Below are 71,451 nucleotides of genomic sequence, written 5' to 3'. Positions count from 1 at the left end.
GCCAAACAACTAATTGATTTATTGAAAAAAAAAAATCAACAGATTAATCGATGATGAAAATAATCGTTAGTTGCAGCCCCACAGTAAACAGACAGTAAACTAAATTCTACAAATCAACAATCACAAATACAGATAATTCTTCAACATCTGTGGCCTAGATAAAAGATGTCTGTCAATATTCGCCTGGTCACAGATCTGACAAAATGATGGATGTAACAATATCAGTTAGCTAAACTGTAGCTGCTATGGATCTGTGCCAGCAGGAGTTGCTAATAGCAACAGAATGTTCAACTGAAACTGCTGGTGGCAGAATACTTGAGAAATGCATTGCTGGACTTTAACCCTGTACGTATATGTGTATGTGAATATTTATGTTTTCTGTTTTATCTAGCTGACCTATTTGACATCCTGCTGCCCATGCTCAACATCTATCAGGAGTTTGTGAGAAACCATCAGTACAGCCTGCAAGTTTTGGCCAACTGCAAGCAGAACAGAGACTTTGACAAGCTGCTCAAACAGTATGAGTCCAACGCCGCCTGTGAGGGAAGGATGCTGGAGACCTTCCTCACATACCCCATGTTCCAGGTAAACTCCAGGGCACCAGCACACACATGTGCTCACAATTGTCAATTCTTGTCTCTATTTGTCTATTTGTCATCAAGCCACCTCTCTTTTACAAATTGTTCACATATGTTAATATTTTTTTTCTTTCACTTTGCGCTCCTCTCCTACAAGATTCCCCGCTACATCATCACTTTGCATGAGTTACTGGCACACACGCCTCATGAGCATGTGGAGCGGAAGAGTCTTGAATTTGCAAAGTCCAAATTAGAGGAACTGTCCAGGTATGTGTCTGATTGTCAGAATAATTACCTCGCCATCATATGCCCTGATATCTTGAACTGAAAATGTATTAATTTGTTTATGTATGTTACCAGAGTAATGCATGATGAGGTGAGTGACACAGAGAACATTCGGAAGAATCTGGCCATCGAGAGGATGATAGTGGAAGGTTGTGATATCCTGCTGGACACCAGCCAGACCTTCGTCAGGCAGGGTGAGTCTTCTTCAGTTCACTGCGCTGCTCACCAGGCAGAAAATTTCTGGAGGTTTTTCTGACAGTAAAACCCTTCTGCCTGTCAACTGGTGATCTGAGTGTACAGATGTGGTACCTTGGTGGAGCTCAGTCACTGAATCATGACATTATCTGCTTTACTAATACTATCTACTCGGGGGAGGTTTGGCTCTCTGTCAGCTTGCCTTAAAAAACTGTGGGAGGGATAGTATCAACTAAGGATGTGTAGAGGGCCCAGTATTTGTATTTGTATCTGTATTTGTTGAGGCAGCAAATTTGTATTTGTATTTGGGCACACCCCTAGTATCAACTAGCATAATTTATAGTAAAAAGACTGAGCTTTCACCAAGAACATTTCTTGGTGAATGACTAATGACTTAGTCCCAATTTTGTACTTGTACTTTGTTTAACACATTTCATGTAAAGTTTCCTATATGAAACCACCAGAATGAACCTGTTTCCCCTTACTAAACAAAAGACTAGTGGCATAACAGTGAACATACTTGCACTTCCAAGTTTTCAATTACATTTAGCTGTCATGGAGTTTAAATACACTTAATGTGAATAGATTTGGATAAAAGCATCTGCTAAATGCTCTCTGCTAAGTCTTAGTATACAGTGTTAAATGATCTGCTGAGACTGCATTGAGAAAACCGAGTCCTTCCTGATCACCTTGACGTGTTCTTGTTCACGAAGAGCGGTGTTAATTAATGCAATGTGCAAAAACCTAATAAGCATAGCTTTCAGCTCTTCCAGATGGATCTCAGATTAATCAAAACCACTTATGCAGATCAGGTCAGAGACAACGTTCCATTTAAAGAAAAGCAAAAATAGTCTTACTGAGTAAATATAAAGTACTTGTTAAGTGAAACGTGTTAAGGAAGCAGCCTTATGACCGTGCAGAAGAGCAGATAGTGACGATAGTGCTGCAGTTGAGTCACAGGTCAGGAGATGAAGAGGACACCGTGATTTTTCCTGATCCAAAGTTCCTGTCTGTTTCCATTCCTTCTAGAGGTAAAATAATGTTATATCTCATATTTTTATCCTTTTTTTGGCCCATTTTAATGATCTCCATTTTTTCTCTTCGGTGCTCTGCCAGGTGCACACACAGAGAGTACATGTATAGAGAAGTGTTCAGAAATACTACTTTTTCTACATGTGTGTTTGTGCTACTGTAAAAGCTTTGTAAACACAGCCCTACAGCTTAGTGTCAGCTTAATGAAATGTAATGTAATCCTGTGCCCCTCCTGCTCTCCAGGCTCTCTGATCCAGTTGCCGTCGGTGGAGCGAGGGAAGCTGAGTAAGGTCCGTCTGGGCTCCCTCTCTCTGAAGAAGGAAGGGGAAAGGCAGTGTTTCCTCTTCACCAAACACTTCCTTGTCTGCACACGCAGCTCTGGAGGAAAACTGCACCTTCTAAAGGTGAGAACACCTTTTTATTCAGTAGTTTAACTAGATCTTGGTGAGGAAATCCACTTTTTGAAATTGATGCCAATAAACTGTTGTGTATATTTTCTCCTAAACTCTTGCAGCAAGGTGGAGTTTTGTCCCTCATTGAATGCACGCTCATAGAGGAACCAGATGCCAGTGACGAGGAGTGTAAGTTTACTACATTGCTGAGGCAGTCTGTCTACATTGGCAGCTCTTATTGGCTCATTTAGGCCCCTCACCACTTATGGAGGTTAATTAGGTGTCAGATGATAAGTATCCAGAAATTACTTCCCTTTAAATATCACATGCTCACCCCTTTAAATGTCAGGTTATGATCTTTTGACATTATAGGTCCATTTTTTTTTTTCAAGGATTCCCCGCACCCCTGAAGCTTAAGCTTCAAGGGTGCGGGGAATGGAGATAGCAGGTCCATTTAATTAACCTGTTTAACTGTGTATGTGTGTGTATGTTTGTGTGTGGATTTTACTATCATCATCATCATGTAGAGGTCTGCCGTACTGTAGAAAATACAAATGCTGTATATTTTTCCTTCATCATACAGCTAAAGCTGGCGGTCAGGTTTTTGGTCAGCTGGACTTCAAGCTTGTAGTGGAGCCATCAGACTCACCTTCATTCACTGTGGTGTTACTGGCACCATCGCGGCAGGAGAAGGCTGCATGGACCAGTGATATCAGCCAGGTAATACACAAAGTGACACACATACACACACCCACACCCAGACAAACACAGAATAACAAGAACCTCCAAATAGCGAGAGCATGTCTCCTCTGGGCATTGAGAGGACTTAGTGATAAGTAAACAGAGACACGGGTGTAGCTCCCCAGGGGTGAGTTCAGCTCACTGCCTCAGTACTCCACAAACAGAGTAGCACCATACAAGCATGTCAGACTGGATTAATTCTTATCAGACAAAAACAAACAATGACAGTTTTAAATGGGGTCTTTTTTCCCCAATCCCTTAACAACCTGACTCCTAAAGTAATTTTAAAACAAGTCTCAGCATCTGTGTGAATCCGATAGAAGCACTCAGATAAGCAAATAAGTAGCAGAAAGATTATGTTAAAGTAAAATATAGAGTATTTTTCTCAAAAGCATGTTTTATGACATTGCAGACTCAACCTGTTATCTGCTTTTTCCCTCTTGCTGCCATTGTTTCACTTCATTCCTTCAATAATAGTCTTGTTTTTCTCTATGTCATTGCAGTGTATAGATAATATCCGCTGTAATGGCTTGATGACCAGTGTATTTGAGGAGAACTCTAAAGTCACCGTGCCTCATATGATCAAGTAAGTGTGTTTGTGTGTGTGTGAAGAGGAACACCATCTCTTCATGCCAATGTTGCAAAATAAGAGTTTAAAGCATATCTGGGCGACAAAGTTGTGTTGATTTACAGTTGATGTTTAGGTTGTATGTTTTGTATTATGCTTTTTTAATGTTTATTTATGCTGTTAAAATCTGACATCTACAGTATTCTTTGGTATGCACCCCTGTTTTAGCATCCTTCTTTGGGATATATGGATTTTTTTTTTTTTTGCTTAATTTTGCTCAGCTACTTTCATAACCTTTTTTCTTGTTTACCAGTCCGGCAGTCACCCATGCTTGGTTATGTGTGTGTATGCGTGTGTATCCATCAGATCCGATGTGCGTCTCCATAAAGATGATGTTGACATTTGCTTCAGCAAGACGCTGAACTCCTGCAAGGTCCCCCAGATCCGCTACGCCAGCGTGGAACGCCTGCTGGAGAGGCTGACCGACCTGCGCTTCCTTTCCATAGACTTCCTCAACACCTTCCTGCACACATACAGGATCTTCACCACGGCAACGGTAGTCATGGACAAACTGGCCGACATCTACAAGAAGCCCTTCTCTTCTATTCCTATCAGGTCATCCACTATATACATGCAAATGTGCACACAAACACAAAAACACAGATGTAGATGCAGGCCACCACAGAGGCAAAGGCACATCATAAACCTTCCCATAATGCACCTTTACCAGTATGGACTCCATAAATGTCTTTAATGTACATGAATGTGAACTTGTGTGTTTGCACATATTTTTATATCAATGTTTGTGTGTGTCTAGCTATATGTGTGTTTGTACAAGTTTATGCAACGTGCAAGAATGTGCATTGGCTTTATGTGAGTGTGCTTGGAGTGTTTTATTAGTTTCCCTGTCTTTTTTTAATTCTGTGAACGATGTAGTCAGACTGGGGTCAGTGTTTTGGACTCGGGAGGCGTCTCCCACCTCTGTGCGCAAGGTTAAATACATACTGGCTGAAATACATACCAGCTTGTGTGTGGACGCCAGCAGAACAGATGCTTCAACAAAGTTTTTGGCACAGTTATAGGAATATATTGCGTGTCAGATGAGGAGTTTCTCTTTCTCTCTCCTTTTACTCATGCACTCTCTCTTTTATTAGCCTTTGGCTGCATCAGAATTGTGTGTTTATAATTCTTCCTTGGCTTTACTTAACGTAGCTTTTCAACTAGAAAAGCTCTGTCTTTTCCTCTGTCCAAGAGCAGGTTTGTATGTAAAGCCTAACTCACCATGGCCTGTGGCCTCAGGGGGGACTCGTCGAGTTACCAGAGGTGTGCAGGAAGACTACCTTTTTTTAAGCCTTAACTTGAACAGGGTCTGCTTTGATTTGGCCCTTAAGGTCACTGCAGAGGGACACATGAGCAGCTCAAGGGTCCTTCTAGCCAACCTTTTTTTTCTTTTTCTTTTTCCTCAGAGTACAATAGGAGGTTTGTAAAGAGGACATGATTTAATACATTCCAAGAGTTATTACTTTGAAGCCTTTTTAACCTTGTGTGTTTATTTTTTTAAGGCACTTTTATACAGTACTTTAGTGGTTCTATGTACATGTTTTATATTGCAGATATTTATTGTAGTTTCTTTTAATTAGCATTTGTTGTCAAAGATTGGATCATGTTTTTACAGATAATTAAATTGAACCTTACTCCTTGAACCTAGAACTGAAATGCACCTCAAATGCCCCCCTTTGGTTGACTCAAATGCCCCTCTGTTTTTCTATTTTTCTAGGAGGTGCCTCCTATTTTATTTTTCATGCCTCTTAGAGAGTCTATGCACATCACTGTTATGTTAAGATACACAGACTTTTACTCAGCTCTGTGCGTCCTTTTTGCACTGGATTTTTCTCCAATGTGGTCATGTGTCAATATCTGGGACACTGAACATATGCTCTTGTGTTCTCTCACTCACACACACTGCCTCCCCTCCTCCTCAAGCACACCTTTCCTCTTCCTGGAGATTCATTTATCACCCTCTCATCATCTCCCCTCGAACCATCCTCCATTTCTGTCACATGTCCCACTTGCATTTCTCATTTTTGTCTAAATCCAGCCATCACAACCATCCATTTAATTGTTTTTTTCTGTGTCATCCATCCCTCTGTCTCTTCGTGTTCCCTCCAACTACAGGGCACAGTACCACTCATATGACCGTCTGTCCATCTCATCCATCTGTCCTGACTACAGTCTGAAGATCAAGAAGATAGCCATGGATCAGTCCAAGTAACCAACTCCTCTCTCTCTTTGTCCTTCCTTTCTGTCTCTTTCCCACATTTTCTTCCTTTTCTTCTTCTCCTCTGGTCTTGGTCACTGATGCATGATATCTACCCGTTATCTATCTCTGTATATGGATGGGCTACAACAACTCATGGGGGTTGCAAGTGGAAATATTTTAGGTTAATGTTAAGCATGAATACAGGAACCTGGAGCCAGTGTGTAGCATGTTCTCTCACTGTAGCATCACTTACTCAAAGCTTTTTTCCTCTCTTTATCCACATTGATCTTTTTTATCATTTCTCTTCTGTTTTATTCCCCTCTCTGCAAGTAGCTGCCTGTCTCTTCTTGTTCCACCGCTTGCTTCTTCTCTTCTAATATATTCCTCTTTGCTTCTCATGCTTCTTTACTTCCTCTGTCCTTTCATTTTTCCTCTTTCAATCTGGGATGCAATTTGTTCTTCTATTTCCTGCTGAATAAAAGGCTTGTGTGAGCAAACGATGGCTGTGTTTATCTATGCATGATTACTCCTCCCTTGATGTAGTTCTCTCTGAGCAGTGTTAATGTCGTTACAGAATTGATAACCAAAATAAATGCTTGTTGATTAAAGCGTTTGCACTTTCATTGCCTAGTAAATAAGGCGTTTAAATGTTGCAAATGTAATCTGCAATAAAACATTAATGCAATTTAGGCATATAATCAGGTACAAAAATCATCAGTAAGGTTGTTTGATGTTCACATCCATGTTGGCTGAACACTTTTAGGTTAATATTAGCCCCTTTTGTACATAGACCCACAATATTAGGACAACCCAGGATTTTTAGGGCTAAACAGTGAACATTTCTTGTCCAAGGCCAAGTCAGTCACTTGTCCTCAATCAAACTGAGTATATGTTTCACTTGCCGAGGACCAGACTTAAGGCAAAAATCCACAAAAAGAAGCAGGTACAGTGAAGACACCTGTTGTTTGCCTGTGCCGGTGCCTGTGGGTCATACACTTTAGACAGTCAAAGATTTGCAACCAGATATTGACTTAATTTAAGTTTATGTTATAGTAACTTTTCCAATTACCTTTCTTACTCTAAAAAAAAAGGGGAACCATGTATAGAAACGGCTACAGTTCCTACACAGTTCATCTAATGTGGATGTGAAAACCCTTAAAATAAAGCTGAGAGAGAACTTTAAAGGCATTTTTTGGTTTCCAGTCCAGTGTGCTGGAGAACGGACACAATACAATGAAACCTGTGTCACTGTAGTAATACTTTCTGCCTGCACTGGATGTGCCCTCTCATTATAAGTCATTCTGGATGTCAGCTAAATGCCCCAAATTTAACTTTGAATGCCATACACATTATGCCCTTTTCTTTTGGCCTTATACCAGACATACTGTATATTTCAAATATAGAAAAACTATATGATGAAATTAATTTGCGAACAAACCTTTTATCGTTCAGGGTATAGAGACAAGCAAGGTCTTATTTTGAGGTACTGCAATTGCACATTTACTTTTCATCCTTTTCCCTGAGCTCTCTCTTTATTGCTTTTTAAATCTCCCATTATTTTGCTAAGATATTGCCTCTTTCCCCCTTTCAGGTCCTTGGAGCTGTTCTTTGCTACGAATCAGAATAACAGGGGTGGTGAGCACATAAACGACAAATCTCCTCGTCTCTGCCGCAAGTTCTCCTCTCCCCCTCCTCTGTCCATCCCGTCCCGCACCTCCTCACCTGTCCGAACACGGAAGCTTTCTCTCCACTCACCCATCACGGCCAGGGTTGGGGGACTCGACCTAACCAGTCCTCTTTCCAACTCTAGCGTAAATCACAACACTTCCCAGTCTGCTGCCAGTAGCCCCACATCTGCACACACCCCCCAAACCCCAACATCTCAGACCCCAACCCCGACGACATCCTCTCCTCCTCCCTCCTCCACCTCCCCCCCGCCCAACAATTCCAAATCACCACAGGACCAAAATCCTCCCATTCCCTCATCCCCGGACCAGAGTCCCTACCAGACTGCAGAGGGTGAGGAGCTGCCGAGGATCGACCCCTTCTGTGGCAAACTGAGACGAAGCATCCGCAGAGGTAAGCTGAAATACACCGTACACAGATGCAAAAACACTTGTTCTGTACATCAGGGCTGCCACTACCTGAGTCATACTGACACCAAAGCGAAACTATTTTTATTCCTTACATGTTTTTCTATAAAACCCCTTTTTATGGGGTTTTATAAAGTTCTCAAATGTTAAATGTCTAAACACAAGCAGCTGCACAAGAACTCGAAAATACACATTTTTTATTTAAATCAAGAATTATCTGTTCCACAGACACGGGATTTCTTTCTGTACTAAAAAAGCAATTATATTCTTTTAACCACAATTATTATTCCTTTAAACCATAATTTAGAAAGCAACAGTGATAAAGATTTAACTCTAAATTGTAACAGTATGTTAACAGGGTTGTGGAACAAATTAAACAAAAATTCAACGATAGTAATTACTTTCTGGGCTGTAACAGTCATTTGGAAAATTGTGAAGCACTGGCCAATGATTTAAATGTGTAAAACGTGTTTATTTTCATCTCCAGCGCTGTGCATAGCCTCTTGCCATGTGCAGCTGGATAACATGTACAGTTTTTTTTCTTTGAGTATATAAGCTATATATCCTCAGTGACTCAACATTAACATACAGAGCCTTATTGGCATACTGAAATAGTTATGAAGAGCTTGGGGTCACTCATCAAATGACACAGCATGAAGTGTTCACTGTAAGAGCAGAACAGGCACCTGGTGGGACATCATTATCTCTTTTCATTTGTGTGCTTGAGTCAGCTAAGCTGCTCAGATCTTCTAATAGTAGTGGTTAAACAGCCCTCTAAGACTGGAGAGAGATAGCGTCAGAGCATCTGAAACAGCACAGCAAGGACAAGCTGCAGTAAGACCCTCATTAGCATGTGCACACACAATATGTGTGTGTGTGTGTGTGTGTGTGTGTGTGTGTGTGTGTGTGTGCACGCGAGCGTGTGCATGTGTGACAGCTGCTAACTGCTCACTAGGAAACAAAGAGCCATCAGTGCTCGTACCAACATGCCACTCTCACCTCCTCTGCATACTGTCTCTCGGTTTCTTAATCAGTCAGAGTATTTATGTGTGTTTATATATATCTATGCACATACAACCATTTGTATATCTTCCCATTTGTCTGTTGATGAAGGCCTTTTCTTGACTTTTCTCTGTAGTTGTGTGTTTGTGAACACTGCATGTGACTTTCATGATGAAGAGAGTCATTAGGTGTAACCTCTTACAGTTTGAAATGGTCTTTCCTTCTCTTTCTTTTAATTTCATATTAGAAGTCTTGTTGGAATGAAACAATGTATTTATTGCTGAAACAAAGCATGCATAACATACAGTACATACATGTTGTTGGAATTCCTAGACAGACTTGAATTATCGACCCTTTTCCTTGTCACTTTGCACATCCAAAGGTGAAATATGTTTGCATTCAAAGACATCAAAGGAATTCTGATTGAACCTTTGCGATGCTAATCAAATATGAAACACAGGCATGTTTGTCTATATGGATGCAGATACACACACAGTACTGTACACATAAATGAATGTGCACACACATACAAAAATGTTCAGGGAACAAATAAAGTCTTGGTGCTGTCCACTGGTTATACTGGTCTCTGCTCTACAGCAAACCTGAGTATGATAAAGTTCTCCCCTCCAGTAAAGCAGCAACAGTAATGGCCACCACCGTGACGGTCATCATCATCATCATTATCATCATCATCATCATCATTATTCTTGTCATTATCCTCTCCTCCAATCTAGCCGTGCTGGAGTCAGTGTCACTGGAGAAAATCATCCCAGAATCTCCTCAGAGCAGTGAAGCAGGTGACATGTCACCATGTCGCTCCCCTTCCACACCTCGACACCTCCGCTACAGACAGCCTGGAGGTAAGACTGTATGTGTGTGTGGTTTATGACTCATGGCTAGACCACTACGCCATAGCCAGAGGTCTCGACAGTGGGCAGTGCTGTGCCCACTGACAGGCTACTCTGCAGAGAGACACAGTCAGGCAAAGATCTCTGACCCTGCAGCCTGACATCTTTAGTACAGAAGCATAATACAAAGCTCAAACACAGCCAGACCATCGCACACTTGGGATGGTCTTCTTTGAGATGTGCCCAGTTAAATAGACTTTCTGGATGATTTAAAGGGACTGTAAAGGGAGTGTCTCCTGCATGTAGGATAGCTGCAGAGCCAATAAACTCTCAGTCAGATTGATTTGGATGATAATGATGATGATGATGATGATGATTTCAGTTAAAAGTGATGACTTGTATGATCACAGAGAGGGTTCCTGTATGACAGTGTTGTTGAAAATATTGTTGTCAACAGTGCAGAAGATATGTATGATCTGTAATCCGTCTGTGACAGTAATGACAATGATGTTGATGATTGATATTGATAATTGAAGGTCTCATCATCAATGATAACTATAATGATGATAAAGATTACAATAATGAAAGCAACACTGATGGTGATCGTTATGATGATGATGACATTTTTATTTTTTTTTTGAAAGTCTGTATATGAGTTTAAAAGGGTAGTTAATTAATTAATAGGTGTAATTGGCTTAGGCTTCAGCCTATACCTTTCTGGTATTTAGAGACTGTTTCTTGAGTTTATTATTATAAGAAATTATGCATTGAATTCATTGTATGTTAAACATAATAATATATGTACAAATGGTATATATATGATTTTATGTTTTCTTATGGACTGGAATATACAAATGAAAATTAAAAAAACACATTTTTTTCACTTTTCTTCTTTTTTTCTTGTTACATATTTAATCCTGCTGTAATAAGTATATGAACTAAATAAACTTGTCAATTTTCCACAAACATTATACTCTCTGCATTAAAAACACTTTTTAAAATTCAATTACAATATAGCCATTAAATGTGTGTATTCTGCCTTATTTTTTCATAGGTTTTTTCCATAGGTCTTACACTCTTTGGTGAATATTCAATCAAGATATTGCCAAGTGAATTATGAATTATATTGTTATTGTGGTTGACACAGGAACATTCAGGAAGCTGTGATTGTCATGAAAATGTATTTTGATTATAATAGCCACTGTGACATTTATGTCACGTAAAAATATATATCTAAATGTGTGACCACTGTAATTATGTTTCATATGTTAGGAGGAAATTAAAGTTCATTTTTATACACTGGTGGTCCCTCCTCTTGATGATAATTGTTGTCGTTGATGATAATTTTGTGTATTTGTGTCTGCAGTCCAGTCAGGGGAGAACTCCCGCTGCTCAGTCTCTCCTGCTTCAGCCTTTGCTATTGCCACAGCAGCAGCAGGACACGGTACACCACCAGGTACACACATACAGACACACACACACACACACACACACACACACACACACACACATACTTTGAATTGACATTCTGTAAAACTTAAAATTAAGACCAGGTGTGTTTTTCGGAGTTAATGTGAATTAAGAACAGTCTGTATAAAGATTTTGTTTTTGTTCCAGTCTGCAATAGTCATAATATATTTTTATCTGATATGTTTTACCTATAGGAGTAATATTTAAAGGCTTTTGGTATGATAATGTACAGAGGTATCAAAAGAAAATATTGGGTTCTTCATCATAATTGTGGTAGTTGCGTTTTCCTTTAAAATACATCGCATTACTATGAACTAGAGTATATGTAGTTAACTCGTAGATGTAGAGCTGCCTGGACCAATGAAAAGTTTGATACAATTAAAACATTAAATAGTCTGTTCACCTAAATTACAAAAAATCTTATTTTTCAGTTTTTTTCTCAGTTTCACAGTTCACAGGACCATCCTTTTACTTTTAATAGTTTATTACACTTTGCTGCCAATACTTTTACTCCACTGTGATACTGCTACACTTTAAGTACAAAATTTGATTACTTTTCCACTACAGATGCTTTTGTTATCTATCCCCAGATAATCACTGGACATTTTATGTTATCACACAATATTAAAATAACACATTCTTTCTCTCTCTGTTTCTCTCTTCCTTTTTTTTTGTTTAAAATTTTCCTTCAGTGTTCACAAACTCTGAAAGAACTTGTGATAAAGAGTTCATCATCCGCCGAGCTGCAACTAACAGAGTTCTCAACGTACTGCGGCACTGGGTCTCCAAACACTCACAGGTCTGTCTGGGTGGGGTGGGGTTCGCCGATTTTGCTTGGTTGATCAAGTCTGTGGTCTCATTAAAGCAGGTGTCTGATGCATTCTCTCTCTGCTCCACTGCTCTCACTTGAGCATGTAAACAACCCAACCATATGCACACAAACACACCAAATATTATCGCTGTGTCAGATGGACAACCAGCTCCACCCACCTCAGTCCACCTACCTACTCTACTGCTAAACAGTGGTGCCTCTAATGAACTGAATATCAAGATAATTGCCTGACTCCCTGCCTAGAGGTCCTTCCAGTCTAACTGCATCGATCTGTTTTATGTATTTTTCTTCAATAATATAAAATGCTGTGTTGACAGGCCAGCTTTGGTCAGCTTATTAATGCAGAGGCAACTACAAACACTCACATACTGTATACACCCACTCACATTTTTCCTTTGGATGCCAAAGAACAAAGGGCTTGTTAAAACTGACCTTTGAACAGGAGTTAAATTGGGGTGGAAGCGACAGGGAAAAATAGGAGGAAAAGAGGGCGTTAAGGCTGGAAGGAAAGAGGGAGTTCAGGCAGAGGAATGGGTGGTCTGAGGACATGAACAATTATACAACAGAGATTATGATCAGAAGTCATTAATGGACAGAAAGGAATACAGAATGGAATCACTTGCCAGGTATTTTAGCATAAAATATGTGTAAAATTCTGGTCTGTGTTTGTCTTGTACCTCTATTTTGGTTGAGATGATAGAAATTTATCAAGATCAGAATTTTTACATCTAAAGTAGATATCCCTTTCATATCTTAAGTTTGTAGGGAATTGCAGACAGTGTTACAAATGAACAAGCAGGATTAATTGATAACAATGCCTGGCTTTTATAGAGTTGGTGCATCAATCTGATACCTTATCAGGTTTTTAATTTGCTGGATTCAGTAAAAACAGACATTCCTGTGTTATTTTATCAATTAACACTTTCTTAATTAATTTTACAGAAAATATTACAAACACTATATCACAAAATATACTAATATCATGATATAAAATTAATTATACCATGATGGATCATTTTGTTCACCTCTAACTTTATCTGTGTTTTAGACTTTGAGAGTGAGAGAAACGTTTTTATTGGCCTTTACTTCTTTAAAAGACTGTTTAAGTGTGAAGATCTGGTTTTAGAGTTAAGGTTAGAAAAAGATTTTGGTCAAGATGAAGATAATTCAAGTATAGAAGTTCATATTAGTGTTTGCGTGTGTTTGTATGTTTAGGATTTTGAGATGAATGGGGAGCTGAAGATGTCAGTGATCTGTCTCCTGGAGGAAGTGCTCAGAGATCCAGACCTTCTGCCTCAAGAGAGAAAAGCTACTGCCAACATACTAAGGTACAGAACACCTACACACAATGGTGTTTCCATCACTTCAGAGGACATTACATTGACTAACCCTAACCTAACCACTGCTCCTCTAACTCTTACCTTAATCTAACCCTAACCATACTTTAACCATACCTTAACGTTAAGACAAATCTTTACTCTAAAATTTAAGGATTTACATAATGGGGACTCGACAATGTGACTGTGTAAACGGATTTATGTGACAACAACAGTAATATAACATGAGTAATACCTGGTATACACACACACAAACACACACACATATATACGTTTAAACATATTATGGGGACACATGTAAAAACAACCTTCCTTTGGGGACTTTCTGAATGGTTTAGAAGGAAGATACCACCATCCACAGATTACTAATGCCATCCACAAAATGAAAATCACTTCATATTTCAGAAACAACAATCTTGTGTACCATGTGAAATCATACATTTAGTTTGGGGACAAGTATTAAGCTACCTTAAGCTACTCAAGTCTTAAGAAACCAACTACAGGTGACTTGAGAGAGCCTTTTCATTTTCATGGCTTTGAAAAAACTTGGACAGCGACATGTAAACACTTGAATAAAACACTGAAAGTCAATCAAAGAGTTCTTGCCATAATAACATCTTGCATGTAGCTTTTAATTATTACAAAACCTTCATCCTATTCTGTTCTATTCCCTAGTGCCCTTTCTCAAGACGAGCAGGATGATGCCCAGCTGAGGATAGAGGACATCTTACAGATGGTGAGAAAATTGCATGATTAACTTGATTATTATGTTACTGGATCAAGCAGCAGTAAATTGCAATATGAAAGAGAAATTCTACCTTTTGCTGCATAACCTAAACCTCTTGGTATTTCAGACTAGTGGAGTGATAGAGCTTTTCATTTTAATTTAAATATTTATGTGGTGCTCTATGGGTTGAGCTTGTTTTATGAAACCAGACACCCTAAAGTACTTACACACTGATATACACCTCCTCCAAATACTTATTAATTTTACTGGTTAACTCCTTTACCAGTTCTCAGAACAATCAGGAGGAGTCACATGTCGTTAATTGTCTTGACTTAATTATGACTGAGTATTGCACACAGATACACTCCATTGTCTTTGTAATATGCAACTTGGTCAGTACACGCTCTCCTATCCTCCAGGCAGAAGGGGTAAATACACCCTTTCCTGACAGTTGACAGTCTCGAGGGGACTGTGAACTGTCATAAAACATATTCATCATAGCTAGTCTGTCTATTAGATATTTATAACTCTTTGTTATTTGTGTTAGTGTGATTATTTGTTTATAACTGGACCTTGCATCTGCCTGTCTGTGTATGTGTGTGTGTGTGTGTGTGTCTGTGGATGCATGTCCGTATGTGTGTTTAGGCGGACTGTCCGAAGGCGGAGTGTTTTGAGTCTCTCTCAGCAATGGAGCTGGCTGAACAAATCACTCTGCTGGATCACATTGTCTTCAGGAGCATTCCTTATGAGTCAGTCCTCTCATAACTCTCTCACACTATGAGCTGCATCAGGCCAAACAAAACTTCATCAACTTTATGGATACTGTGTATGATGAGACACTTCAGCTTAGCTCACACTCAATGTGCTCTCAGAGGGACATCTACCAATGAATACTGAGGCATTACATTTGAACTTCATAACTCTCAGTTTTAAATTTGTGTTTGAAAAGATGAGGGTTTTATTTCCATAAGATATTGGCTATGTAGTAAACTGCTACCACAATGATGGTAAAAATGACTCATGTTTAGTCATTTAATTATTGAATAATACATCTTGGAAATATTTTCGATTAAGTAATATACCCCAGTTTCCCCTACTGTTGGTTAAGTTAGGTGGAAATGTGTTTGTATTTCTTCTATATAATGAAACATATTTCTGCATAGCATTACATATCATATAGCAGAATAAATAAGTTAAAACACTCACTGTACGACCGTCTAGTGAATTTTTACCCAATTGACAATCTAGGAATGCAGCTAAATTTTAGAAGCAAAGCCGTTTAGTACTTCCTCAAATGTTTATGTTCTGGCTATAAACAAGATTTTCATACAAAAATAATATTATACACATTATGTTCAGTTCTTGATTGAGCAAAGTCTTTCGCAGCAGCTGTTTGTAATTACGTTGCTTTTTCAGTTCAAGAGAGCCCTTTCAACCCCTGCTGTGTCACAGGTTTTAGCTAATATAAAGTAACATATCTTGTGAGATTACTGTGCCACATTTCAGTGTGAGTGATCGGATCTGGTTTCTGGCTGACTTGGATATATCACATATCTTTATCCTCCCTCTCTAAGAGAGTTCCTGGGCCAGGGCTGGATGAAGGTTGATAAGACAGAAAGGACGCCATACATCATGAAAACGAGTCAACACTTCAATGATGTAAGTTCTTTAAATGTCTTCAAGTACCTTTTTGTTTTCAGACTTCTCTGTAAGTATTCTCTGCAATACCTTTTTATTTTCTCTGTTCTCTTCTATGTAAAGATGAGTAACCTGGTGGCGTCACAGATTATGACCCACACCGATGTAGGCTCGAGGGCCAGCTCCATAGAGAAGTGGGTGGCAGTGGCTGATATCTGCCGCTGTCTCAACAACTACAACGGCGTACTGGAGATCACATCCGCGCTCAATCGCAGTGCCATCTATCGTTTAAAGAAGACCTGGGCTAAAATCAGCAAACAGGTATACTCCATCTTGTTGTAGTTAAAACCTAAAAATTATACAGAAAGCTTAACACAAGTTGTCAGTAAGTGCTGTGTATCAATACAAATTTATGTAGTTCCCCTTTTCAGAGATTGTTAGAGGAAAGCACTTTTGTCTCTGCAGAGTTTATAAATTTGTATCCCCCTGGGAGAATGGATGTCATTACAGAGCTCAAAGCAGAAATGTAATGTTTAGTATCTGCTCTTTGCTTAATTCTGATGAACACTGAATCGATTAAACCCATAGCCATCCAATTACCAGACAGTCTGTCTCTATACCAATCCACGCTGGCAATTTGAGACTGAAGCAAATTTGATTTAGTCATTTCATCATGATTATATCTTTTATTAAGAGCAAGTGGTTCTGATATTAATACAGCAATCTCATTTGTTCTCTGTACTTTAGAGTAAGTAGTGTTTTATGATTTAAAATATGTATTTGTGTGTCCAGACTAAAGCCCTGATGGATAAACTGCAGAAAACCGTGTCCTCTGAGGGAAGGTTCAAAAATCTGAGGGAGACCCTGAAAAAGTGAGACTTTTCAGATGCGATATTATTGTACACGCCACATTAAAGTTGAGCGACGAATGGTTTTGTTTATGTGCATTACTGCTTTTCTCTCAATAGCTGCAACCCTCCATGTGTGCCATACCTGGGAATGTACCTGACAGACCTGGCCTTTATTGAGGAGGGAACACCCAATTTCACAGAGGAAGGTCTTGTCAACTTCTCCAAAATGAGGATGGTACGAACACACATGCATCAAAATGTACAATGTACAATTTATCTTTCAACTGCACTGATATCAACTTAAAATCCACATTTTCCTCAGATTTCCCACATCATAAGAGAGATCCGACAGTTCCAGCAGACGCCCTACAGAATAGAGCATCAACCCAAGGTACCTTTTTCTGAACACACTGGATTCTGTCTTCAATCGATGGGCCATGTCTTTCTCAAGAGCATCAAAACAGCATATGATAAGCAATAATGAATAATGAACTTTATTTATATAACATTTTTAAAGCAAAATTACAAAGTGCTTTAAAAATCATAAACAGAAAGGGAAAAGCATGGCCTTAACCTCCTATCAGTCCCTGGGGCAAATATTTGACCCCCATTATACATGGTAGTACTCCAGAGCTGAAATAATTAGATGATTAATCAATAAGTTCATTGACAGAAAAAATAATTGGCAACGATTTTGATAATTTAAGTCATTTTAAATGCCAAAAAAAAAAAACTTACAGTAACTTTTCAGATGTCAATATTTGCTCATTTCCCTAGTTTTCCATCATAGTGAACTCAAAATTTTGGAGTTTTTGACTGTTGGTCAGACAAAACAAGTAATTTTAATATGTTAACTTGGGCTTTAGGGAATAATGATGGGCATTAAAAAAAAAGACCAGGACCATAAGATAGAGGATGGAGGACCTGTCAATATTGTACTTCAGTGGTGCAAAATTCAAACAAACTTGCGATTAATCAAATTTTGTAGACCCAAATGATATGGAGTAAACTTGGGACAAAAGCATTAACTGTATAAAACTACTTTAGCAAGATAGAGGCATATGTTTGACAACACAGATCCTTTATGAAAGTACTGGCGTTGGCTGTTGTGAAAGGATTATTGAAAATCACTTTGATATATGGCTGTCTTTTGGGTAAAGTTGAAATATGTTTCTGAATGCCAAAACCATGACCTTATAAAAGTCAGCTTTAATGTTCAGTCCTCTATTTTTCCTACTAGATATTAATCTCTCAAACACCCACAGAGTATAAATTTAACCCTCGCAGCTATTAGCCAGATTTATCAGAAAACTTTAAGAATAACATTAACAATGAGCTGTAAACTCAATTTGCACATTGTTAGCACAATATTTTGTAAGTGACTCACTTGCAAAGTCATTTTGGTTTATTTCCTACTGAGACTTTCAAGACTTTAATAAGCAGGCTAATATTTGTTATGTGGCTCTGTGAGACTGCAAAACATGTTAAATACTGAAAATAACAAAATTTAGATTAACCTGTAAATACAGGTTGCTGATGTGAATCCTCCATCGTTTTTTCTGCCAAGGTGACCCAGTACCTTCTGGACAAGACACTGATCATGGATGAAGACACACTCTATGATCTCTCTCTGAAGATCGAGCCCAGGCTTCCAGCCTGAGTGGCCGCTGTTTGTGGCCAGTGGGAGCCTGCCAAACCTGGACCCCCAAGGGCAACACGCCCACGCAATCTCAATCAATCAATCAAGAGGAAATCAGGAAGTTTTCGGAGAAACGTGGAAGCAGAAATAAGAGGGAGACCGATTGACAAGACAGAAAGGTCTTGAGAGTCAACTTTGAGAAGGGTTGAGCAAGCGACTGGCGGAGCGTGAAAAGGGGACAAGGTGTTGAATTGATTGTGTTCAAGGAGAACAAGAAGAAAAGGTTTTGGTTGCATTGTATGAGAGTTTTGAGGAAATGACATGTCGCTGTGTGTGCTCATCATTTCTCAGTCAGAGAGTGTGGTGCACATAACATCACACTTCATCAGACAGCCTGAGAGTACAGGAAAGGCTGAAAGCATGGAGTGAATGGATAAAATACCGTGGATATAATAGAGATGTAGCATATACAGATAGTATGACAGAGAGATGTCTGAGATAGTGTCTCTGTGCTGTTGTCTGTGTTCTGTTGCTTGTGCATTTCCGTGCCATGTCCTGAAGCAAGAGCCCCAAAAAACGCTTTCTGTCACGATGGTCACTGCATAAATTTGCATGATTTCTGCTTGGGATGTAACTGTCTAAATGGCCTTCAACCTGACCCCTGACCCTCAGCTTAGCATGCCTCGCTCTTACTAGAGTGACTCTCTAAGCCACTATGCATCTTCAGCGGGCTGGGTATGGCAAAACGCCTTCAAGCCTTCACATATAATGTAGAAAGACACAAAAATGAAACACTTAAATGATCATTTAAAATGAGAAATCTAATATTTTGAGATAGTGAATTAATACTGTATTTATCTTCAGACGGTCTCTGCCTAAAAGCTACTCATGAGAATGGACAGCTCCCTTTTTTTGAAATGTCCATATGAATGATAAAGTAAAAACCTTATTGGTGCCTTCCAGTAGTGTAGGTCAAATTCCCACATTTGCCAATCCACAAGCATAAAGTTGAAGATTTATATATAGAAAATCCTGCTTGAACTGTTTTAAGATTTGCTTTAAAAAATGGATTGTAGTTCTACTCATTCAACTTCCTTTTTTTTCCAGAAAATAGGTAATGTAGGCTAAACCGTAGCATGTTAGTGTAACCAGAGTAAAAGCATTGCAGCAATTGATCGTCAGCAAATATCTCCCTCTAGTGTTTAAACATTGTTATAACCTCTGCTGCCCCGAAGCTTTTTCAGCGTCTGTGTGCAGTTAGATTTTTTGGCTTTGACAAACTGTCAGATACTGATGTGTGTAGTCAGTTCCCAGTGTGTAACTCTTAGATGTAGGCTGGGACAGTTTTTGCACTCTCTGAGATGTAGCTTCGCTTGAGTGACAGTATGATCGTTCTTTACCATGCTATTTATTTCATCAGATACTGTATTTATGTTATTTTTGTATATAGTGACTTCACACATATCATATGGTTGCTGAAAAGAAATTTTTTGAATTGTTATGCTGTGAATATTGATTCGTTGATTTGTTTTTTGTCTCTCTTGCTCTTTATGTTGAATTCTAGTTTTGCATCCCAGGCTCTTGTATTGCGAGAAATCTGTTTAAACTTTATTCTAAAAAAAAAAGATTTGTCTCTTAAAGGTTAAAAAAATGTAGCATTTGAATAATCACAAATTGTTTTCCGTATTGCTGATATAATGAACATAGGTGCCCTGCATGCACACAACAGCTGCATGTTGTGCACGTCTGACTGGACGCTCCCTGTACCTTCTCCCTCTGCTTCTCTATAGTACTTTTGTCTCTGTAGCTGTCGACCGGCTCTGTTATAAGGCATAAAAACAATATTTTGTCCATCAACTCTGGCACGTTTGTCTGTTAGTGTACCTCACAAAGTCAGGCATAGTCTTGAGGCTATGTCATCTGCAGTACAGACCTGCCAACTCTCCTGTTTTTCCTTGGTTTCTCCCGCATTTCAAGGCCATCTCCCAGTGCCCTCCCATTTTGTTTTTTCTCCCAGGAAACTCCTTTAATTTGCATGGCCCTTAAACTTTATTATGAATAATTGTCATACATGGATCTATAAGTTTTGTATGTCTGTCTGACGTTACCCAAGTTGCCAGATCAGATGTCAGCAGGTATGTGCAGTAGCAGTGTTGGAGGTCATCTGCAGAAAACTTTCTTCATAGAACAACCTTGTTCCACTAATTGGAGGAAATGTTTTCATGCTTTGTTTTTTTTGGGAAAACTTGTCCTTTGCACTGCGTTTGTAATTCTGAAAGCCAGTTTTACATACTGGTTTGAGACTACAGTACAGGATGCTATGTTTGTTTGCATTGTGATTTTTCTTTTGTGTGTATGTTTGTTTGTGTGTTTATTTATTTGTTTGCATTTTTCACTTGTAGGTGCAGGGGAAATAAATTCAACATGCCTTATGTGTCTGCGTGTTTTCTTGGAAGATGTGTTATGCTTTACAGCACTGACATTAAGTGGCTTCCCCTGCTGTATCATTTGGCCTCATCTTAATTTGACGACACACTACAGGATACAGCAATCATCCTGTAGTGTAATTCATCAACAACTTTCATCTGAAAATCTCCAGAGAACAGAGGAATAATCACTTTTTCATCTTTGGCAATAAATCAGGAAGAAACCACCACCTGTTGAATTATAAAATAAAAACCTGTGGTGGAAAATATCTCGTTCATACATAAGACAGGCATCAGATTACACAACAGCAGTCAAACACTGTTCGTACACACTGTATGTTTACAGAGAAAACAGTACCCAACACAAAAGCTAATGCATAGCAGCTTATGTAACTCATCTTAATTTAACTAAGAAGCCTTGAATATTTATGTCTGACATCCAAGGTTATATGTAATGCATGTTTCTAAAACTACACTGAGAGTGGATCCACTAAATTTAAGTATTCATATTATTCCCATATATAGGACAGTCCAGTTATTAACCTACTTGTACATACGTTTTTTTCTTTTAGTCAAACACCAGAACTAGATTTTAAATCATACACAAGCAACATGTCAAAACTGAAACTGCCCTTAAAATAATGAATAATTAAGGAGTAATATAGAAGATTTTGTAGACAGAGGCACATTTTTGCAGGGAAATAAATATCCATCCTTTGTTGTCATTTAGACTATATCTGCGTTGCCTCACTGAGAAAACTGCAAATTTGGACGCTGTATTTTTTATAGTAGGCTCTCTGTATATTTACAGATTATAAACTCTTAACATATGTACACAAATAGTGCAAGACTGTCCTAGGTGACTGAAATTAGAGCTTCCATTTTAACTTATATTAAGGCTATTTTTCAGGTTATCTCGTGACTCTGACAGCAGAATACTACATTTCAGGTCTAGTGCTTTGAAAAGACAATGATAGTCCATGTCTATTTAAGACACAATGACAGTATGAGACCACATATCATTTGGCATATGAAGCACTGTTATTATTAAATTCTCCCTTTCTCTGGAAAGGGTCTTGGGCCAGAGAGATGATGTCATATTGCTGTAAACTAGGAAATATGAACATTAGGGTGGTCAAACCATGTGCCAAGAATATGAAAATGTTCATTTAATCAATATACAGGCTACACAAAAAAGCTAACACATTGGATTTACTGACAGGTTGACAGTTAGCACTGGAAGAACATTAAAAAAAATGTGTTTAAGATTGATTGTCCACATCTTCCACAACTTTTCTTCAGCCATTATCAGCTGTGGTTTAACTTATTCACTGAATCAAAAGGTGCTGCAGAGGACAATCTCTGTCTGGATATCCTCACTTTGAATGACATGAATCCTTTTGAACAGGTTGTCATCTAGTGTGATCTTGCACTGAGGCTGTCCTGCCACCCTATGGTCATGGATGACATTGCCTCGTTCTGCACCAGTAAAAGCACTTGCACAACCTGTGATCATATCTGCTGCTTGTCCCACTTTCTTTGTAAATCTGTCTTAAAACTGAAACAATGGTATGCGAAAAGTATAAAAATGCATGGATGTTGCACTCCATGCTGCGCCTTTATGGTCCAAATAGGAGGTGCTCAAATTTAAAAAAAAAAAAAAAAACACTTGGTTGCAGGTCACAAGACTGTTAGGTGGTAAACATGCAACTGAAATGTTTTAAAACTAAGAAATTAAATTCGGAGATGGAATGATTCAACAAAGAATCCACCTTTTGAAAGAAACATTGAATTCCCTATAAGCATCTGCAAGAGGAACAGCAACAGACACAGATTTTCATGTTTTTTTTGCAGGAAATATGATTAGAGTTGTGGAAATGGAGAGAAACTGATGGAGACAGGCCAGACAGAGGGACTGAGTAAGTGAGAGAAAAATTGTGTGAGCAAGTGTTTGCAAGGTGATGAAGTCATCGTTCAAAATGTTGTCGAGGAGATGAGCCAAGTTATGCGGGATCTTCTGTCACTTTTTAGAGCCAGTAAACTGAGTGGAGGGCTGTAGGTTGTAAGCATTTGTCTCTCAGTGGGGGAATTATAGCAGATGAACCAACACCACTCCTGTTTCTGACGGAAAGATGGATGACAGTTACTGAAGTTTATCACAACACTGTGAGTCTGACATCTTAGCCCTTTACAGTCAACGGCAGCAACTCATGGGCTAAGTGAAAATCTGTTAAAGTGGTCATTAAATACTGAGAAGAAAAGGAAAAGGAACCAACATTTAACATAAAAAGAACACAAAGGAACACAATGCTTAGGTAATAGTGACTGACTTTCCCTGTTTACACTTGAGTCCTTGGAAAACCTCTGCTTTTGTCCACACCCCCCATGTCAAGTACTGACACTGGACTGTACACTGAATGATACAAAACAACATGCTGGAATGTAATGAGGAAGTGGCAGAGTTCATATTCCTATAAACAGATAAGATAACCATGCAAATCTTTGTAACATTCTACCTATGGAAATAAGGAACCGTGCTGCATGCAACATTTTTAAAATCAAACTTAAAATAAGATTAAAATTTACTCAGATATGTGCTCATGAATGATGATTTTGTATTGATTAACTCTAACTTGATTGTATTGTTTTATACCTTTCTGATTGTATTGTTGATTAAGATTGTTAGGATAAAGACTTGTGCTACATTTCCTCTAATTATGAAGTTGTTTTTTTCCATTTGTCAGTTTTAAGCTGAATCGTACTATGTGTGCAAAATAGCTGTTGAGCTGTTGAGCTCAGCACATTTACATGTTGTTAAAATGTCAATGCTGATTAATTTGCAATAAATAAACAAACTGCAGTAGTTTAACCCTTGTGTTGTGACACTGATTGTACTACCTCATAGTTTGAAGTTCTACTGACCTCACTGATGTGTAAAAATAATAATCATAATAATTGCAAAATTGACCACTTTCCCCTTTAAATATTTATTTACTTTTAAAATGTATTTATTTATGACCTTATTAAACCCAAAATGTATGAAAATATTGAAATGGTAGGTTAACACATTCATTTGCCACAAACTGAGCCTGCCTATTTGACTGTAAAGCATTGCTTCTAAAATATTTGATATATTATATATTATATATGCTATGAATTAATAAATGTATATGCATGCTTTTGAGGGTCACTGTTAGACCTCTTATGAACCAAACTCCAATGACAGAACTTCAAATAGATTTTTTGGGGAGGGGTAGTGCTATTGATATTGAACATATAAACATCCATTTTATTAAACCATGTTGTACAGTTGAGGTCTCTGAGACCCCAAAGAGAAATAATGCATCATTTTCTGTAGAGGACTTCTGAAAAAAATACAGTTTGGGAAAGTCATGAAGTATCAAGTTGATAAATTTGGTGATAAATAAGAGCTTTAAAGCTGTTAAAGAGGGCTCTCGGTTAAACCTCAGCTGTCAGAGTTCACTCGGTTAAAGATGTTCTAGGTAGGCGTGGGAAGTAATGTTAAGCTAATGATTTATTACAGGTGTCAGGAATTGCTGTAGGAGTTATCCAGCAGCTAAGGTTCACTGTTGTTACCTCAGTTATGTTATTAATGTGTAAAACAGCAAAGAATTTAAGGTTTTTAATGGCCAGAGTGTCATCTATATTGTAAACACAAGCATATGGAAGAAAAAGATAGAAGCCTACAGTCAGCTGTGTGTGTGTGAGCGTGTGTGAAGAGGCAGGCAGACATGCTGACTGACAGTAGAAAGAGGATTTTCTGTCTGTTGCCCAGTGAGAAGCTAATCCTGAGCCAGTGTCCCCATCGCTCTCCCTCTCTCTCTCTCTCTCTCTCTTCCTCTGTCTCTCTCTGATCCCATCTCTGTTCTTCAGTCTGCTCTGACTCTGCAGATTGAGCCTCTCAGGACTGAGCTACAGGAAACTAACCAGCCCCTCTGCTCTTCAGACTATACTCAGGTGAGTGATGGACTTTCCCTCCTCACTTCTCAGCTTCTCTTCAACTCCTCATGCTTCCCTTTAAGAAGTACCATAGACTTGTTTCAATCATGTTTTTTTGTGTCAGGGCATCAGCTTTCTTCCTGACAAATGGGAATATTCTGAAAAAATACAATGCATTTGCTGTACATTGTTGTAAGAGTATATTGGGATTCATTACACTTTAAATCAAGCTTTATTTATATTTACAGCATGCTGTACAGCCTACACAGCAGCCTATTGCATTAGGGCCTCTTAATCTGCCTAATATTAATAGGGACTAGCCACCTGTCAACAACTGTTCCCATTAATATTTCCTTTGTCAAAGCTCAAGCATATCTCCTACAGTACATGCACACCCAAAACTAATAACAAAACCTAATAACAAACAACCAAAAACACTCAGTAATATATCTTTCCCCATTTCAGGAAAGGTCAGACGTCTATAGGTGCCTCTCCTCATCAGTCTCCTCTTCATTTAATCTAGTCTCCAGTGGGAATCCCTCTAATCCTACTTTTTCCACTCTCTTTCTTCTACATGACCTCTTCCTTTAACCCCTCCCCATGACCTTAATGCTTCTCTCTCCTCTCAATTTCTCCTCTCCCTCTAGTGTTTTTGACAATCTCTGGCTTCTCTGTCTTTCTTCTTTTGCCTTTGTCTGTATTTTTATCCACTTAAGTAGCTCCTTAATTTCCCTCACTTCCTCTCTCCTCGTCATTCTTTCCAGTGTTTGTTCGGCTTCTCTTCATCACCCGCCCACTCGCAGTCTCTGTTTTCTTCCTGTCTGTCTTGTGTAAGCACAGCTGACCAGCCCAGAATGTCATAAAGGATCATGTGTTGGCTGATGCCAACTCTAAGCTGGCGCTTCAGCTTAACCTCACCAAAAGCTACTATCAATACTACGTATGTGTGCGTAAAAAGTGACTTTGACCTGTGGCTCGAGACAATTATGGGAAATGCACCTGCTGATTACATATAAAGCACACCCATAGCTACATTTCTTAGCTCCTTGTTCCCCATTCCACTTCACAACCTCTTCGATCCTCAAATCTTGGCCTTCTATCTATCCCCCACGCAAACCGCAAATCAAAAGGTGACACATTTGCACGTTTGCATTCTTAGCCCCAACTCTGTGGAATCATCTTCCACAATCTGTTAGATCAGCTGAATCCTTGGTCTGTTTTAAACAACACCTCAAAACCCATTTATATCGGCAAGCCTTTCTATAGACATCCCTTCTTGTTCCCATGTCCTGTTTTATTTCATTTTGGTTGATTTCTCTCTGTGTCATGTTTGTCTATTTTATCAATCTATCTGTTTCAATTTTGCATGTGTATGTGTCTGTAAAGCGCTTTGTAACTGTGTGTTTTAAAAAGTGCTATATAAATAAAAGCTTACTTACTTACTTACTTACAAAGGTACAGAAATGCCTCATAGAAATGCTGTAAAATTAATTTATGTGCAGTATTTGACACCATTACAGTGTTCCTCATTTAATTTCATATAGTTCATTTACTCCCAAAATAACAGAGAAAAGAGAATAGAAATAAAATGTCAACTAACATTGAACCCCTTTGATTGATGTCCTCTGATATTTGATTGACATTGTCTGACAGACAGTGTTACACTGTGTGGGCCCGATGACATGTTACATTAATATGTCGGCATCTTTCTCAGCATCCAATCACAAATCATCTTAACACCTGAGCTGTTGGCTCTCCTGCGATGACCAATCAGAAGGCCTCTATCTGTTTCTAGAATAATCTAATCACGCAGACTGTGGGCATATCCGTTACTTAAGCATTTGATAGCTTAATGCAATTAGTAGTTTAGTAGGCTGACTGTGTACCTGCAAAGATGTGTGATCATACAATGTAATGTAAATATGAATGTTGATTACACTAACAAAGGCAAAATATTACCAGCATCCATTTGCATACTCATAAAATTTATTATTTCAAGACATAAAATCCTTCTGTATTGTGTCTCCTTCTTTGCACTGAGGTCACAGAGCAACAATTACAAGAAGCAAAATATATTTTGCAGCATTTTCAAAAAAACACAACCACTGCCATCCCAAAAAAATGGATTTGGCACTGTAATCCAAAAAAGACTGTGCCCTGTAATAACTTGAGTTATTATAATTTCATAATCTCACTACCATGTTACCAAGCTACCAAGTTTTCTGAAGAGACACAATTGTGCTATAAAGTAGTACAATAAATATCCTACCCTGCTCTCATACTTATACTCTGGTAATGTCACAGATTGTTGCCAATCCACCCTCCTTTCTACACTTTTTTCTAATACTCTGATTCCCAATTATCAGCTTCCTCCAAATGCCATCTGTGACATTCAGGCAGGATGCCGCGGTAAAGTTCAGACTTGGTAAAGCCAATAGCTCAGCATGTTACAAAGTAGTGCAAATAAACACAAACATTTACCCTGACATTTCTAGCTGCCTAATGAGACTACAACCAACAGTTATCACATTCGGATATGGATGGTATTCAGGGTAAACTACCTACATGCCTGCAGGATGTAACCAAATTTAAAGGTGAAATTTAATTGACAAACAGTGGTAATACAACATGATGTCATCAACTGAAAAAAAGACACAAATATCACCTCTCACTGAGAGGTTGGCAATTGATTTTTTTTTCTTTTTTGAGTGAATAGAAATCACACTTGAAGCTGATGGAAAGTCACGTTTGCCGTCTTATCTATTACCAGGGAATATCCCAGACAGCTTAACCATGGCAAGCTCTTTCACCCGCATGGTATCTGGCCGTAACACGGCAGTGATTCTGGCCAGCATAGGAGCCGGCACACTGGCATCAGGATACCTCCTGAGTGACAGCACTGCTGCTGCTGACAGGAAGAGGCTCTATCCACCCAGGTGTGTGTGTTTGTGAGTGTGTATATGTGAGGTGTTTCACTAATTACCTGTACAAAGTTGTTTAACACTGTTTCCTTTAAAGAATAGATTAAGGCAGCTTATCAACAAGTTAAAATTGTAAATATTAAATAAATAAACTATAATACATTGCAGTGCTTGTTATTTCTGCAGACTGCACAAGCAAAACATCTGATGCAAAGTGAAGTCAGATTGATTTGTGTGTGTGTTTTTTGTCTCACCGCTGAATTTCAACCAGAGAGAGACCCACATCTGTCACTGCATAATTTCTTAGCAAAGCTCTGCATTTGCACCGAGCATTTTTATTTCAAAGAGTTATTTGTCTTAAAAATTGCTCAGACTGAAACATGAAACAGTTCTACCAAAGTGAAAGTAAACTTGTCTAAGTAACTAAGTTACTTCTGGAAACATTTCTACAGTGCTGATTTCCCCGACCTGAGGAAGCACAATAACTGCATGGCAGCAGCCCTGACCCCAACCATTTATGCACGCCTGAGGGACAAGACAACCCCCAACAACTGGACCCTGGACCAGTGCATCCAGACCGGAGTGGACAATCCTGGACACCCCTTCATCAAGACTGTGGGAATGGTAGCTGGAGATGAGGAGAGCTATGAGGTTCGTGTTATTGTTTGTAATGAGTTGTTGCGTCTTTAGTCCTAAAAAATGAGGAGCTGACAATGTTTACTTTTTCCATCAGGTGTTTGCTGAGATCTTTGACCCTGTTATCAAGGATAGACACAATGGCTATGACCCCCGTACAATGAAGCACCCCACTGACCTGGATTCTTCCAAGGTTAGACCTCCATTTGTTCTCTACACCACATCCATGGCCTTGTCCGTCCATCACTTCTTGTATACACTCATACAGTGACCTGACCTTTCTCCTCCTCAGATCACCTCTGGGATGTTTGATGAACGCTACGTCTTGTCATCTCGTGTCCGCACTGGCCGTAGCATCCGTGGGTTGAGTCTTCCACCTGCGTGTACTCGCTCTGAGCGCCGTGAAGTGGAGCGTGTGTGTGTGACAGCTCTGTCTGGCCTGAAGGGAGACCTGACTGGTCGCTACTACAGCCTGGGAGAAATGTCTGACAGAGAGCAGCAACAGCTTATTGATGTTAGTGACCTACACACACACACACACACACACACACACACACACACACACACACACACACACGCAAACACACACACATACACACACACGGTTGGTTTCTGTACTTTTATCTGATGACCTTTGACATCTAATGTCCCACGGTCCATCTTTCCCTTTACTGGCCAATCAGGAGCACTTCCTGTTTGATAAACCTGTGTCACCTCTGCTCACGGCAGCTGGGATGGCCAGAGACTGGCCTGATGCTCGTGGGATCTGGTAAGACTAGGAGAGACTCAGTCCAAGATATACTGTTGCTTTTATAGCTGCACAATCTGTTGTCTTTGCATAGTTTCCCTAGATTGCTAAGAAACTTAGATTTTTGAAGAGGCCTCAGGAGTTCATTCTGTCATCCACAGCCATCGCTAGTGCTTGGTTTGTAATGAAGACAACTGAATTTTTGGTTTAGAGTTACAGTAACTGAAATAAACAGCCAACAGCTAATTTGTGACAATCTTCATTCTGTAACTTCTTTCTATCAATATGTGTTATTTGACAACATTCACCAATTTGTAAGATACAATTAAAGGTCAATTACTAGGGGAGTGACATGCTAATAACAATCCTATACTCATAGCTGATCCCAGTACAGGATTTAGGAAGGATTTGGGAATACTGTCTGACGTCAGACAACATTAAGCACCATCACCATTCAGTCGGACTGATATGACTAGAGAGAAGTGGATTATACAGTAGAATTAGATTACACTGTTTATTCTGTAAATTATGTAAGAACTGATTATACAGAAAACATTGCACCCCCACTGCTGCAAGGCTTAAAATCAGCAACAAAAATGAAAATTGGACTCCCACTGCTAGGATTTCTGTTTTCTCATTTTACATGTAAATTCCATTTTCCCATACATTTAGTGCTTAACACACCTCTGGTAGTATCCTGAAACTTTGGATGAATGCACTCTCTGCAAATCCAAAACATCTCTCCTCATGCCTCTCTTCTCCTCTTTTTCGTTCAATAACTGGCAACTTCAGGATAATTTCTTTTTCAATGTTGCTGTTGTTTTTTCATGTTGCTCCCACCACTCACCTCCCCATTTGCTATGCAAAGTGCCTTGCTTCCTTGTGTGTATTTTTTTGAGAAAAATCAAAAATATGTTTTCCTTTTAATGTTAAATGACTGAATTATATGAGAAGATGTACTTACATGGACATCAAAATCTGGCTTTTGATTGGAGTTGAATTCTGCCTCCCTGATTGTCTCAGGCACAACAACGAGAAGAACTTCTTAATTTGGGTCAATGAGGAGGACCACACTAGGATCATATCCATGGAGAAAGGAGGAAATATGAAGAGAGTGTTTGAGAGGTTCTGCAGAGGTCTTAAACAGGTATGTGTGTCTCTATGTAATTATTTACACAGTGTGGATGTTTCCAACTTCAGTCTGTTCATCATCCTGATGGAAACAGTATATGCATGTAGTTTATCTTAATGTTGCAAAGACTTCATAGACACATTGTACACAAGTCATGTGAAAACAAGACAAAACTGCAAAAAACAGATCCAAAATGTGTGTGTAACTGCTATTTCTTATTTGTTTACTGCTTGTACTAAAAGTATGTTATGTTCTTGTGACTTCTAGGTGGAGCAACTAATTCAGGAGAGAGGCTGGGAGTTTATGTGGAACGAGCGTCTGGGCTACATTCTCACCTGCCCCTCTAACCTTGGTACTGGACTCAGAGCTGGCGTGCATATTCGTCTGCCCTTCCTTAGCAGGGTAATGCAGCAAAAACACTAACAGGTCAACTTCAGGATGACTGTATTCACCCCTGTGTATAGTGTTTCTCACGTATGTGATGTCAATGATTTAGGACCCTCGCTTCAAAAAGATCCTAGATAACCTGAGGCTACAGAAGAGAGGCACAGGAGGCGTCGACACAGCTGCCAGTGGAGACACCTTTGACATCTCTAACCTTGACCGTCTGGGCAAGTCAGAGGTAAACACACAGGGAATGAAGAGAGGAAGGCAACGGCTAAAGCAAGCAAAAGTAGAAATGGGCAACAGGCTGAGAGAGACAGAGCCAAACAGAGGAGAGTAGACATCTCAACAGGTGTGGGCTGTGAATAACCTCTGCTGTTCTTTAATCTGTAATCCAGACAGGGATGTGCCAGTTGAGGTTAACAGACGTCTGATTCATGAGTTGAGCCTCTCATGCACCACTTCCTCACAGGCTGTGAAGCAACCTCAACAAGAGCTACCAATCAAACGCTATAAAAGCTCATAGATTGCTTAGGTCAGGTTTATAGTTAGGTATAACTGGAGCAGCCAAAACAGCCACACCCGAAATGCACTACCCCCATTCAAATCAATGGGAGGACTGGCGTTTTCGCCGTACCGCCTGATTTGGTCTGAATACGGCTTTAGACATAGAAATTTCCACTGAGGGGGGCAGTATTTGTATATGTCCTAAGAGGAAGTCCTGTCTGGAAGGCTAAACTCAGGGATCAAAAGTCCCCCATTTTAGTTGAATTTGACACTGCCTCCTGGCAGGATGAGCCCTTCTAAACATGTATAGGGAAGTTACAGCCAATCAGATGCCAGATGATGGAGGGGTGAGAGAAATGGCATGGGCATCAGAAATAGTTAAGAGTCAAAACAGCATAGATTAGCAGAGGATTTAAACTGGGAGTTTATAACAGCTCATAAACAGATGAAGGTCAATGGTTCTCAACTACTGTGTCTACTCAGTAGTAACTCTACTTAAAAAAAAGTAAAAATCAACAAAATAGTTTCTGCAAATCAAATCACTTTCCTCTTCTTTCCTGACTGGCTGCACACTGTGAATGGTTTAACAGCTGCCCACTCATGAAAGGCTGAAAAAATGTGCTGCATTTTATGGGTGCAATTGCAAATGCATTAAAGCAAATTGCAAAATAAAACTTACTTCAGAAAAAGTAAAACTGCTCAGTGTAAAATATATTCACTTTATTCCAACTAAACCAGTTGATTCCACTTTTTGCACTTTAACCTGAGACAAGGAACTAATCATTGAAATCAGCTGGAGGTCTTGTCAGATTGAATTAGATTCTGAATACTCTTGGGCCTCAGTGGTACATGGTGGGAAGCCACTGAGTTAGAGATCTGGTGCAATGGTTGGTAATTTACACAGATATTAATTAAAATGTCACCTGAACTTGTGAAACTGTATGTTTTGATGATGTGATTGTTAATGCACCACATCACATTATGCATCCACAGGTCGAGCTGGTGCAGCTCTTGATTGATGGTGTAAACTTTCTAATTGAATGTGAGAAGAGGCTGGAGAAGGGTCAGGACATCAAGATTCCTTCCCCCATTGCTCAGTTCAGGAAGTGAACATTACCTCTGCTGGGTATCCTGGAGTAGAGCAGGCGCTCCAACCGCTGGTCGTTAAACTGTTGGTCTTAAAAAATATTCATGGCATGTATAGCATCTTACTGACTTACATGCAGAATAAATTAATTACATGTATATGAATTCAAAACACAATAAACTCTCTTGATGAATCAAACTGCGTCACTTACAGGTGCTTGTCTGAAGACTCAAGGGTTTTGTTAATTATTAGAACATAATAATTTCTGCTTTTATACATGTTGATTAAAATTTCAGTGGTGTGATGCAGAAAGTTCATATCATATAAAGTACGTGGAAAAGTGGCAGTGAAAATGAGATCAGATTAGATTAGACAGTGATAACTATCATAAAACCATACCACCGGTAAATAAATGCAAAACAAGGTAATAAATCCAAGCTAAATCTAGGCCAAACTCTAGGTCAGAAAATATAACTACAGTGCCAAGAAAGTATATTACACACACTCTCACGTGTGTAATATACTTTACTCCCACTGCTCTGCTGGTTTCTCAGGCAGAGATGTTGTTATCAGGCCATGGCTGGTTGCCAGACTGACAGACAGATGGAGCTACGTATGTTGGACAATAATGTCACAACCTTTGCAACTCTATAATTAAGTGTTGAAACACGACTTGTCCTGAACTGTATGACCCCCAAAGAAGGCTGTTACACTCATATTCTTGTGCTGATCAGATTTTCTTCTCTGTCTAATAACTGGGAGAAAGAATAAAGCTACCAATGGCAAAGTGAATAAAGATGGATGGATTACTCCTCATCAGCTGGTGGTTAACCTGGCATCAGACATCACCTGCCACCTATGCAGGGCCTTTAATCCAGGTTAGCTCATTACTAACAGACACCAGACAGGCCAAACAGTATCAGGTTAACACCAACACACAGCCAGTTTCATCATATTTACATCCTTAGGCGAGAAGTGAGGATTATACTTTATAAATAAAGGCATCCTGCCATGAGAAATTAGTGTTTTAATTATTTGGGCGAATGGCCCCTTTAAATCCTGCTGCTCAGAGAGTCTCTCTGAGTCGCTCTTCCTTTTCTGGCAGCAGATTAATGACGTAGATGTATTAATGCTATTAGAGATCTATGCTAAAGAGCTCACAAACCATGTTTATGATGTGTGTGTGTGTGTGTTGATAATGAATTAATGCTGCAGTTATTACAGTCTGAATGAGGTTAGGATTTATTTGAGGGACACTAAAATAGGATTTTGTAAACAGTAGTGTTTAAATGGGATTCACTTAAAGTATCCTAGTGCTTCTAGGAAGCCTACAAGATGACATTTTTACAGTTATGATATGAATATTCTGTCAAGGTCACAGTAAATCTATTGTATGAACATTAAATAGTTACACATTGACATCTCCACCCTTCAATCTCAGCTTCACCACAGTTGAAGTGTTCTGGGCAAATGACTTGCACAAATAAAGGACAATTAAGCTGTGTCAACTCAAACTAAGCAATAGCTTGTTGACACTGGAACTCCTTTGGTTTCATGATGAATTAGTGAAACTGTTGAGAACTATAAAAATAGACTAAAGTACCAACTTGGTGGCCACTCCCCCAGTGTTACCTGCCCAATTAGCTTTTGGGACTAAGCCAATGGCATGACAATGTTTTGAGGCTATAAAACACACAAGGAAGTGGATAATGTTCATTTGATATCAGAGGTCTGATAAGTTGACAATTTTCTGCAATTTTTCCCATTTGATCAAAGAGTCAAAATGAGACTGTGTATAAGTTTGGCTTTCATCTGTTCGATGCTGTCAGCAGGTAAGAGCACTAAAAATTAACAAACAGCACAGAAATTTGGTCTATTATTGTTGACTTTTGTAAAACTGTTGCATTCTCCTTTGCCTGCAGTGTATGGATTAAGGTGTTTCACCTGCTGGGGTGCAAACCCTGGCACCTGTGATCAGATTTGGGAGTGTCCTCACCATTTTGACCGCTGTGCCTCTACCACTGGTAAGTTTAATTTACTACCAGACATGGCTTGAAAATTATATTTTCTATATGATGTGATTCTCATTTTTCCTGATATGATCTTGTTGCTGTTATTTAATATATTATTATTATTAACAGCCACAACAAACCTGATTAACATAAGAGGCTGAATTATAAATGGAACCTACTTATGTACATATTTTCATGGAACCTCTCCTGTCTTTGTTGCAGTGGCTGAAAATCTGGTCACCAAACACTGCTCGAGAAGTGATATGTGTAACAAAGTTTATTCTGTGGCTTACCGATGCTGTTCTGAAGACTTTTGTAATGGAGCAAAACAGACTGGAGTCTTTGTCCCTCTCCTTTTAGCACCCATAGCCATTATTACACTCTTTCTTTGAAGCCTAATGTCCTCATTTTTACATCCATCCTGTAAAAATCCAAATCTGCTGTGGTGCTTTGAGGGTTAGAAAGTGGAGGATGCATACTTGTAATCAAAGACCCTTTGAAGCAGTGGTGCACTTTGAATTTGATCACGAAGGAAACCTTTAAAAACTAAAATTCTTGTGGACTTTTGAGAAGGATTTGCTTTTTGTATTGTATCTGTAATTATTCAAATGGTTTCATGTATAGTATAAATGTGTCTTCTTTTTTTATTTTATTTTTCACTATAACAGACTGCTGAGTATTACTGCCATGGGAATAAGTCTATATATTGTTTCTATCTAAATGTAAATATGTAAATAACTGAAAACTGTAGCTAGTTCATTTGTGTACTGTATATTTTAGAGGAAATAGCAACTTGTTTGGAAAATACTTCATTTAAAGAGGATACCATGTACCATCCTGTGTGTAGTTGAAGAAATCAGGCAGTAGAGGGCGATATAGGAGTAATCAAAAGGTGGCGCATGAACTCTATAGAATGATGAGATTATAAGAACAAGTCTGTAACTCTTTGTGTGATTGTAATGTTCTCCATTATTATGCCTAAACAAAACATGATATGTTTGGTTTATAGATATGAGTCTGTTGCATGTACCTTAAAAATATGAATAAATATAAATTACTGTTAATAACTGACCTACTTTAACTGCTTATTTCAAGGAATGTGCAACATAAAATATGTTATTAAAGAATAAGTTAATCAATCTGATGAGCTTTCTTTTGAGAATCTCCCATTACTGATGTGTCATTATGTTACTCATAGTGTTATGGTCGATGTAATGGTAACATAGTTCAAACTTTGACTGTGCATATGTGTTTTAGGAGCTCATCATGCGTTGTGTTTTGCATGTGAAATCATCAAAGAAAGATTGTCAAACTACAACATGCTGAGTTAAAAGCTGCAGAAAGATTAGATAGATAGACATTTACAGTTTAATGGCAGCCATAACTTCAGATATCACAATCTTATTTACTGCGTTAATGATATTATGAGTTTAATATGAGTGGACATTTAATGAAGTGAAGTTATAGCCAAGAAATTGCCAATTGACCTAGTATTCACTTCTTCTGAAAGAGCAGATTAAGGCTGCACCCAGCTGGTTATCAGCTCTGATATCTTTTCAAGGACTGTCTAAACAGTGACACCCTGCACATAAACTAGATTTACTCTCCTTTGTTCAGTCACACTTGAGATAACACAGACTGTTAGATAAAAGAACAACTAAAACAACTGTGGTTTAATCATTATACAGTCACTCCAGTCTCAGGACATAAGTGTTTGTGTAAACTGTATTCATAGTTCACAGCAGTCAAGAAAACTATTGTCTGGTGTTTGTGGTTAGTATTGCTTTATGTCATCAATAACAAGTAGATGTATTGAATCAATCTACAAAAAACATATTTTAACAACATACATTTCAAGTTATCTCTAACAAACCTCTAGTTAATCTACATATGCTGCTATTTACTTTGGATCTTCAAAGACATTGTAACTCATTCAGAGAATCTTTCAAACATAATCACACCAAAACACACATTAAAAAAAAAACATTTTTCACAGTATGAGTCATGCCAATATAGAAAAAGAGCCTCGGTACACTAGGATCTCCACACTGTAAATTTAGCTCGATGAGTCACATCGTCAGTTAACTGAGCAAATGACTAAATATAAGTAAATGTTTATGTTGTAATTGTTTATCTTATTTACATAACAGCTGCAAATTTCAAAATGATTGTCACGTTGCATGGACTGCTGTAGAACAGTACAAGTGAATCTTTAAAGACTGTAAGACATAACCTACTCTGATACATTATAAGCAGCGTGTGGATGACGTACTGTATGTAATTTGTTTTGATATTCTTGCTCTGGGGTCAGTTGACCTGTGAAATAGATGTTTTAATGCTCACTGAAGAGGCAGCTGAGCAACTAGAGAGCCACAGAGCCGAGGTCACATGTAAACTGGTAGCTAAATGTGTTTACACCAATGAACGTTCATTTATGGAGGGAAATGCTTACAGTCTGTGTCTTGCTGGAATTGATTTATGCTCTTTCCATTGAGCATGTAAAACACATGTATTCACATATGAGTGGGGGCGTATTTGCTGTCAGTCTCTCAAATTTCTAACATGAGCCAAGCTGTCAGGTAACAGGAACAAGCTGCTTGATTGTTTTGGCTCCTTTTACATTTTAAATCTTGAGTTCAAATTATTTTTGCTCTGCTGGATTTTACTGTATAGAAATTGAAATTTGATCTGCTTTTATCATCTTACGTACTGTTTCCTAAGCAGTTCATCAGACACCACCAGAATCAAATGATTTAAAACAATGTCACCAAACACTTAGCTCAAGTAAATAAACATGGCTTTGTTAAAAATTACTAGTGACAGGGTTAAAAAGTTAGAGTTTTACTTAGTAACCTCAAGAATGTCCTTAAAAATATGTTTAATTAGCTTTCATTACAGATAAATTATACTGTTCACATTATGAGCCAAAACAATATACTGTTGGCATGTAATATATTATCATAACCAATGGAAATAACAAGCCAAAACTAAGAAAATATGATCCAGGTTGTAAAAAGCCAGAATTTTTAATAATAACAACATCTGGAGTAGTAGCTTAGTGTTGCTGTCACACTTAAAAACACATAATTTCCCAATATGAGCATTATCGGTGTGATACAGGAATGTTTATACATTAATTTTCATAGAAACACAACTAAATTTAACAAGTTAACAATTCTATAATTAGGTGTAAATAATGCAGGGCAGTGGTGGAAAGTACCTTTACTCAACCACTAAACTGCACTACTAAGTATTTAAGTACAGTTCTGAGGTACTTGAAATATACACTAATATTTAAATCCTAGCCTAGTCTAGCCTCTACTACATATGATTGCTATAGTTACTAGTTACTTTGCAGATTAAAAATCCACAATGCTTACACATAATACAATGGATTGTCATACAGTAGATTAAACTACCAAAAGTATATAACATTGTAAAAAATACTCCACCTTGACCTTCCAACACTGCTTATACATTAATGTATTCATAATAATACATTATTATAATGTATATTTACAAGGGGATTTACAATAATGAGTACTTATACTTTTGATACTTAACACTGCTATGATCATTATTTTTATATTTAAAATGGATGAAATGACTACTTGAATGTGAAAGGAGTCACTTGCAGTAACAAACCCACTGAGAATGACCACCTGACTCTGCAGTTTCCCTAAACTCCACAATCTGGCATCTTTCAGGTTATTGTTTTGCTTTTATGCCCGGAACTGTTTTTATTCACTCCCACCGCTCTCAGCAACGTCACTTCCATCAAAAAGCTCTAAAAAACCCAACCCCAGCAGCTCAAGAGCCAGATATTTCCCTCAGGAGTCAGTGGACACCAAGACAGAGCTAAAAGAAGAGTTGATATTGGACTTTTATCAGGTGACAAGAAGTACAACTCAAAATGAATATCTGCAGTACTTATAAATAAACAACTGTTGATAACACGTTTGCCATATAAACTTAAAAGATGACCATATATATGTCAGTGTTTTGCTTACTGCCTCTAAGTGGCCAAACTATTAGTTAATGCCAGTTACAAGCACACTTTGCTGAAATGCAAAATGTTTACTTATAGTGTAGTAATGATAAATTTTGGTCATTTTACTTCTTTGAGGCAGAACATATTATGCACAGAGGACATTCAGAATTTGTGGATATTATTCAGTAACAAGTTTGTGATTATAATGCAAATGTTAAGAAGTTAGTTAGGAAATCAGAACTTCTGTGCAGTAGATGATATCAGTTCATTGACTTTAAGAATGATATCAGCCTTGACTAGCGGGAGTGAGTCAGTGCTCGGAAGTAGTTACACTCTTAGACCTCACGCAGTCCAGACCTTTCCTGGAAGCACAGGAGCCTAATTGGCTTTCCCTCTTAGACCAGGGAAATCTTGCATTGCCACTTACACAGATACCCAAATAAGCTCTCTTACAGTTTGTCATTGTTATCCAATTTACTCAACAAATGGACCAGCGTCTACCACCTTCCTTTTAGAAAGGTCGTTGTAGAGGCGAGATGTTGTGGACAAGCGATAAACCTCTTACATCTAGTCATAATAAAAGCTAAAGGATTCCCCTATGAAAGTTGTAAAGTGGTGTATTGTCTGTATGTCACTGCAGTGTTACAGGTGAAATCTAAAAACATATTATAACATAAAAATATATTATGACCTAGTATAAACTATACTAATGCAGAACAGTTTTTTAGGAAGGAAAAGAAAAAGAGAGAAAAAGGATGAAACAGAAGCTGTACAAGATTTTTCTCTGTGTGTTTTATTCATTTACCAGTCCAGTGTGTATAATATCTTAAATAAACATAATTTCCTCTTTCTGTTACTTCAGTGTTATTAATAACACAAGCATGTCTAATTCTGTGCAGAGTCACATCTCATCCACAAGGACATGTGACCCCTTTTGGCCCTGATAAGTGACAAACTCATTTACAGTCCACCATCTCAGGCCACTATAAATACTTTTCAGAGTATTCAAGACTGCTGTGTCCAGCTCTAGAAACAAATAATCAGACTTTATCCCCTTCGATGGCATCCAAAGTGCATTTCATTCTCTAATGAAGACTGAAAATTGCAACACATCGAGCGAAAAAAAAGACATCCGCTGGTTAATTGAATCATCGCGGTTGAGCAGGTTTGAGATTAATTCCACGTAAGGAGAAGATCAAAAGTGAGCCAGTTAGAAGGATGTCGAGGGGAATAAGAGCACTGAGGCTTGTGGGATAATCCCATTAAGAGCTGCACATTCATTCAGATTGAGGATCCACAGCTGTACAGTATGTAAGAGATTAAGGCTAAACAGTCAAGTGGTGGAGAGAGGTCACAAACAAACCTGTATTCTCACAATTTAAGAACATTATGGTGTGTTTTTTTTTCAGTTTAAGCCTTTTTAATTATGATTTTGAGCAATGATCAACCACTATGGAAGCTATTTCAGAGTTTGTCTCTGGAACAGATTGGATTACAAGAAATAAGAAAAATACTACATGAGTCACCGTGCCATACCGATTGCCAAGGACATATTTTAATACAGTGGGCTACACATACACACATTATCATTTTTTATATCAGTGATGTCTTCTCTGGCTACACTGCCAGGATTTGATTCAAAATTAGACTGTTGGCTTGTAGAGGCTTGGTTTAATGTGTATGTGTGGATTTCTGTCCATGCATTAATATTCACATTTCTGTATTAAAAGTGATAACTGTGTTTTATATTTAGGGATAACTCTTTTGTTTAGCTCACTTTTTTCTTCTGTGGATGTAAATTATTTTAGCATCTGCGGCAAAACAAAATCTTAATTTTATGCTATTGATTTTACCAAACCATGTAGTACTGCTTAAAACCACGCACCATTGATGAAGTGTAGTGTTACAGAAAAGCAAGCTTTGAATCTCCTTACCATCTGAAAGTCTCTGTTCCCTCACAGGTATGTGAACTTGATATAGTTTTGCTACAAGTACAATACAAAATAATTAGATGGATCTTGCAAAAGCCTTCAGGTAAAACAAACACAAAGAGAACATGCAGCTCTATAATGGAGAATAGAAAAAGGCTCATAAAAAACAAAAGCAGAACATTAAAAATGTGCTTTATCATGCAAGTCATATTTATTTTTAAATTGTCAAGGCATTATAAACAGAAGTGACAGTCGAGATGTAAAAACCTCCCAAAGAATACTGAAACTGATATAAACTGAGAACAACACAGGAAACAAATGCTCTGGTCAAGAAAAATTTCACAGAATTTCATAACACAACTGAAAAGAAAAACAACGAAACCCACCATCATCCATAAATTTGAGAATATAAATATAAAATAATTTTTCAAATAAATACGCTATGATCAAAGCTAACGTAATTAAGACATTAAATGAAATATTTGGCAAAAACAATACAAAATATTTACTGACGGCATTAGTCAAAAGGGACATTTTCATGGATGATTTTGTGAGTGTGTGTGTGTGTGTGTGTGTGTGTGTGATCTCATTCCACAGTGCAGAAGTTATCCAGATTATTCTCCCGGGTCTTGGGGAGCTCATTGCGTTCCAGTAGTCGGTACTGGAAGGAAACACGGTTGATATAGTTCCCACTGGATACCAACCTCACCACCGAGTTATCACAACCAATCTTCATCTGGGCTGAAGAGCCACAGGGAGAGCCAAAGAAGAAGAAAAATAGATATTACACTGGAGTTCATTCAGAGCATTCTTGTTTTTCCGCCAGCACTTCTGAGTCTGACAAGTGTATAAATCGAATGATCTTATTAATTTATTTGTATTAAAACTCTCTTCTTCTTGTATTGTCTTTGAAGTGAATTATATTGCATCAATTTGTACCTGCTGTACTACATCCAATAAGAGAATCTCATGGTGAAATACCTTATTAAACATGGAGATGTATTGGTGTTTTCTTTGAATATTAGAGCGCCAAGTGAAAAAGTTTCACCTAATCTACTGTGTTTCTATAAATCTAAAGAATTCTGGCTCATCTGCAGGATAATCATTAAAGGAATAGCTTGACATTTTGGGATATATACTTATTTGCTTAATTGCTGGCAGAGAGTCACATGAGAGGATCTACAACCAGCAGCTGGTGAGGTTAGTTTAGCACTAAAACTGCAAACAGCTAGCTAGCTCTTTCGAAAAGTAATAAAATCTACCTGCCAGCATCTCTAAAACTCCTTAATTAACACATTATATCTTGTTTATTTAATCTTTTTTTTTAAAAAAAAAACAAAGTGTAAGGATGATAACTCACTGTTCTACGGGCAGTTTTATGTCTGACTTTTTGCTGGCTGGGAGCAGTAACTACCTTAAGTCTCCATTGGTTGCCGGGCAACTGCAACCAGGCAAGAAATAGTCTGGCACATAAACCCCCATTAAAACGGCAAATTGTCATTTTTTCCACTTTGGTTTTTGTATGGACTGAACGAATTAGAAATATAATGTGTTAATTAGTAAACTTATAGGTGCTGGTGGGCAGATTTGGTTACTTTCGGACAGAGCCAGGCTATCTATTTACAGTTTTTGTGCTAAACTAAGCTAACCGGAGACTAACAGTCATATAGGCAGATGGCTCAGACCACAGGAGTTTTGGGCCAATTTATCCCGATTCACCCCTCCTGACAATCAGAGAAGTTTAGTCCGGGACCTTGGTTGATACTGATGTTTGGCCTTGATTATGTACACAGTAATGTGAGGGGTTTACAGGTCCAATCTTAAACCTCCAGAACTGTTTGCAGACTCATCGGGCCTGCCCCAATAATTTCAAACATGTTTGACATTTGGATTTAAAATCTGGATGACTATGTCACTACTTTCCGAGCGGAACCACAATAGCCAATGAGAGAGACAAGTCAACAAGGAGACGGAAGTGAATGAGGGGGCTTTTGAATGAGGGGACTTGGCGAACAAGCTGTTGTATGCTGGACAGCTGAGATGGAGGAAAGGCTTGTCAATATATGGCAAGAACATGACTGCCTATATAACGTGTTTTCCGAGGCATATCATAACCACACCAACAAAGAGAAGAGCTTTACAAAACAAGTTGTTGCACCATGTATGTCTCCATTTTGTTTACATCTGCTTCCCCATGAGATCACATGAGACCACGTGAGGTGGTGCATTGCTCCCTCTTGGCACAATAATCTTAATAATATCCTGTAGTGTGTGATGCGCCATTATTTAAATTCTTGTAGTGTGTGCATGTGTGAGATTACAGAGAAGAACATCTGTGAAGTTTCTCCTTATGTGCGTGACGTAACCCCATTTCAAAATCGGTTAGGATTTTAAAACTCCTGTAGTCTGAACCTGGCTTAACTCTCCACCAGAAATCATACTACTAGCATACATGGTATGGTAAAGTCAAGTACAATTCCCAGCTCTGCATTACACTGAAAGTCACAGATTCACACTGGAGCTAAACTGAGACTCACCGAGCCCACTGAGAGAGAAACAGAGATCAGCTACAGGGAACATCCTTGATGTGTCCACCCCATTCCCTCCCAGCAGCTCCACGTAATCACCTGAACCTGAACAGCCCGACCACACTTGCCTCTGTAAAAAACACACAACAAACATTGTGATGTTATAGGGGAGATGAGGCAACAGGTAATTTATGACAGAGTGAAAGTACTAAGTGTAATTTTAGACCGCTAGTGGGGCTACAGAGCAATGTTTTATGAGCAGGTCCCTGTTTTGTTAGTGTCAAATGCTTTACTAGCACTGCTGTCTACGGAGGGCTGTAAATGCAAATGGATAGTTCATACAATCTAAAACACAAAGGAAAATATGATGTGTTATTCCACTGAGCAATAGTAATGCATGTAAATGCATATAAACATGATTGGAGGTTTCAAAATATTCAAAAAAATCCACTTGTTGAAATGCATTCAACATGTTTGTTCAGCCTCAGGAATAAACACAATGCATTTTGGTCAGAAATACAAAATGTAAGCCTAAATGTGTTAAGTTTACAAGAAAATACCACAGGGTACCTTTTAAGGATAAGGCTGGTGTGATTCAATTTTTTGTTCGTTGAAAATACTTTTTACTGTCAACATGAATAACAAACAATGTGATAGTCTGTCTCTCAAAATTCTGTGCTTCCCTTCCATGTCTGTGGCACTCAGTATATTAAGCCTACTTTAAGAGTAAATCCACACTAATGTTGGAAGCTAAACTGCAACACATTATCACATTACTGCTGTTCAGGTTGTGGAAAGAGTATGTATGTCTTGTTTTTAAGTAAAATCATTGAAAAAGCTGTTTTTCAACAGCTGAACAACTTCATGGCACTAAACAACTGTTTTGATGTCTCCCAGTCAGGATTTCTACCACACCACAGCACTGAGACTGCTCTTGTTAAAGTCTTCAGTGACATCCACTTAAACATTAACAGTGGCTGAATTTCAGTCTTAGTATTACTGGATCTCAGTGCTGCATTTGACATGGTCGACCACAACATATTACTAGACCGACTGGGTGGGATTTTCTGGCACAGTATTAAACTGGTTTGAATCCTACTAAAAGGACAGGGACTATTTTGTGTCTGTAGGTAATTACACATCTGAATAGACAAAAATGACATGCGGAGTTCCCCAAGGCTCCGTTTTGGGACCTCTTCTGTTCAACATCTACATGCTCCCACTGGCTCAGATTATGGAAAACAACAACACATGTATGTATGTATATTCTTCCTGAAGAATATATAATGGATTAACGGACTTATTGGAAAAACTTTACCAAGCATTTATCTTCAGTAGACTCGAACACTGTAAAGTCCCCCTAAGAAATCGATCAGACAGCTGCAGCTGATTCAGAACGCTGCTTCTCGAGTCCTCACTAAGACCAAGAGAGTGGATCATATTACTCCAATTCTCAGATCTTTACACTGACTTCCTGTCTGTCAAAAAATGATTTTAAAATACTGCTGTTGGTTTATAAAGCACTGAAAGGTTTGGGGCCAAAATACATTTCTTATCTTCTGCTGTAATGAATCACCCAGACCTCTCAGATCAACTGGGACAGGTCTGCTTTCTGTCCTCAGAGTCAAAACTAAACATGGAGAAGCAGCTTTCAGTTTTTATGCTCCACATATCTGGAACAAACTCCCAGAAAACTGTAGGTCTGCTGCAACTCTCAGTTTTTTTTTTAAATCAAGGCTGAAGACTTTACTGTTTACGGCTGCCTTTGATTAAATCAAATAATTATTAATTTATTACACTGCACTGTAACTTTTATTCTTGTATTTTATCTCTAATAATTTATTTTAGCTTGTTTTTGTTTTATATTAACTTGGCTTTTAATGACTGTTTTTAATTGTATTTAAGTGTCCTTTTATTGTGTGTTTCTTTTGCACTTTGTCTCGATGCTTTTAATGTTTTATGTGAAGCACCTTGAATTGCCTTGTTTCTGTAATGTGCTATATAAATAAACTTGCCTTGCCTTGTTGGCAGTACAGGCAGGATCATGAGATTGCATGTAATTACTCTTTAAGACATAAATCTTTCAAAAATAGGTCACAAATATATAGCTTGATTGAAAAAAGGCCAAGCAAATTTCCTCAAACAGCACTATAGCTTCTGGCAAACTCAAACAGGAGTAAATATTGCATTTGTTGGGGACTATTTTCAGCAGCGGATATCGTGCACATGTGAGTAATTACTGCAGCAGGATGCTCTTTGTGGGATAGTCTCAAAATACAGATCAGGTCCATCTTTCTATGGTCCCTGTTTCATCACGTACTTTTAAAATGGAATATGATTACATGCAGCTGTATTTCCCCTGTAATTTCTGTTCATTCAAATCATCCCTGAAATTGTGACTCTTGACTTTGAATATCTTACAACTTTCCTCAACATTTGTGGAGAATTATCAGGTTGTTGTATTTGGCCCAGTGAATGCAGTTCCTACAGTTTATCATAATGTCAGCAGTCTGGCAGCTAGTGTCAGACCAGCTGCCAACAGCATCAGGAGTCATTTAGTTTTATTCGGTCTTTCATCAACATGATTTACACCATGTCTGTCCTCTAACTTGGACTAAATGCATAGTGTGTTTACTATTGGAAGTCATTGCAAATGGTTTTGAACCATTAAGTATATGTTAAAATTTCCATATGTTATTGTTTTTTAAATATTCTGTCTACTTTTTAATGTATTTTTTGTAAATTTGTTTAAACTTTCCCCATATTACTGCTTTGTAAACATGACATTTATTCAGAATTACAGTGTTTACTTCTATGAGTGCAACTTTTAACTACTACTTGTTAACTAGTTACTAGTTGATTACTAGTGGTTGTAGTCATAGCAGAAATTGTAACAGCAATAGTAATGTAGACTGTTAAAAGGTTCTTGTTGCTGTAGCTTTTTGTATTCTTATGCTTTTTGGGGGAATGTGATTAATTTGTGTAGTAATTTTGCCTTTTTTTACATGTTAACAGTTTGCAGACTGTTGCTTTTAATGCTCAGTTTTACTCATGAGTGTAGCTGATAAAAGCCCCTGCATGCAGGTGTTTTCACTAATTCTGCCTAATTAGACCTTTTGTCAGGTCTAATTAATGGACCTGTTAGGGCAGGACAACATTCATCCTTCTGATTATCTGGTGATGTCAGCAAACCCCGAGTAGCTCCACTCTACTGCAACCTGTAAAGATGTCTAATCAGCCAGAAACACTCAAAACTATTTGCCAGATAGAACATTGATTTTGGACGACTCTCCATCACCCTGGATTATATTCAATGACAATGTTTTTAGGAGTTCACTGCCAATGTATTTTCATTTAACTATTGCTACAACATCCATGCATTGCAAATACATTATGGGTTAGGTCAAAAAGTGGGAAATAAAACTAATTGGTAAACATTAGGTTATAAGACCAATATTTTACCTGAATAAATGAGGTAAACAATTCAGATATGTTGAGGTCACTGTGAAGTCCTACCAGATACTTTCCAAACTTTTATAGAAACATCTGAAATAATCAACTCATAGATGTATACATGTAGATGGACCACATTGGGTGCTGCTAGTCATTGCATCACTGTGTCAACGTAGCCGCCATATTGTTCTGTAGTAGTTGCCCCTCTTAATTCATACAAGTATTTTGCGGGAAGAGGTACTACTTCTGGTTGGCTCCTATTTGTGTTTGCGGTTGCATACAGGTTGGCTGTCAATAAATTGAATAATACATAATAATAATAATAATAATAATAATAATAATAATAATAATAATAAACGGAAGCTACAAATTCACATCACTCATAAATTCACAACAGAAAGTCCTAATGCAAAGATGAATACCCACTTAACATTGCTTAAAGTGATAACAACTTGTACAGCTTTGTTGATCCCATCCATGCTTGTTGCCAATTTTCTGCTGCTATGTTTCATTTTCAATGTAGCTAGGTGGCTCGCTAGCTGTGGGAAGATGTCATCCCACTTCAAACTGCACCTATTAAGCTCTGACTGGTCAGTTGTTTCTCTCAACAGGGGAAACAGCCATTAATGGACACAACACCAGAAGTAGCAACAATTCATCACTTGAAATGTGGTGTCTACTTCCTTTAACGTTATGCAACCTACATCGTCATGGCAACAGTAAACAATAATCACTGTTACAATTTTTTTTTAAATATCCCGACTCAGAACTTGGAATCGGGAAGCAAACAGTGGCCTCCTGGTCCAATTTTTGCCAACTATCTAGATGTCATCTGAACTGCGACACTTCCCCGGGTCATAATTACTAAGGCCTCTAGGTGACGTAAACGTAACTATAAACTGTTTTTGCTGGCTGAATTTAGACCTATACTGTTGTTTTTTTTATGAAGACGTGCTGAAATGTTACAAGGGAGGCACTAACAGTGCTTTAGATTACGGCCCACATAACCTGCGTTTACCTTGTAACTGCATGTAACAAGGGGGGAACTACCACTGTATATATATAACTAACTCTATAACTACAGAGAATATTGTGGGAACAGTTTGTTTCTATTTTATTTCCCTCAAAACATGAAAGAACAAACTATCTGCATAGTTTGCTGTCAGGAGAGCACATTAATATATATGTTGTGATTTATACCTTATGTTTAATCGCTGTATTTGTATTTCTTTCCTTGGATGAAAGACACAGAGCTGAAAAAAGGTAGGCTAAGCTTGTACCTTGAGGAGTATCCATGACTGTCCCCTGGACCTTTGTTCTGAAGTAAATGCACAGATGTACCCATAACTACACAAATGTGTAGTTATTTAAAGAACCAGTGTCAGATTTAGTGGCACCTTGTGGTGAGGTTGCAGATTGTTGCAAACTGAATACCCCTTCCCTTCCCTTTCCAAGTGTGCAGTAGAACCTATGCTGGCCGCGAAACTTGCAAAAAACGCGAAAGGCCCTCTCTAGAGCGAGTGTTTTGTTTTTTTTGTTCCTTCTGGGCTACTGTAGAAACATGGCAATGCAACATGGCAGGCTCCATGGAAGAGGACCTGCTCTCTATGTAGATATAAAGGGTTGGTCATACATACCCTGTAATAATAGAATAGGTACCCGGTAGTTAAAAAATAACTACAGTAAGTTCTTTGTAAGTTCCCAAATTGTTACCCCCTCATACCATCGCTTGTTCCCCTGTACCCACATCACCATTAGTACAAAGGATTACACCGTAACTCTGGAGTAATTAGTATTTAGGTTGTGGGATGAAATCTAAAAGCAGGAGTACTTCTTCAGTAAGATATTTCTTTCAGACAAAAAGGGGGGTGTTGTCTGTCTGTCCGTATCTCACCTGTGGGCTGAGCTCATTGCTTTTGGCCTGCCCCAGGCTGAGTTCTGTCAGTTGGATCTCCACAGGGTAGATGATTGAGAAGCTGCAGTTCCTGCGCGTATGTGGCATCACCATAGTGAAGCTGCCCTCTGGACTCTGGGACATGATGTTACAGGCTTTACACACACACACACACACACACACACACACACACACACACACACACACACACACATACACATACACACACACACAGGAGGAGAAGAGGTTTCAAATTAATAGTTCCCCATCACCAGAGAAACTCATTATTGACACCTCATGTCACAAATTGGACATAATCAAGGCTGACTGCGGGGAGGGGACACAATTAGGGCTGAGCATGGAAATCCAATTCCAGTTCTGATGACAAAGATAAGAAAATAATGAAATCTGAATTGATAACAGTGTGATACAGACAGGCACCAACAGGAATCGGAACGCTTTACTCCTGTGGGTGTGTTGTTCATTTAGAAACATTTTAGCAGAGAAGGAGCCGTGCCAATCAAAACTAAAGAGAGAACAATGTGAATATTATTTGCTCTACAAGATTTGAATATAAGATTAATGGCTTTTAACTTTTATGTGTGCATAATTTTTCCATTTTTATGTTGGTACCTGTTGCTCTCACTTACAAAAGAACAGAGGGAATATAAAAGAAATCAGATTTTAGGTTTGATGAAAATCATTATTAACCCAAACTAATCATAACACCCTAACCAGGTGACACTTTTATACAAGTTTACACAAGTTAATAAATAGACCTTAATGTGTTGCAATGAAATGTTTAATGTTGATTTGTTATTAATGTACTATAATGTAGAAGTATATATATATATAAGTATATATATATATATATACATATAAGGATGTTGTTTTTTGCCCAGTTTTACCATATAGGATACCTGCAATCAGATGGAATATACAGGCAGTATTGTTGACAGCCAGTGGTCAATGTATGAATGAAACCTCACACATTAACCTGTGATTTATGCTGTTTACCCATAGACCATCCATTCAGTCGCTTTTCGTCTCAGTGCTCTTTCTTTGTCTGTTTTTGTTTCCACAGCCAGACTGATTGTTATGTTGCTTGACACAGTATTAACACCGTGTTTGTCAAGCAGCTGGAAAACAGGTGCATCCCTCTCATTCAATCTCTCTCTGTCGCTCTTGGCCTTGATTAATGTTCGGCCAAGCGCAAACATCCAGGAAGCGCACACAAGCAAAGGACCACCGGTCTGGCCCTCATTTTAAAATGCAAACAACACAAATCTAATTTAGGTGCAAGTGCTGGGTAACTTGATTTCTTGTTTCAAAATTCACTTTCTATTTTATGGATTTCAATCACAGATTCAGTTTATTTTGCTTTCAGTAGTTGACCCTGAACTGACTTCAAAGATGTGTAGCAGTCACTCACGGAAAGGGTTGTGTAGCTTTTTGACAGCAAGTGTGAAGCCACTGTCAGGGCTGTGAATGCGGAAGAAGATCATGGCAACGTTCTGAGAGGAGCGGCTTGTGGCTCCTGTTGCTGTGGAGGAGCAGTAGTCTGTGTAGCGCTGGTGCAGAGGGAGCAGGTGGTCCTGATTGCTGGGGAACTTCTCTCCCTTCAGAACCCAGCCGTCAAACATCTGTGGGAGGAAAAACACAATATGGACTAATTATCTCAGGTTTTATCATAAAATACTCTGTTTTCTGATATTACTCAAAGAAAACATTAGATGAGAGCACACAGACCCAAAAATTATCCATGTAGATTATTTATTCTAGTGCTCCGTGCTGGTAGCTGAACATACACAATGTTGAATCATCATTTCATATGAGCTCTACGTTAAAATTATGAAGATAAAGACTTATTGCAGGTAAGTATGATGTTGCCAATTTCCTTCAGTTTCATGTAGACACGTGTCAGTTTTACACAAAAAGTGAATAATAACACTCAGCTGCATTTTACAGTGCATGAATATGGTTTCTCACCTGAAATCTAAAAAACAACCTTTTACATCAGAAGATTCAGTTTTGCAACATGCAAAAATCATGATGCTTTCTCTTAAACTTGGTTTAAGCATAAATAATACAATCTACAGTATCTTAAAAAGATGGGTAAAATAGTTTAGGTGTTTTTTTTTCCAGTGCCGTCAGTCCAATAATACTAACTGCACCATATACAGTGCTGTGTTGTGAATCATATTTAATTGCAACCATAATCCAGTGAGAACTGTGTCCTATAAATATTCAGTTAATCATGTTTAAAAGAGATGAAAAAACAAAAAGGTTTGGTGTTTGGTTCTGTTGAGCATGTTGAGCCTGTGTCTCCTATTCAGAGGGACTGTGGTTACATACAGCTCATGTTGGTTTCTAGATGCAGAAAAACCTTAATCCAGGTAACAAACCCAGTCAATACTTTAAAGTTACAGCATCCTTAGTTTCTCTCCATACAATTCTCATCATCACTTTGCACCACATGGACTATAACTGCAATGTAACTTGCAAGCTTGGCTTCAGAACCGGAGCCTTCCTCTTCCCACACTTGCTGTAGGTGATGTGACCAGTGCACAGTGGATCCAATGTGGTGTTTGGCCCTTAAATGCTGCCTTAACCCAGTTTGACATCATTTTAATCAAATAGAAGATCATGAAATAGAATTTGGGGATTCAACAGAGAAGCCCTGAACTTCTGTTCTTCCTGTCTCAGAGGGGTTGTGCGGGTATTATTTTTAGCGAGTGAAGCCAACCTTGATGAAGTCTCCAGCGCCGCAGTCGATAGTGACGTCAGACAGCTCCAGACTGATGACCTCACTGGGCTCAGCGATGATGAAAGCAGCACAGGCCAGCTGTGGCCGAGATGCCACAAAGGTGAAGAAGCCATCAGTAGCCAGCATGTCCAAGCATTCTGACAGAGGAAGGATTTACAAAACACTTGAAGTAGCTTTCTGACCACAAGAAAACTCTGATTTTGATTTGATCTTGAGAATCAGCTGGTGATCTGGTTTATGGACTAACACAGCAAATCTTCAGTGTTGACAAGTCACAAATGTGGGCTGAGGAGTTATTTTTGAGCTGATATGACTCTGTGGACTTTGTGGCAAAATAAACATTGACATGTGTGGTCTAACATTTACTATGTGCACTGTTGAGATGACAGTACAATAAAGATCAATGTAAGCATGGACTGATGAATTGATTGAATGTTCTGCATTATCTGCATGGACACAAGTGCTGCAATGAACACCTCTTTTCATTTTATCACTAAACATACTTTTAATTATGTAGGCCTACTTGTTTCCAAGTCGGTAAACAGTGTCAGGCATAATCAGCTAATGAATAAAGCCATTGTTTACTGCTGCACTTACTGAGAGGTCGGCGGAAAATAAAATCCTCTGATTCTCTTTTCTGGTCCAAACTAAGAAGAGAATATAATCCATCTGTAGCTTCGTTGTCCTTAATAAAAAAAACATGATGGAAACAGATTTCAGGTTACAGCTCTGCTCACATGAACTTTGCAGACATCAGTTCAACTTACCTGACCTGATCAATAATTTGCTTATACAGTATAAAAAATGGGATCTTACCTCGATATAGCGGCTGAGCCCCATCCGGGCTGAGAGGGAGATGAGAAAGAGGAACAGCTGTGCGCGCAGAGCCACCGACATGCTGCGTCTCTCGGTAAAGTGTTTCCTGAAGCAGAGGGGGAAATAACGGCGCTGCCTGTGAGGTGGCAGCTTTTATAGCAGCAGGCAGGCCTACATCAGAGGGTCACTGAGCAACACTGATTTTATTCATGTGTGAAAATCTGCCATTCATATCAGTATTAGGACATTTAAATAGCTGGCTGCTTAAAAATGAATAACAAATGCGAATAATGTAGCAACTGCGTGTGACTTAATAGAAATCCAATTAAAAATCAAAATGTAAATCTGCCAAACGCTTAACGTAATATGTTTGCTTATAATGTAGTAACCTAATTACATTTTACACTGTTTGATGAGGCAGTCAGGATTTTAAAGCAGAGGTTGCTACCTCAAATCAGATCAAGAATATCAACAATTTTAATCATTAATCATTTTAGAAATCTAGGGTAGGGAGAGATCTCTTCAAAATGGCATGAAGAGAAAATAAGGCAGGAAAGCTCGATTAGTACAAAACAAATGGGAAGGTACAATAAAGAGTAGGTTAAGCAGGGAAGAGAGGGAGTCTAAATGAACCAGTGGACTGAGGAAAGAAGGAAAGGAGCCATGGAAGAATATGAGGAGTAGTTTAAGTCAAAGCTGCAACCGAAGTTGAAATTCCCAGCTAGGGCACAGAGTGAATGAATTTTCTAAAAGAGTTAATACATAATCATGCCTATAAAAGGCACTTTAGATCGGTGTCCCACTTTAGCAATCAAGCTGTCCCACTAAATTTGAAAAAAAAAAACCCAAAACAAAAACCACAAAAACATGATTGGTGTAAGTGAATACCTGTTATAATAGTTCCCTGGTGCATTTAACGAAAAGTGTTCCACTTTTCCTGAATCCACCCTACTTGTCATGAAAAAGTTCCCAGCAGTAAAGGCTTCAGTTTTTGGGGGTTTTTTTGCAACCAACTTGCAGTGTTTTTGGGTGGGAAGCCAGTGAGGGATCATGTCTTGGTTGTTGCACTGGGGAATCCAACTGGTTAAGTGGAGGGATTTGGGTGAGATAGCATGAATTTCGGTAAAAAAGGACTAAAACCTAAATATGTTTCTATGGAAAATGTTGGCATGCTAATAAAGAGTTACTTTAGCTTGCAGAGGTTCACAGGGGAACCAAAATCATTACCAAAATCTGCAGAGTATGCCTCAGACCAACCACTGCCTGGGCAGGGAAAGTTTTCCAATAGCATTGATGCTGGACTAACCAATGATATATTTTTATTTGTCCTAATTCAGTCATTGCTTATTTGCAATTTACATCACTTATATCACACAATTTATACTGTGAGCAGGTCTTTATTTTTCCATCTCCTCCTCTCTTCCTTCTTACTCTCTGCTCTGAGGTCAGTGACTTGAACTGAGGGCTGGTATTAATACAGTAGCAGCAAAAGACAATCAGCAACTTCATTTTTTTCCCCTTAACTTACCTCGTATGTATTGTTGTTAACTACATTGTGTTGTGACATTGTTTAGTCTGTGTGCATTACTTATGTTGTGTACCATGAATTTTACAAGATGTCATTTTATTCTAATTTTAGGTTGCCTCTTTAACATCTGGCCAGGAACAACACATGAAAATTTGCTTTTTAGACTAACTCTAGCTCATTTACAGTTTTTTTTTTATGTTGATTAATGAGCATTGTCCCTGTTTTATATCTTAATATTGAGTGTGCCAAATGCATTCTGAAAATCTAACACAAATAGATAATCAGACTAAGACTGGAGGATGATTTTGCTTTACAAATATGGCAGCTCCATGTCTGATGAAGAGCTGTTTCCATTTTTTTAGTGGGCACCTTTCACCTCTTTTACGCCAAAGTATTACAGTGACGGTTCTGTGGCTGCAGTAAAGTACCAGAACTTTGCCAGAGACTGCTGGTTAACTGTGAGGCAGGTCCCTTGCATGTGTGTGTGTGAAGGGATATTTGAAAACCACTTGACCACTGATGCTCCACTTAGGTAATATTTCCACTGGTGAGACTCAATCAAGCAGCCAGAGGAAAGTGGCTGTACTCATGACAACCAGGGGAGAAAGTCACAACACAAGGGGAAATAAAAAAAAATGAAGAGAGTGGCGGAGAGAGAGATGCTGTGATGTAATTTGGTTTGTGGTGACATAGCAAATTCATTTAGATGAGACTAATTGTGGGTGTCCATGCTGCCATTGTGAAAGGTCAAACTTGTAGGCCTACGCAGCTGAGTGTAAGAAATGATGATCATCATGTCAGTGTGCAAGAACAGCTCGCACTTTCTCTCATTCATCTGAAATGAAGACGAGAGGCTCTGTATGAAACTCTGGCTGCAATTATCTTCAGCTAATCATGGCTGACATTTTCTCATAGTGATAAAGGTCTGTGCCACACACGCCACACACAGGATCACAAACCAGGAACAAAAACAACACAATAATGAACATAATGAATAACATGTTGTCTTACAATGCTGATGACCTATTCAAGGTGTATTACTTTCATTTAAAAGCCAGTGGTCAGTGATAATAATTAGTAATTAGTTGTCTTACTAAGTCCTTGTGTTGAGATGTCTGAACCTATTACCCGGGGTCTCACTGCTAAAGTGTGTTTTACTAATGTGAATGACAGCAGATGAGAAGGAAAATGTTAGCAAAATGCTAGATGGTGTGTATGTGTGTTTTAATGTGTGTGTGTGTGTGTGGGGGGGGGGGGGGGGGGGGGGGGGGTTCATGCACTGTAAGTGCTTGTTGTCCCATGGCGATTTCACACAAAATGCTGCGATGTGTGTGATGTGATGCTGTGATACATACTGTAATCGTCTAAATCCAATTTATTAAATTAATCAATAGATTTTAATGAACAAGTAACCCCACAGTCTCATTATACTGCTCTAAATGATGAACAGATATATCAATTCACGTTATGCTGGTCTATCCACAGAGTTCATCTTTCTAATCTAATCTAACGTAATCATATCTAACCCCTCTTTTCATGTTACAACCCCTACTGTTTGAATGAAAATTCTGAATGAATGAATTAACATCTTTGCCCGGAGATCAACTATCTGTGCAGATGTGTCACATTGAAGAGATAAAGAATTGTAACGATGACCAACAAAAATCATCAAACAAGTACATGAAGAAAAGATGACAGCGTATAAAAATATCCCGCTAATATGTGACATAAGAGACCCTCAAATACATACATAATAAATCAGGAAGCTGTTAGAGTCAGTGAAGTGCATTTTGGTATATTTATGTTGGCAAATGTCCCTGCGCTGTTGTTGGTGGAAATGTAACATGACATTCTGATATGATTCAAAATGAGATAATTAAAAAAGCTCAATGTCTCACTATTAAAATAAATCAAAGTGGCAATGCCAGCTGCCTCTGTCTCTTGTTAGTCTCAACACACGAGTTCACTGTCTTCAGACTACAACGCCATCTGGTGACAAATGTAAGAACAGGTTGGATTATTTTGGGTCTATGAGGTTTATTATAACGCATGAATTACAGCCCAAATTTCAAGGCACCTGCAAGTGAGAATCAAGAGCCTTCAATTTTCTTAAAAACACAACCAATTCTGCTCATCACAATCTTCTCAAAGATGCCACCAGCTGAGGAGATTTTAAAGAGTGTGATTTTGCAATGCCCTCTGTGCCTGTGATGATTGCTTCGGCTGGCAATATATAACACTCACCCCTCCATGTGGTCAAAGTCAAATCACAATGATTGTTGACTTCAGACATTAGTGTCTTAACCCTGCCTTGTATCCCAGCATGCAACCTCCCTCTGCACACCTGCTCCCTGGCAAAAATAGCACATATAGTTAAGTATTTTGCTTTGTTTTTCATTGTGTGTTGAGTCCCTTATGCACACACAGATGTGCACACACTTCTTGTGTGGATCACTCTGTCAACGCAGCGTTCCAACCCGGCTCTCCTTACTGTCTGACTGACCCATTCATCTCCTGTGGGGGCCGTAATGAGCCGACCCTCCCCGTTTGGACCGACCTGACAGAGAGAGATTACTTTAAAGCCTGCGTGGATTTTCTCTCTTGTCCCCTCCTCCCCATTCCTCTCCCCTGAAAGTGGTTAATTCAAAGTGCATTAATGAGGAGCGATGGATAACACACTCTTCTTTTAATTACCTTCCAGCACAGGTCTTCAGGGGAGGTCTGGTGACTCCCATTTGATGCTGGCCCTTTTTGTTTCGTCTGTTTTTACTGAGTAAAGTCTCTTATCCATTACATTCTGTCGTCAGGATAATGTATAATGAAGCTTTCATGGATGAGTCATAAAGCCACAAAATGTGATAGTGTAGATAGTAGATAGACAGCTCTTGGTTTTGACAATTAAGAAAACATTAATATTGTTCAAAACTTACATTGTGATGTTGCACATACCAAAAACACACATCAGAATCTCACATGATACATGATACTTTTGGCCTCTTAAAGCAATAAACACATTTAAATGTCGAGAAATGATAATTGATGGTGCACGTAGATGATGAGAATAATTCTACATAATAGTATAATTACAGAATGCACTGTGGAATAATTGTTTTGAGGCAGCAGGGGATTTCTTTTCCCAAGGAAACATAACCAGACAGACTAACACAATCACATAGCGTTGGCCTTAAATTGAATTAAAGGGTTTAGGGAGTAAAATTATTGCTTAAGAAGTACATTCCTATTGTATTTGATGGCAGTGGTGAGGAAATGTTGATCCAAATATACTCCTTGATTGATGAGACCTTGATTTCGACCTGGTGGCAAAACAACACAAACATCCTCTCTTGTAAGAAGACTTGTTCTTTCAAACAAACAATTCATATACAAGTGAATTGTTCCTTTCCCCTTCCTATATTTATGGAATGCTATTATAGTATGTTATCTGTTTCATAAAGTCTCCAGGTGGCCACCCACATACCCAACAGTGGCCTTGCTGCTCCTGCCTAGGAAATCATTGTTGCAGTTGCAGGCAGTGACTATCTCCAGTTACAGGTACACAAACAGCAGAGCATTAAACACCTCTTCAGATCCAGGTGTGTCAGTGGCTTTGGCTTTCTGAACCACCTGTTGGCCAGCCAGTATCCACTGCAAACAGCTTGTCATGACAACCCAGGCCCCAGGATGTAGTGCAGGAGGAGCCAGGAGGCCACTGGAGCCAAGTAGGTCCATCTGTGGACACTGCACAACACACATACTACATGGTTAGGTTTAGGCATGAGAAGTGAGATGGTTATGGTTAGGGTAGGAATACTGGGATTTGTGTTAGGGTTAGGGTTAGGGTCGTGTAGCCTAGGCTGCAGATAGACCCATCTCAACGGAGCTGTTGGCATGAGGGAGGATGGGTGCTCCTATGTGCCAAAAGAAAGAGAAAAAATAAAAGAAGAGCCTTTTTGATTGAATGACTTAGGCATCAGCAGTGAGAGGCCTCAGGGAAGACAAGGATGGAATTACTGCAAAGTTTTCTTCAGAAGTTACCATTTTAAGGCAACCTCCACTTCTTTTGCCAAAAATGATGTCAATCCTGATGGTCACCCCCAAATTCTCAGTTTGGCTGAAGCCCGGGAAGTTGTATTTAACTCATAACTCCACCACCTTGGTTTGAAGCTATAAAAGCTGTCCTATATTTGTCAGTTAAATTTCCCTATATGGCAGCTGAATCTTCCTCTGTTTAATCTTGTATCCAGTTTGAGTGCACAAACTGTATGTTGTTCCAGGGGTTCCCTCAAACTCTGAAACATGTCTGCTCAGGGTAGGTGGGTGGGCCGTTGACACTTAGCAAATGTGTTCCTTCATCATCCAGCCTCTGCTGTGGTCTGGCCAGTCTTATCCAGCCTAATAAACATTGATTAGACCACATAATCAATGCACTCAATGACAATGATTCAGTGCGCTGCATAAATGTATCGACTGCAATCAGCTATAAACAGCAGCCCTCCTTTTCATGCATTTTCTCTATTTTACCAGCTATGTTTTGATGGGACAATAATTGTACAACCCTCTGTAGAGTTAACATATTTCATTAAGTGATACAGAGATGAGATAAAAAATGTATTGACCATCTGTCTAGACTTTTAAAAAAATACATGAATGAATAAAAAACGTTTTTTTGCACAGCTCTGACAGCTACCAGAAGGTGGCAATGTTTAGCCACAGTTGGCATCAAAGTACTGACAGTTCTTTGTTGCTTTCTTATCCTGAAGTGTTGTACACTAAATTATATTTTCTTTGTAGAGCTGTGTGAACTGAATAAAACAAGAAATATGAGCAGAAATCTGACTTTTCCATGCTTAACACTCAATTATAATGAAAGGATTTGAATCAGTAAATGAAGTAGAACAATTGTTGGATATTCTAATCACAGAACTGTGTTGTAATAAAAACTCATTTAAACCACCTGCATTCAGGTTCAACATAAAAAAAACGACATCTAGACTGTTAGTCTGTGGTAGGAAAGTTTTTGGGGAATACCATAACACTATCTGCTCATACAGTTTCAAAAACAGTGCAAGGACAAAGATCCAAAAGACAGCAATGTGATATATCATCTTTCATTAAACAGTTGAGGTCAATGAAAAAGAGCAGTAGGAAAACCCCAGTGTTAAGCATGTAACTTTGCTGCTCCTGGTTTCCGTGGCCATGCATGACCAGGTCATGTAATGAATGTTGATAAAATAGAAAAGCTGGTTTAATCAGGACGGATCACTGTGCAGAGGTGGAGAATGTCAGAGAGAGCAGGCACAGCTGCTTAGTGAGAAATCCAATATTGACTGTCGGGATAAATGTCCTGCATATTCTCTCATCTGTCCCAGGGGCCGTGGTATTATGCCTCTCACGTTAGCACTCCTAATTGGATTAAAAATGGCTTGTTATTGGGAGAAAAATGACTGAGAAAACTATCATGATTATTGCCTCTCAACAATGTTGGCTCCCAGAGCTGAGGAGGTGAAGTAACTTTCATGGCTTTGGAAAATGTCAAAATCATCCAAACAGCTACTTTGATAGATTGTGTTTTAAGATCAAATCAATGGGAGGCAATGTGTTCATATTCTGGTATTATAAAGCAAGAAATGTCACATCAAAGTCTAGTATTCAAGGCATTTATTTGTAGATTCCTTATTTTATACATTTTGAACAATCAACTAGACTTTGTACATGTACTGTATGCATGCAGGCATGGCTGTGAATGCATGCATGAACAGAAATGAAACAGACAAATCCATCAGACGTCCACCGGGTTTTGTTTTGTAATACCACCAGGAGCACCCATTAACAGAAAATAAATGCTTAATGCCATAAAGCTGACAGTTTCTCATTCATACTGACACACCAGCTAAATTACACATAAAAGCACTGATAACATCATCATTAAATATTGATTTTAAAGATGGCTGGAACCAAAACACATTCACATATATGCTGCAAATTCACGACGGGAGAGTTTGGATGAGAGTCAAAGCAGATTGAGCAGAGGGTTTTAAAAAAAAAAAAAAAAGAATCAGTCACATACACACTGGCATCTCATGAAGAAAAGATAGACAGAAGTGAAACAGAAGAAGAAAGGAGAGAGGAGAGAGGGTGAAAAGTAGAGAGAGGTAAAGGGTTGAAGGGGGGTAGAAAGAGATTTAAGGCTGAGGCTCAGAGCAGATGTTAGTGTTGATGATGATGGATGCAGGTTGTTGAGATGCAGAGTTGTTATCATGAGAGGCACTCGCAGCCTCCTCACAGCACACTTTCCCCCCAGATGTCACTGTGTGTGCGTGTGTGCGTTTGTGTGAGGGTGTGTGTGTGTGTGCATATGTGCATGGTACACCGCAGTGAAGAGGGAGATGCTGAAACGAGCAAGCCACATGCCCAAATTAGGCAAACACTAAATCTACTTTATCTATGTTGGTTTTTATAAAGTTGCAGATTGAAAATTCTTTAATGTAAGAAATGTTTCTCCTCAGTCTAAACTTAGATCAACTACAAGTAATCACAACAATGAACAGAGGCAATGAGATACAACAAAGGAGCGTTTATGAAGAAAGAGACACTGATTGGCACAGATGAGGCTAATGAACAACTATCTTTTACAATCAGAGACGCAGACACAGTGAAAAGCAACTTCCTCTAAAGGCATAAATTGGATTAATTTGAAGATTTTTCACCTTTATCTCACAAGGGAGAGAGCTTACATTCTCCTGCATCACACCACGTATCACTGGGTTACCACATACATCCCTACAATAATCCAAATTCACCAAAAACCACACATATTGGATGCACACACACACATACACAGGCAGCAGGTGGTGTATGTGTGTGTGTGAATGGGACATGTTGAGTGGTAACCTGCTCTACAACCAGATAAAAGGTGCAGGACAGAAACACGTCGGTAATTGATTGCTAATTAGTTCTTTTGTTGTCGTCCATTGTGCCCTGACAGAGCTTTGCCCTAGGCTGTCTATTCACACACAGGCTCTTTGGCCTCGCAGTGAGGAAATAGGCATAGCCAGTTTATAATGAGACAGACTGATGTAACCCCAGCAGTCTTAAGTAACCCTCTGTTATCGAACTTGGATGGAAATACACAACGATGGATTTTTAAAATTCATTTCACAGGTAACATGCATTCTTGTGCATTCTCAGACAAAAAAAAGCACGCATGTGAAGTCTTATTCCATGAGTCATGATGAGGTGATAAGTTTTCCTCCCAAAATTGGACAGCTGCAGTGTACGCCCTCAGCTGGATGCTGCATTTTGCCTTACAGTATGTGTTGGAGCATACTATGTGCCATTTCCAGTGAGTTGCTATACCCACATCTCTCTCTCTCTCTCATCAGTGCATGAGAAATTACCTAATGAGGAATGGGTCGCACATTTCCACAAACTCATTAACCCGCGAGCGAGTGAGACTAATTGCAGCGTTTGGGTAATGTGATTTCACATCTGTTACTGCAGCCCAGGACACAGTAGTCAGCACAGGGCTGGATCTGGTGGGCTGAGCCACGCGTAGAGCTAGATTTACCAGAACAACACACACTCTGACACCACTGCAGCCAGCCTGGATGGATGGGTGGAGCAGCAGTAAGTTTGGCTGTGGTTATAACGTTTGATCAACTGTTGTCATGCAATATCTTGTAATTACATGCCTCTGCAGGGTGGGTGGGCCAAATGCATTCATTCTTAAAAAAAACAAGACTAGGTCAAAGCCTAGTATATGGCTGGACTATGTATGAAAAGTTGGTGTGTCGTGTAGTAAAGTGGGTATGTCATGTAGGTCTGCAAGACTGCAGATAGATTCTTCTCGTTGGTGCTAAATTGGATCAGCTGGAGGGACGATTTGTGGAACTCTCGCGAGATTTGTACATGTTGTGTTTCTTCAATGTGCACCTGACCTGAACCGTAACCCTAACCCTAACCTAAAGCTTACCTTAAACCTAACTGCACTTGTGAACGTTTGTCCCTCCAGCTGATCCAACCTAGCATTTACCAAAGCCAATCAGCAGTGTTTGGAATCGCATACTAGCGTACTGCCTACTACATATTCAATCAGTATGTACTGCATATTGCCTAGTAAATGAATGATTAAGTATTCCAATACCAGCAGACTGTTCACACTAAAGTATATGCAAGTAAGACAGTCATGTGACTACATCACATGACTGCATCAAATGACTCTATCAATCACAACATCTGGTCTCGCCCAGCCAGCGGCCCCCTCACATCTTCGAAAACGTTGCAGCAAATTTTCAAAGAGGCATTATTTGGATAAACTGACCACATATTGGGAATCTAAATGGTTACTTTCTCGCCTGAAAAATATTAAAAAATAATAATAATAAGTGACATATTAACAGTCCTACAGCAAAAATTACAACAGCTTAATTGCCTTTGCTGCCAGTTGGTGCAAAATGGGGTACTTGGGCCTTTGGCCCGAGTAGGTCTATCTACAGACTTTGCAGTATCTACAAGACACCTACTTTACTACATGGGGGGTTCTTGTAGTAAAGTGGGTGTGTCAGTCAGTCAGTAAGTCAGTAAGTCAGTCAGTCAGTCAGTCAGTCACTCAGTCAGTCAGTCAGTCAGTCAGTTAGTGAGTCAGTCACTCAGTCAGTCATTCAGTCAGTCAGTCAGGGCTGGCACCACTGTTGTGGTCCAGCCAAAAAACAAGTCAGCCAGTGAATCAGTGAGTCAGTGAGTCACTCACTCACTGACTAACTCACTGACTGACTGACTGACTGACTGACTCACTCACTCACTCACTCAGTCAGTTAGTGAGTCAGTCAGTCATTCAGTCAGTCAGGGCTGGCCCCACTGTTGTGGTCCAGCCAAAAAACAAAACAAACAAATAGAAAAAGACTGACTCTTGCAAGGCCACAGCTGGGATGTGTGATGGGAGGTAAAAAATGACCCAACACCATAACAAAGCAAACAGTCAATAAAGTTTTTAAAATTTCTCTCAGTTTCCCAAAAGATGTCAATTTATTTTGAACTTAAATGTCAGATTGAGGAGGTTCGTTCCACTAATAAATGGATTTGACATTCATGATTTATACTGTTTGATGTGTTAAATAAATATAAACAACTGATAACAACCTATCTCATTTATTTTCAATACATTAATTGTGATTTGACTATTGATTTTATTTTAATTTATAGACAAAGTAAATGTTTTATTACCATCAGGTTTTCCTTTCCTTGTGTGTTGTAATTAAGCTTCTTTATAATATAATCTTTATAATATAATCTAAATAACATAATGTGACCTGGTCATTGTATCAGTCTATAAATGTAATCACAGTGTGATCCTGTGTTGTGTTTCTGCAGCATGGCACACTTGGAAATAGCTTGAAAAAAATGTCAAAATTGTTTTTTTTATTGCATGTTGGAAAACTTCAGGCTATTTCATTCAAGCTAATTGGGTATAACAGAAACATAGGGTTTGAAACACACACACACACACAAATCTGAGAGCACAAAGAAGAATAAATGAATTTTTCAGGGTCTTGACTAGGGTTGGTATTTTCAATAATTCAGTAAATTACTGCAAACAAATTTATGTTAATAGAAAAGGTGGGAACCAACTGTTTAATATGGGAAAAGTAATATACTTTTGTTAATTATGATTAATCCTTTGTTTAACCCCCCTGCATTGTTACAGAAACTCCAATTATAAGTTTACAGGCAGTGGGGCTGCTTATGGTAATGCCATATCTCATCAATTACCATCCCGTGACCGTAAATTGGCCTCAGCGCTGACAACGAGATGAGGTTAACACGCTGATTAATTTGAGCTGCTGTGATTTCAGGCTCAAGTTGACACTTATAATCTTTGACGCAGACAGTGAGGTCCGCTCACTTTCATAATGGAAAATTTTTATTTACTTCTTTCGGAGCTGCGTCACATCTCACATCAGGATAATTTGAAATTTAAGTAATGCAAACAAGGTGAGAGTTTTTCTTACGGAACTGATGGGCAAGTAATGAAGAATTTTAAATAAATGTCAAATGATCAAAAGGTGTAAAAGCTAAATCGCTTAGTGGCGTTTATCTGTTTTTTTATTTTTTGTTATGACATGTAGTAAACAGTATACAAGCTACGCCTAATGATAAAAAAAACGTGTCAGTTTACCATGTTCAGGATGACAATGTGTCTGATTTCATAAATGATTCAAAATACTGTGTTTAATAGCTTTAAAACACATGATATTCATATATATTTAATCTTTTGGTGTCATGACTGTATGCTGTATGCCCACTGTGCCTCGAAGGTAAAGGCGTGCAGCAGTTTTACATTGATTTTTATCGGTTGTGTGAAATTGCAAAAAAAAAAAAAAAAAAAAAAAAAAAAAAAAAGTATGTATTTTTTAGTTAGTTTCCTAACAGACAGTCCCTAAGAAATGACAAGATCAACATGTTATATTATTTATTTAAATTATATTTTACTTGTTGTTTCATGTGTTTGTGCTCATATCTTTGTTTGGCTACTGGTTGATAAATGTGAAACAGCTGTTTGTGCGTAAAAGACTTTAACGCGTTGTTGCTAATGCAGAGGTGCACAATTTTAGCTCTGTAAGTCTGCATTACTTCTTATTTGGTTATGCTTTTTTGTTTGTTTGTTTGTTTGTTGTTGTTTTTGTTTTTTGCTGTATTTCGATTTCCCCCCCACAATTTATACAGTATGAGTCTGGTGTGTAACTCAGGTCAGGTTTTTTATTTATTTATTTATTTTATTTCTTTGACTGTGAAGCACTTCGTAACTGGTGTTTGTGAAAGGTGCTATATATAAAAATATATATATAAATAAACTTTGCTTGCTTGCTTGCTTGTATATGAACTACAGTAACTTTACAGAAGCACTCCACTCCACTTGTATTAGCCTACAGATAACAGAGGAAATGGGCTAAAAAATCTGACAATGAAACAGAAATGTCAACAACCTTGATCCAGCTCTGTCTTAAACTTGAAGATAAACCACAGTTTAGTTAATTGGTCTATGTACAGTATGTACATGTGCTTTTTGGTAAAATGGCACTACTGTATCTACACTAGGTTCTTAATGCAATGCCGTAGACGTACCCTGCAGTAGGCTGTGTATCAGACAGGATGTGACCCAGATTCAGGCTGATATTTAATAATGATAAAATAAGGCGGAAAGCCATTATAGTCAGTAACATTCATATGGGAACTAGGCGGTCTTGATATTTTCACATCCTCTGGTATTCCTATAACAACCCATTTGGGTGTTATAATAAGATTAATTTTGCTGCAATGTAAATATTGAGCCACTGATCGATTATGTAACCTCTATTTCGTGAGATGGGATCATAGCAGCCATTTTTATCCGGCAGATACAAGTGATGTAGTCTGACTAGACATAGATACACACACAGGCCTGCGATTCTTCCTGTATAGTCCATCCAGTCTGCTCAGTGGGATGACCGTCATGGTTAAAGGCAATGACCGTCACATCACAGCACTGACATCTTTACCGCAGTTGTCTGCCACCGTGCGACCAGTCACCCTTCATAAACCCTTCAACCCTGTCACCTCATGAACACTGTTTAAAAAAACCCTACAGGTCACTGAGCAACGAGCACTAACATTACAAATTTAACAAAATTACATTCAAGCCTACACCATGGACTTAACCAATATTCCTATGATCATTTTTAATGGATATAATCTGAATAAACTAGCAAATAAGATATTAAAACAGCATCACTACCATACCAAATGTCACTACTGAGAGTCAATTATATTCTTCAGACAAAATAACTATATGTGCTATAATGGAGACATAAATCATTCTTGTTTTGACATTCTTGAAAATTACTTTTATTTGTTTGTCATTTTAAATTGGTACAAACCCGTCAATGTGGTGCATTTCGATGTAAGATCAAACATTTAAGAAATGTGTCAAGTAATAGCACATACAATAAGTTAAAACATGTCACAAAAAAGACCAGCGGGTACATAGCAAGAATGTTTTATCTACACAAAACATCCTAAAACAGAGTAGGCCTACTGAAAGATCATTGTATTTTTTTTCTCGTATGCTCTCGTCTCATGCAGACGAGACTGAGGTCGCCTAACAAAAGTACCTGTTCAATCTGAGTGTGCACCATTTTCTCCCTAAATAATCCAAGCGTTTAAATCCACATGCACAGTGCATGCCTGTTCAATAGGCCCACCAACAGTATGGTGCGTGTGTGGTAGGCTGTTACCAAAATTTGTTACCAATCTTATAAATAACCGTTTTGACATAACACAACTTCACCTGAACACAATAACATGTGTGCTTAAAGACACACTCAATGAAAACGTAAATACGACGATTGTTTGGCTCTCGGTAATTAGGGCCTATATTCGAGATCATTACAATAGTATTTATCATCAATAGTTGATAAAATCCTTTTTGAATTAACAAGATAAATAACCCCAAACCCAAGTTATTTTTTTCTTCCATTTGTCCATCAGTGTTGTCCTTTTCCATTTTCTCACGTTTCAGGCCTGATTAGCTCGCTCATTCTCTCGTTTTGATCTAAATAGCCGGAATAAAAACAGAAAAAAGAGCCGGAGGTTGGGGCTGGGAGAGGGAGTTAGTTGGGTGTAAGAGGAGTGTGGTGGGGTGTTTTGAAAAGTCATTAAGTGAAACTCATGGACACTGTGTGCTCCAGCGCTTTGCGTCGCAGTGACGCGATGCTTGTCCCTCTCCACATGTCACTGTCCGGGGAACTACACAGCTGCGGGGAGCCCGATACGTTCGTGGGGCCGGAGAGAGAGGCCGACATTCCAGGGAAATGCGACTGGTAGAGGTGGGACTGCAGACCGGAGCCGTTGGAGGACAGGCCGTTGGAGAGACCCATGGAGTTTGGTGGCGGGCCGTGACCCAGGCTGCACTGTGACAGAGACTGTGCCATGCCCGTCTGGCGACCCAGGGCCGGCGGGAGCTGCAGCTGGGAGACCCCCGGCATCCCCGTGGCCCAGCGAGAGTCGTTGGCGTGGAAGGAGCACAGGCTGTTCTCCATGGCGGCCGCGGCAGAGAACTGTGGCAGGCCTGGCGTCGGGAGCAGCGTCCCCGGGGCGCGGAAAACATTGGTGGTCTTCTTCCTCTTCTTCCACTTGGCGCGTCTGTTCTGGAACCAAACCTGAAACCAGAGATACGGAACCATGAGCCATCAGGTGGATAGACTAGACTAGATGTTTGGAGCAGTATCTGTTTTTACACCATGATGAGGGCAGCAAGGTGGCCTTGATGTTTACAGGCATCATCAGCCGAAAGATGTTAAAAGCGAGTCCCAATATGCTGAAAAATACCATTACACACGACAAGCCCGCTTAAATCTGCAACGCCACAGAGCTTCAAGGCTCTAATAGGACATTATAGGGCCAAGAGTTATACAGTTAACAGTTAGGCCATGGCAGGGATAGACAGACAGCCTGCAAGGTGGTTGGAGAACCCTTCATGTATCCGCCGATATAATCCACCCTGAGTGTCCTTGAACAACAAGGGGCCTCTGCTGTGATTCCGACCCTCCTGTAAGACCACTGTTGAACTGGGGCAAACAAGAGCCCCATAAATGTCTTATTGGGATATTTTACTGCTACCAGCCAATCTGGGCAGAACTTTGAAGGGTTGCTGTCCGACAGCAGGAGTAATTCGTGAATTATGCTGAATTATATTAGTATACAGTCTTTATAACCATAAGAGAAGCCTCTTAAATGAAGTTTTTGTAAATACCAACCACGCGGCTACTGTTAAAACAACATCTTGCGTTCTCAGACGTTATGGATGGATTTGAAACCATCACAATGCCAGGGTTAGGGATTTCATTGCGCATATAATATTATATAGCAAAGGGGCTTTCTATTAAAACGCATCAGGGTGTTTTATTTCTGCTGTTCTGCAGCAGTGAGCCTAACAATCTATCTTTCTAACATCTTATTTACACGCAGATTAACTGAAAATTGCCACAAATATTGTGTGGGCTTAAATACAAATGGCCCACTGTACACAATCTATGTGAAGACAAAACCTACTTATCCACATGCACGCGCGCGCACCATAAACACACAGACCCCACATATACGCAACTAAAAACGCACGCGCGTCCCCGTTGAGCTTTATAAAGATTTCATCATCATCGGGCGTGATTAATGCGCGCGCGAGGCTGTGAGTCGGTGCCACCGTATTAAAAGTGAAATCTCGCTCTCATTCCGCTCAGCCATCCGTGAAACGTCGCCCAAACCCATTACACTCAGGGGGGAAAGAAAATGCAATTTCTCATTCCATTAAAAAAGTACAATACATTCTTGAGTCCTATTAAGACGTCGCTGATAGAGCGTTTTAAAAGGAGAGGCTGTGGAGCCACGCACGCGGGCCAACACGCCCACTGAAGGCTGCACCTGCACGGCCTGCACTAATGTTTACCAACAGCCAGCAGGAGCAGAGTTGCACCGAGCGGCGAGGATCCTGCACTCGATGGAATAAAGAATTGATTATTAAGGTGACTAATGATTATACTGGTTTTATTGCTTTCAGTGGGATCATTTGCATGAATTTCACATCACTGGTTAATAACCCGTTCACTGTTATAAATAAGACTGGAATTGGTTGATAATGTGTTTGGTTTATTAGAGCCTGATATGTTCCTGCATGTCTGTTCAAAAAAAAAAAAAAAAAAAGCATTGTGTGAATATAATCTGTTTCAGCCTGTTTAGATTGTTGCTAAATTATATACACATATCCACTTTCAAACAAAATTAATATATAAGCAAAGCTAAATAAATAATACAGTGGCAAACATTCCCATAATTACGTCAAAAAAAGGGGGGGGGGGATTTTGATTAATAAAATTCTGAAATTGGTAGAATATTTTAGGCACGATTTCGTTAATAAAAATGAAAAATACAGATATCAAACATTAATCTCAACTTTTTCTATTTTTTTGCAAGTCCAGATTTTAAAATTGAAAACTAACAAAAAGAAACGAATATTAGACAAATGTAAAGGAACAAATGAAGAAAACAGATAGGAGGGGTTATACAATATTTTTTGATATTGTAAAACGACACCTGGATGTTTTTGTTTGTTTGTTTTTTTTACTTCAGGTTCATCGGAATTTCCAGTTCTATAGTTTTTCGCAGGTTAGAAATGTTTCAGGACCTTGGACAGAGTCCTGCGTGTACTGAGTCTAAACGGTTTTAAAAATTAAATATTGCTCACTATCAGGCTAAATCTGAACAAATAATGACATATTTGAATCATATAATTCAATTAAAATAGTCTGTAGTTGGTAAATTTTCTAAAAGCGACTGTTACTGGAATATCAGAGCACAACGACTCGACCCTCAATCTTTTTGACGAACCGAGCTTTTTAATGAGTATGCTGAGACAGGATATTATTATTACAGTACTGTATATCAAACTACAAAATACAATATTTTAAAACATATATTTTTGTCACTTTAATGACAACCTAAACACATGTAACTTAGATTACTCCAGTGGCGTCTATCCACCAGTTAGCTTGGACATTCTTATCATTTGCACCAAAATCTTGACACCTAATGACCACAAATTTCTAGGGACAAAAAGATCAGCGATGATTGCAAAACATTGTGGTAAATGAAAAATTATTCGAGGTGACCAAACTATGAAGAACATTGTTCCTGAATCCTCTCCTGATGTGAATCTAGTCTATAGCATATTGCTCACTGCCTGCTAAGTGGATTTAATGGATGATTTTTGGACATTTATGCTGAGAAACCCCAACAAGATCAAATCTAGACCCAATGCCACACCCTGCACTCACTCTCGCGCCAGTGTCTGCATCCTGTTGTAAAATCATCCACACTGCACAAATGTTTACCTGAACTCTGGACTCAGTGAGGCCGATCCTTAACGCCAGTTCTTCTCTCATGAAGATGTCTGGGTAGTGGGTTTTGGCGAAGCTGCGCTCCAGCTCGTTGAGCTGCGCCGGGGTGAAGCGCGTCCTGTGCCGCTTCTGTTTCTGCTGACTGGAGGTCTGACCGGAGCTTTGCTGCGGTTGCTGCTGCTGCTTTTCTTGTTCCTTCCCGTTCACCGGCATGCCGGCCGAGTTGGATCCCACAGTGGCGATGTCTTCTCCCGGCAGAAGAGTGGTTCCCTCTACAGAGTCTGAACCAGGGGCCATGTCTCCCGGATGCCCCTGGTCTGGCACCCCACCACCGAGCCGACACTTTAGAGCCTCTCGGTGTCCGAGTAACTCTGCAGCATCCTTCATCCCTGAGAGGATGAGGAGAGAGGCTTTGAGTAAATACATGGCAAATCTTACAGCGGGTGCATCTTTAAATACATAAACAGATTCACTTTATACGACAAAGGAGACAGATGCATTTTAAAATAAGAAATAAACTTCATGTAGCTCGGCTCTTAATCGTAATTTTGCTGTCAAATCATTTCTCATTTCTGCTAAATTACTGCAAAGCTTCGAGCAACAATAAACCACTTAGCTGTTAACATAATTCAATACACACTCTATTTATCACTTCACATGATTAAACAAAAAGTTGAAATCTTACAGTGGAGTTTAGGGCCGGAGTTTAGTGATGATAACTCACCGAGCCGAGCATCCAGGAGGTCGGCGTGAGAGAGCATCGCGTACCGCTCCAGGGCGAAATGCGCTCCAAAAAAACCCTACAACTTTGGGGCAATTTAAAAAGTATATATGGTCTAAATGAACGAAAATTCGGTTTGTGGTTAAAAAAGGAGGTCCCTTGCATTATAATGTCCTTTAGAGCGATGGGGAGGCGCTTATTAGTTGAAAGAACCCGTGAGCTTCCTCAAATAAGAGCCAATCAGAGCAGGAGCTTGGAAATGTCAGCGACGTGACTCCCCCCTCTTTTCTTTTCTTTCTTTTTTTTTTTTTTTAAACACACGTACGCACGCACGCGAGCATGCGCGAGCATAGACCTAAACGCGCACGAAACACTACAATTCAATTCAATCCTCTGCCATTCCATCCTCTGATTTATTAACTTTTCATGCTCAAATTATTCCACGTTAAACATCTTAATGTGTTTGTTTAATCTCATATAGCCAGTGCCATGACGGGACTCCTGTTTGTAGATGGATATACATGTAAAATACTGCAGGTGGGAACATGCAAAGGCTTGGTTAATGTTGCTCAAGGATGTATAGACGCTTATTTGACCCAGCAAATGTAGTGCCATTAAAAAAATTATTCATATCAACACCTCAATTTTCAAATAATTGGACTATATGAATCACAGACATTAACTTTGCTTTAGAAAGGGAGGGCTCATTTCCCAAAATAACAAAAATGTCTATAAATTAGAACAAATTTTCAAGATAATTACTCTATATTTTTATAGCTAAAGATTTATTAAATTACTGAGAACAGGACAGTTATAGTGTTTGTTATAAGAAAATATATAAGAAGCCTTATAAACACCAGGCCTCATCCAGCACCTCAGAGCCCCACTTCCCTCCCGTCCTTGAATCACAAACAAAACGAATATCACTCCCATTCCCCCATGGCAGGTGATTTGTGGAGACAAATCGAGGAAATAAATAAATAAACGAGTACAGATGGATTTAAGCTCTGTTAGTGATCGGCCGCTTTAACTCCCATCGACTTTTCATCAACGTGGGCACAATTAAAGGTATTTAGGCCTGTTTGGTTCAAACAAAATCAGACGTGGTAGACAGTAAACGATTGTGCCCCCTTTAGCAGTGGTCCATAAGTAGGTCTATTATACAATTAACAGGACAGCCATTGATCTGCACTACTTCTCCAGACAGTGCTGGTTAGAGAGGGCTTTTGGCAGATGTCAGGGTGAGCCTGGTGAATAGACCACCGACTGGGACTAAATAGGTTTCTTTGCAGCCGCACAAAGGAGGCGTCCGAGCGAGGACTCCTCTCTCTCCTCCTGCACCACATGGAGACAGCTCATCTTTTATGCTCCTCAACCGCAATCTGCCGGGATGCAGGGAAGTAGCCTCTATGTGGCACAGCGTGAAAACTTAAGGAAATGGACTGGTGCATGGTCCACTGAGATGAGGAAAGCTGTGACCGGCTCCCGAGGTTCAGGAGAAGCAATCAGCAGCAGGAGAAGCATCAGCAGCAGGAGCAGGAGCCTCGTTTGATTCAGACGTGTAGACCAAAAGGGAGGAGAGGGACTCTGTGTGTTGT

The 71,451-nt window shown here is 39.0% G+C and overlaps 4 protein-coding genes and 1 long non-coding RNA gene across 6 annotated transcripts in view; 3 read left to right on the top strand and 2 right to left on the bottom strand.

Moving 5' to 3' along the window:
* Positions 1-20,920, top strand: part of rasgrf2b (Ras protein-specific guanine nucleotide-releasing factor 2b) — a 46,328-nt gene extending 25,408 nt beyond the window's left edge. Inside the window, exons 8-29 of the mRNA XM_044375585.1 lie at positions 392-585; positions 736-845; positions 939-1,057; positions 2,334-2,494; positions 2,605-2,671; positions 3,066-3,202; positions 3,727-3,809; positions 4,158-4,406; positions 5,967-6,059; positions 7,643-8,130; positions 9,881-10,006; positions 11,361-11,450; positions 12,157-12,263; positions 13,512-13,624; positions 14,309-14,369; positions 15,006-15,109; positions 15,935-16,019; positions 16,122-16,319; positions 16,791-16,870; positions 16,967-17,084; positions 17,172-17,240; positions 18,417-20,920. Coding sequence (XP_044231520.1) covers positions 392-585; positions 736-845; positions 939-1,057; positions 2,334-2,494; positions 2,605-2,671; positions 3,066-3,202; positions 3,727-3,809; positions 4,158-4,406; positions 5,967-6,059; positions 7,643-8,130; positions 9,881-10,006; positions 11,361-11,450; positions 12,157-12,263; positions 13,512-13,624; positions 14,309-14,369; positions 15,006-15,109; positions 15,935-16,019; positions 16,122-16,319; positions 16,791-16,870; positions 16,967-17,084; positions 17,172-17,240; positions 18,417-18,509 — 2,945 coding nt within the window. The 3' untranslated portion in view covers positions 18,510-20,920. The remainder of the gene's footprint in view (positions 1-391; positions 586-735; positions 846-938; positions 1,058-2,333; positions 2,495-2,604; positions 2,672-3,065; positions 3,203-3,726; positions 3,810-4,157; positions 4,407-5,966; positions 6,060-7,642; positions 8,131-9,880; positions 10,007-11,360; positions 11,451-12,156; positions 12,264-13,511; positions 13,625-14,308; positions 14,370-15,005; positions 15,110-15,934; positions 16,020-16,121; positions 16,320-16,790; positions 16,871-16,966; positions 17,085-17,171; positions 17,241-18,416) is intronic.
* A 3,834-nt stretch (positions 20,921-24,754) lies between these two features.
* On the top strand, positions 24,755-32,487 carry LOC122998622 (creatine kinase U-type, mitochondrial-like). Its single transcript, XM_044375570.1, has 10 exons — positions 24,755-24,892; positions 27,645-27,810; positions 28,248-28,446; positions 28,529-28,624; positions 28,724-28,945; positions 29,115-29,200; positions 30,203-30,326; positions 30,579-30,713; positions 30,808-30,933; positions 32,196-32,487. The coding sequence occupies exons 2-10, from the start codon at positions 27,668-27,670 to the stop codon at positions 32,310-32,312; spliced, it is 1,248 nt and encodes a 415-aa protein (XP_044231505.1). The 5' UTR covers positions 24,755-24,892; positions 27,645-27,667; the 3' UTR covers positions 32,313-32,487.
* Positions 32,488-34,030: 1,543 nt separating this feature from the next.
* Positions 34,031-35,397, top strand: LOC122971473. Its single transcript, XR_006399479.1, has 3 exons — positions 34,031-34,121; positions 34,212-34,313; positions 34,524-35,397. It is a non-coding gene; the product is annotated as an uncharacterized LOC122971473 (long non-coding RNA).
* Positions 35,398-39,695: 4,298 nt separating this feature from the next.
* Positions 39,696-51,840, bottom strand: LOC122970916 (corticotropin-releasing factor-binding protein-like). Its single transcript, XM_044337281.1, has 7 exons — positions 51,682-51,840; positions 51,463-51,550; positions 50,845-51,002; positions 49,531-49,741; positions 48,099-48,253; positions 42,761-42,881; positions 39,696-40,964 (listed from the first exon to the last, which is right to left on the bottom strand). The coding sequence occupies exons 1-7, from the start codon at positions 51,760-51,762 to the stop codon at positions 40,810-40,812; spliced, it is 969 nt and encodes a 322-aa protein (XP_044193216.1). The 5' UTR covers positions 51,763-51,840; the 3' UTR covers positions 39,696-40,809.
* Positions 51,841-65,092: 13,252 nt separating this feature from the next.
* Positions 65,093-70,649, bottom strand: LOC122970902 (homeobox protein orthopedia B-like). 2 transcript variants are annotated; one of them, XM_044337261.1, is made up of 3 exons: positions 69,818-70,649; positions 69,127-69,521; positions 65,093-66,402 (listed from the first exon to the last, which is right to left on the bottom strand). In XM_044337261.1, exons 1-3 carry the CDS (start codon positions 69,891-69,893, stop codon positions 65,899-65,901), a joined length of 975 nt encoding a protein of 324 aa, XP_044193196.1. In that variant the 5' UTR covers positions 69,894-70,649; the 3' UTR covers positions 65,093-65,898. The 2 variants fall into 2 exon arrangements, with proteins under 2 accessions (XP_044193196.1, XP_044193204.1); XM_044337269.1 differs by having other exon boundaries at positions 69,857-70,647.
* Positions 70,650-71,451: the final 802 nt, after the last annotated feature.

This window comes from Thunnus albacares, chromosome 2, assembly GCF_914725855.1.
Source record: "Thunnus albacares chromosome 2, fThuAlb1.1, whole genome shotgun sequence".
In the NCBI taxonomy this organism is placed as follows: domain Eukaryota; kingdom Metazoa; phylum Chordata; class Actinopteri; order Scombriformes; family Scombridae; genus Thunnus; species Thunnus albacares.
This window is presented reverse-complemented; position numbering and strand designations above follow the sequence as displayed.

Bases quoted from the DNA above. Each gene is read 5' to 3' on its own strand.
- LOC122998622 (XM_044375570.1), top strand. From the start codon at position 27,668: ATGGCAAGCTCTTTCACCCGCATGGTATCTGGCCGTAACACGGCAGTG. The intron at 28,946-29,114 runs GTTAGTGACCTA...CTGGCCAATCAG, and splicing joins AGCAGCAACAGCTTATTGAT to GAGCACTTCCTGTTTGATAA. The intron at 30,327-30,578 runs GTATGTGTGTCT...TGTGACTTCTAG, and splicing joins TCTGCAGAGGTCTTAAACAG to GTGGAGCAACTAATTCAGGA.
- LOC122970916 (XM_044337281.1), bottom strand. From the start codon at position 51,762: ATGTCGGTGGCTCTGCGCGCACAGCTGTTCCTCTTTCTCATCTCCCTC. The intron at 51,003-51,462 runs GTAAGTGCAGCA...TTCCTCTGTCAG, and splicing joins TATTTTCCGCCGACCTCTCA to AATGCTTGGACATGCTGGCT. The intron at 49,742-50,844 runs GTTGGCTTCACT...TTCCTCCCACAG, and splicing joins GCGCTGGAGACTTCATCAAG to ATGTTTGACGGCTGGGTTCT.
- LOC122970902 (XM_044337261.1), bottom strand. From the start codon at position 69,893: ATGCTCTCTCACGCCGACCTCCTGGATGCTCGGCTCGGTGAGTTATCA. The intron at 69,522-69,817 runs GTAAGATTTCAA...TCATCCTCTCAG, and splicing joins CTCCGGCCCTAAACTCCACT to GGATGAAGGATGCTGCAGAG. The intron at 66,403-69,126 runs GTAAACATTTGT...CTCTGGTTTCAG, and splicing joins TCACTGAGTCCAGAGTTCAG to GTTTGGTTCCAGAACAGACG.